This window comes from Cryptomeria japonica, chromosome 8 (assembly GCF_030272615.1).
Source record: "Cryptomeria japonica chromosome 8, Sugi_1.0, whole genome shotgun sequence".
NCBI lineage: Eukaryota > Viridiplantae > Streptophyta > Pinopsida > Cupressales > Cupressaceae > Cryptomeria > Cryptomeria japonica.
This window is the reverse complement of record NC_081412.1, coordinates 232,130,275-232,202,363: the sequence shown is the minus strand read 5'-3', so window position 1 is coordinate 232,202,363 and position 72,089 is coordinate 232,130,275. Positions and strand designations below refer to the sequence as shown.

General features: G+C 34.2%; 1 protein-coding gene across 1 annotated transcript; it reads left to right on the top strand.

Moving 5' to 3' along the window:
- The first annotated feature begins 26,575 nt into the window (after nt 1–26,575).
- LOC131078984 (indole-3-acetic acid-amido synthetase GH3.6) lies at nt 26,576–30,791 on the top strand. Its single transcript, XM_058016848.2, has 4 exons — nt 26,576–26,901; nt 27,446–27,547; nt 27,665–28,476; nt 29,889–30,791. The coding sequence occupies exons 1-4, from the start codon at nt 26,585–26,587 to the stop codon at nt 30,494–30,496; spliced, it is 1,839 nt and encodes a 612-aa protein (XP_057872831.2). The 5' UTR covers nt 26,576–26,584; the 3' UTR covers nt 30,497–30,791.
- Nucleotides 30,792–72,089: the final 41,298 nt, after the last annotated feature.

Here is a 72,089-nt window from a genome sequence, read left to right as displayed (position 1 = left end):
AGCCCGATAAGGTATATTGTGTACTTAAAGCTTTTACGTAGTCATTTTACACATACCAAGTTTTCAAGAAAGCAAAGCAAAGCGATTCAAAGGCAATCAAACCTCCTTCGAAGAGAAATTCAAGGTATTTACATCAATCACAACGCATTGTCAAGCTAGTTTACCGATCATATCAGTTGTGGATATTTGTTTTACATTTACTAAGTGGGAAGCGTCTGCCATTTAAAAGTTTTCAAACCCTAAGGATCTTTTGTTAGGTATTTATCCAAAATCTGCAATGGCACCTAAGATCCAGAAGCTCGTTGTTGTTGAGAACATTGAAAAGCCCTCACTGAAATACTCTTTAACTCCCAAAGTAGCATCTGAACCGGATGATAAAACTGCATTTTCACTCATTCCGGATAAGGTTTTACTAGTTGAGGATGTCAGATTCTTCACTAAGTGTCATGTTGAGGAACTAGGTCATGTTGAGATCAAGGACACATATGATGAACTGTGTACCAATGGGAAATTGGATAGCAAGTATGGACACATTAAAATCAAGGAATTGACTGAAGTCCTAACCTATCCCCGTGTCTTCAAACCCCAGTGGGTCAAGTTTGTTCTAAGCATAGTTCATGACGATTTCATGTGGCTAGAGGAGCAACCATTCAAAATCACCAAGGAAATCATTCATTTGATCACCGGTTACCCTATCTTTGATCATGCTCGAGCTCAGAAAATGATATCACAAAAGGAATTGATCACTTTAACTGGAGTTGAATCAGATTGTAGAGGACTGAAACTGAACAATGTGACAGATGCAGAGCTGAAGTTTTCCATTAGAGTCATAGGTTACTGTTTCTTTCAATCGGCAAGGGAAAATAGTGTACCTTGTGCAGCAATCGATTTAGCATATAAAATTGTGAAGAAAGGAATGAAAATTGATCTATGCAAAGTATCGTTGAAAAACCTGTTTTAGAATCTAAACACCATAAGGAAGCTGAAGAAGAACAACTCGGCTAACACACTGAAGTTTGGATCACTGTTAGTATGCATGTTTTTCTATTTTGAGAAATTCTTTCCATCAGTCGGTAATGTAGTTTGGGAGCTACACCGACCAATCACCCATCAAATCAATGACTTCATCAAATGACTCAGTGATAACTTTAATCATATTATGGATAATTACTTTAGCAAGTTTCAGGAAAAGATGCATAACAGTTATAGAATTCCACCCTAGTTAGTAGAGAAATACAAGGATGACATATGCTTTGAAGTAGACACCGACTACTACTATGTTAATGCTGTGGAACTAAGAACTAAATCTTTGCCACCTATGGGTTATGAGATTGATTTTGACATCACACAACAATAGATAGATGCTTTTCTTACATTACCAAGGCATGCTATCGAGCTGAGATATGGTATATATGAAGAAGTTAAAGAGAAAGTTAAGATGAGCATTGTAGTACCAAAGGCTACAAGGAAAGCAACAAAAATGATCAAAGCATTAACAGAGAAATTTGGTGAAGGTTCTTCCTCCACACCTGTCAAGGGCACTATAGTCATCACCGAGGAGGAATCTGAAGCCCAAGAGGTAGCTATTACATTGAGCACCTAATTGCCTAAAGGGAAAGTCTTGAAAAGGAAGAAACATGATACATCAAAGGTATCACCGACTCCGTTAGTCAAGCGTCGAAACACAAGATCATCTGCAGCGTCACCGAGTAAGAAACCAAAGAATGTTGCCGCATCAAAGGTAACAAAAACATAAGAAATCTTCTTGGAGACTCATTTTGACTAAAGAGTCCAGTGACACCGAATCTGAAGATGCAAGCAAATTTCAGATTGTCAAGAGAAAAAAGGAAGAAGTACATAGTGTTGATAACTTTTGTGCTAATTTGAAACAATATGGTGGATTTGGATCATTTAGATATGTAAAATATGAATCCAGATCTGATGCAGAAAAGAGAAAAATAGAAGAAGCTGTAATCTACACTCTTCTGAAATTCCGATTGGTCCCATTGGAGGTAACTAATTCTCTTCCACAAGAATTGTATTTGCATATTGATAACATGTGGAAATATGCCATGGACTCAGAAAAGAAGATGAGAGAAAGAAGTTTGGTACATCTCTTTCTAGACATGTCGGTAGATGAAATAAGTGAACATTTGAAAAACTACCACTCAAACTTCCTAGTCAAGCAAAGAGCCTTGAAATTGATGAATGTATTTTATTTGGATGTAGAGAATGAGACAAAGGAAAAATGGCAAGAAATATTTCAAATCAAGAATGATGGTAAGCAAGTTGAAGTTGAAACAGTTGATGTCACTGAGCAAGATCCTAATATCACCAAGCAAGACCCTGCTGACACTATACAAATTGGTGAGGATATCATGGACACCGAGGGACAAGAACAGGAAATGATAGAAGGGAATGTATATGCCAAACTGGTATCCAGTGAGTCAGTTTTGGAACAAGTTCAACCCTATCCTCCGGTCACTCAGCCTATTTCAACTGAGGCCCCTCAGGATACTGAACAAGGGACAGAGGGTCACAAGTCTACAGAAGGAGAAGCTACTTCTCAGGCCACCGGGGAATAGACCTCTCTAGCCCCTTTTAGCACTGAAAATGTTACAACTGAGAACCCAAGCACATAAGCACCGAAGGAGAAAACAGAGGCTACAGGAACCGACAAAAGTGTTGCCTCTACCGAGGGTAATCAAGCCTCCCAAGCCATTGTATTAGTTCAACTGATGAAAACTAAAGAAAAGAAACTGAAAAAGAATAGTTCCAAATTAAATTTGTCAAAACCAATAGTGTTGCCAAATGTAGACATATCCAAATTAAAAGGGCAAGCACTCATTGAATTCGGTGAACTATGCAAAGCCAAAGCTAAACAGGAAAAACAAATGGCTATTCAAAAGAAAAACAAAGTACTTCAGAAGGTGAAAGCACTATTAACAGATATGCTACCTGAAGCTACAGTGACAACAGATGCAGCCATCCATATTCAACTGGATGAACTCCTAACTAAAATTGAGACATCTGGAGTAGACGCATCTGAATCTTTGAGCAAGTTAAAGGACAAAGAGCTCACTGCTAAAATGATTGAAGAGGTACACAAAGCTATTGCTATTGGCAAAGTAAAACTTGTCAAATTTATTGCTGAGTTGTCCCCTCAACTCAAGCATATTCTTTATTTATTTCAGAAACTCTATACATTCTCTCTATTCATTAAAGATATAAAAAATAAAACAGAAGTGATTGAGAAAGAGATCACCGATCTCTCAAATAAGTTGACCACTGAGCCAAACTCTATTCAGAATTTCTATACCAAGCTATAAAAGCTCATGGCTCAACAATTGGAACTTAGGAATGAAGAGCACAAGATCAGGATGGATATAATGACTCTTCAAACATTATTCATTCCTCATCTTTCATCCGTCCAAGAGCAGATCAACAAGGCTACCTCCCTATCCACTCAACAAGAGGGAAGCACTTTAGATGGACTAATTTCACTGTTAGCTGACATTACAGCTCAGAACTCACTCATGGATAGTGTCAAGGATGCCTTCTCTACTGCTCTCACTGATGCAAGGACAAAGTACAAATCCATTTTTGACCAATTGCCTCCACCGAATGGTAACTAAGTTTTGATGTTTGTCAAAAAGGGGGAGAATAGTATCAAAGTATCAAAGGGGGAGTGTAGTATGCAGGGAGAGTATACAGAGCAGAACAAAGTATCCAAATGCACAGTTAATTTTGATAGGAAGAGAAATGAACCGAGCAGTTAATATAGAACATTGATCACCAAGCATGCAAAATCAGAGTTATGTATAGTATATTGATAAGGGGAGTATATCTAAATATACTATTTCATTGACAAATGTATATACTGTCTGTTTAGTCAAATTTTGTAAGTATATAGATTTTTGAGTTATGACTTTGAAAGAAGTTTTGTCAAACATCTCAACTAATGTCAAAAGGGGAGATTGTTACTACTTACTAAGTTGCCATTAGTTTTGTCCAAAGTCATTCTATATACTCTAGTCGGTTACTACTATTGAAATATTTAGTCGGTAAGCACAGAGCAGTCGATTATAGAAGAAAGTAGTCACAGAGCCCAGTACACACTGAGCTGTCTACCAAGTAGCAATAAAGATACACCGAGTGAAACGTGTTACCAAATTCATTGAACCTAGACACACATGTGGAAACGTGTTACAAGATCGAGGAACAAAGAACCGTTATCACATTGGAAATTACACTTCTAGATTGTGTATGATTTTGAGGTCATCTATCCAATGAAATATTTTGTATGGTTATTCATTTGATAAATCATGTTTGTAAGATTGAAGCAATGAACCAGATCATCGACATAAGAGATCTATTTATACAGCATGGATTGGGATCAGAGAAAAAGATATAGAAGAGGTGTATGAAGCAAGACATGTGTGATACATAAGAAAGCACTACGTGTCATGACTGTTACAGAGACATAGAGGTCACTAAGAAGGATTTCAAATAACAATCAAGGAACAAAGTAAACAAAAGGGTTTACCGAGTTATTCTATGGGTTACCGAGGTATGCTATAAGCAAGGTAATCTCATTTTGAGCACATAGAATCTACTATAACATTCTAGATGTAAAGTTGCATATATTTGTAATGATTTTATTATAATATTTGAAGTTGTAAGAGAAACCTTTAATAGGGTAAAAGACTCTAACAAAGTCTATAAAATGTAAAGCCTTTAACCAGGTGCAACATTTAGAATAAGTGTTGTAAAATCCTTTAGCAAGGTAGATCTAATGATCTTGATACTCCTAATAGGGTAAGCTATCAGAAATAGCTAAACATGTAGCTCTAACCGAGCACCCTTTATTATTGCAGTAGTGAAGTTGTGGGTGCCATCCCCACCGTAGTTTTTCTCTCTAACCAAGTGTTTCTGCGTAACCAAAATATATGTGTTATGGAGTGAATCATGTATGATTGTTATCTATTTGTTTTAGCTTTATGTTATGTTACAACAGTTTTTGGTTTATGCATAACAGTAAAGTTATTGTCCAAGAAAGGATTTGAAGTACTGATTCACCCCTCCCCTCTCAGTACATTAGCTTTCCATATTGAGCCTAACAAATACTACTTGCAACATGTTAGTTTCACAAAATACAAAGGAAATGCTATAGGAAATCCAAACTCAACCAATGAAACTACATGAAATTGATATTAAAATAAAAACATTACTTTTACCTTCATGATTTAAGTCTCATTGTGTCCTAACTCCACTATTCCTAGTTGCAAATGTTTTGCTATCAGACAAGCACTAGTAGCTTCCACGATGACATACGAAGAATGGGCTGATAACTGATACTATGATATGCAATGCAAATGATTTAAAGCTAAATGATTATGCTAAATTGATAAATTGCTATTTGCTTCAAGATTAAAAACTCATAGATGCATAAGTTTTCACAAATGGTTAACTTGAAAGCTCACTTGAAGACTAACTCTTCCTCAACTCAAACTCCCACATTTATAGACTTTGAGAGGATAAGATGATGTGGCCTGGATCAATGGTCATGATCAGATCTATAGATTTGGATGGCTATGAGAATAGGTGAAGGTTGAGAGAAAGGGGGAAGGAGAAGACAAGTGTCACTCATCTCACCTTGACTGGGTTGCTGACTAAGGGAATCTAGGGATGGTTGGAGAAGATTTAGGCATGAGAGGACAAGTGGACTCAAGTCCTTCCCAAGATGTAGGGATGTTGGAGAGAATATAGAAGAAGGTTAAGAAATATGTGTACATACACAATATTTTATTTATTTTGGAGGTTGGAGATAAGTGGCTAATAAATGTTTATTTATTTTAATTTTGTTGAATTAATTTAGTCACATGATGGATGAGTAGGCAAAGGAAAGATGAAGTGGAGATGGAAAGATGAGTTGGAAAAGGGATTAAATAATTAAGAAATCATTTAATATTTGAGACTATAGGATAGAAGAATAACCATTAAATATTAGATATTTAATTGATTGAGAGGAATAATTAAAAATTAGATATTTAATTAATTGATCAGAAGAAAAGGATAAATGAATTAATTAATAAAATATTTCAATTAAATTAATTAATAGAACAACATGAAATGAATTAAATAGATTAATCTTTTAAAATTAACTATTTAATAGAAGAATAATTATTAAATAAATATAAAATATTTATTTAATCACTCATGGCCATTTTTATGTGGATACAAATATAGTTGAAGCATTTATGAGATTGTTTTTAAGCCACCATTTTAGCATAAGGGTTTGTTCTATCATTGTTTAGGTCATTGCCAAAATGAAAATTTTGAAACATGATATCAGTAAAAATTTCTTTTGACAAATTAAAAATGGTGGAAGATTGTTGATATCTATTGATTTGAACTTCCTTATTATTTGATAGAACTCGGGCTCTTTCTTAGCCATCAAGCTACATTTGCATAAGCAAACTCATCTAAAACCTAATATTCTTATAGTCCAAATAACTAGAAAATTGAATGGACAAATCACTAAGAATCAAGGCTTTCCCATGAATCTACTGTGTATATTTTTTACCCTAGCTTGTTGTCCATCCATCTATTAACATGAAATATATGGGATAACTAAGTCCCAATGACATGCTTCCAACTTTATGACTTTTGGACCAGTTTCAAGGATACCATTCTCCTCAACTGCGATTGCATTAAATAACAACCACACAACTGCGAGACTTTCAATACAATACTATGTTGTCTATATTTTGGAAATAACAATTTCATATTTTATGCAAACTTATTTGGCTACCATCCTTGGGTCATGTTTTTCAACACAACCATGAGACTTTCAATGCAATACTATGTTTTCTGTGTTTCATAAACTATAATTTCACATTTTATGCAAAATATTTGGCTAGCATTCCTGGGTCACAGTTATGAAAACACTGTCTTTATGAAACTTTGGCATGATTAAGCGCAAAAGAAAAAATAAAAATCAATCAATTTATCTTATCTATCTCCATTCATCTCTTGAATGCTTTTTTAAACATGAAACAAATGTCCTATTTTTTTTGCAAAGTCTTCTATTTTTGCATAAGGCAAAGACTCCAACTGTAGCACAACTCTTGTTTTATTTATTTATTTTATCAAAAGGAGGATTCTCTAGTTTCCAAGGATAAATTGATTCAATATTAATTTTTTTTTTCTATAAATGTTTTATAAAATTCGGTTATGTGGGTTTTTTTAAACTTCATTTGTTTATTATATCTATGTGATTATACATCTAGAGATAATGATCCTTTTTTTCCAACTATTCATGATGTTAGTATAACAAACAATGATGATATCCCTCATATAAATCATGATATTCCTTCCTTTCTATTATTGTATTCATGGTTTATTAATGCATTATTTAGCAAGGAGCTTAATGATGTGTGTAATTAATGAGAATCCTTTGTCCTCTCCTCGCATGAAGTTGCTAATGATTCATTATTTAATAATGAATTGGCTCACATCATGTCTACTAGTTGATGAATATTTAATGATTGATGACTTTAGAGGAAAAGTGTTGCACCCTTACATGTCAAGCCATTTAGAACTACTTTTATATTATGAGCACATATATGATGCTACGTTCCCAATAAATAAAGATAAGTTTCAATGGGTCAAGCCTTAAAAATAGTTTGATAAATGCCATATTTATTATACATTATTCATTACACTTGGATATGTCTTCATTGTGTACTTTACTCCTTATCTTAGAGACTTCTTGCATAGTAATTATGATTTTCAACCTCTTGCAACCATTGCTTATGTCCTATGGATTCATTTTTTCTCACTAATTAATGTAGGATCATCCATGGAGTATGGTGTCTATCTTTTGTTAATTAGATTTTTGGTTTTTCATTATGTTTATAAGTAGGTATTGGGGGGATAACTAGAGACAATGCCACATTTTCTTGTAAATTATTATTGGGTCTTGGAATTTGAAGAGTACATTGTTTAAATGTAGGTTGAAATCATGTTCATATTTTAGGATATTTTGGTCACCACAATACCATAGTGTGGCATTAGATTCTCAACTAGGGTGATATGCTTACATGGTTTTCTCTTATGCTAACATTTTGGGCATTGTGCCAACCAAGGAACTCTTATAAAGGTACATTAGGTATATGGCAAGATACGAGGAGCATCACATTAGATATTCTCTTCTATTATCATTATATTTTATTTGGAGGTTGTTTACACTTGATCAACTACACATTTTATGTAGCTTAGAGCTATGTGCCACCTTGTAGCCATTTTGGATCATCTTTGAGGACATAGACTACTATATATAATTGAATATGATTGTTTGAGTATTAATAAAATATAGAGAGAATGAATCATCATTCACTAATTGCATCAAGGAACGTGTCAAGAATGGAATAGAGGATAAGTGCAATAATAAGGAAGTAAGGTTAGAGAATCAAAGTGAAGCAATAAGGAATGTGATATAGAGTGAAAACGTTTGAGAAATGACTAAGGACTTTTTGGTAGTATTATATACTTGAATGTAGCTCTTGAAGCAAGTTTAGAAGTGGTGTTTCTAGAATTAGAGGTCTATGTGTGTCGAATCTCTAAGTGGTGATTATCCACCTATAATCTTGTTACAATCAAATTGTTGTGGCCTACACACTAAGAGGGTCCTTTGTATTAGACTATAATTAGTTGAGAGGTTTTTGGGAGGATGGTTATTTCCCTCATTAAGGGATTTCACTAGGTAAATATAATGTTTTGTGTGGAATTTCCTATTTTTATGTGTTTATTATGGTTAGATGCATGGTAAGTAAACCCTTTACTATATCATTTTTCCATGTTTGCATAAAATAGTATTAGAGTTGGTTCCAGATCATCAGAGGCATATGCACATAAAATTAATTATAAGACACATTTTAAGGGATAACAATGGATAGATCACCAACTAAGATAAGTTGTCAAGATATCACCAAAGAGAGGATAGTCTTGTAAGTGAAATTTTAGAATATTGGAAGTGGAAAGAAGAAAAGATAGATTTCTAGACAAAAAGAGAAGTTTGCATTTGTTGATAGATCATCAATTATAGGTGGATTACAACCATGGATAATTAGTGAATTTAAAGTAGTTGCAAGGATTCATTAGCAAATTGTCAAAATTGAGGCAACCAAAGGAGGTTTTCACTTATTAATATCTATCACCAAATAAAGGTAAATTATTAGGCTAATTTGTGGATATATAGTTGAGTATGAGGAATTCATGAGGATTTTCAAGTAGATTGTTGAACCCAAGATAATGAACAATGGGTTATGACATTAAAAGATTAAACATTGGGATGGAAAATAAATAATTGATTTTGAGGAAATTCATGTAAGGACATTAAGTTGGATCAAGGGAATTGAATTTTAGATACAACATTGATGGTGAGGTGACTAATAGGGTCTATACAAGGAAGTGTGAATGGTATTTGAGATTATCACCAAAGGAACAAAGATCCAACTAAGAGCAAAAATCAAGGGAATCACTTTTCAAATAAAGTCAAGAGCTTGATGTAAGAGCATGTAAGAGGTATTTGGACTATCTTATGTTAATTAAAATTTTGGTTGTTCACTGTGTGTTATGTGCGAGTCATAGGGGTTATTGGATAAGTCAAATTACATATCACCACAAAATTCTTATGGAGTCTTGTGTAGTTTGGAGAGTACGTTTCTCAAGCATGGGGTGATGTCATATTCAAATCTCAAGATACTTGGGTCACTACGAGAGTGTAGTATGGGATATGATTCTCGACTAGGCTAACAAGCTTATAATATTTTCTCTTTTGTCAATATTTTATGGGTTATGTCAACAAAGGGACTCTATGGAGGTACATCAAGGGTCTACCGAAAGCCATGAAGAGCATTGCTTGAGGTTATTCCCTTTCATTGTCCCTACATTTTATTTGGAGGTTTTTTATACTTGACCAACTACATGTTTCATGTGGCTTAGAGCTTTGTACCAACTCATAGCTAATATGAATAATCTTTGAGGATGGGAATTTGTAAATATACATTGCTTAAGAGTGTTTTAGTATATAAAAAAGGAGACTATGAGGATGGATCATCATCCATTGAGCGTATAGAGGAATTTGTAAAAGATGGAATAAAGGATAAGTGAAACAAAGAGGAAATAAGATTAGATAATTGAAGTGAGACAACAAAAATTATGATGTAGACTGAAAGTAAATGTGACTAGAGAGTGTGAGGAGAATGGTGGTGGTGTTTCTTATCTTTCACACACATACACCCCATTCTGATAGGACCCCCTTTGAAAGATGTTTGTCTTATTAGAATTTTGCATCAAATCAGTCTTGTAGGGACCGCTAGAAGTAAATGTTGTTTGGGTCAAAAGAAATCATACAAATAAAGTGAGTCTTAATAAATGAGTAAAGTTTTAATTAGGATGACTTTGTGTTAGTCATTCGAGGATTTGAAGACCATAATGCATCGATAAGTCTCATTGGGTTTTCGAATGAGAAAATGATAACTTGGAATTATTGATATTTCACATTAGGACTAAGTAAGAAAGCATGAATTTGATCTAAACTCAGTGAGGGAACATAAAAAGAAATGAAATATAGAGAATGAGAACTCATGTCCAAACTTTGGAATAAAAGGGCATATAGGAATAATTGAGAATATAAGTTAAATATCCCCAAGCATGAAAAAACTTAGCCTAGGGGAGGGAACCTTGGAACAAATAAAAGAATATTTCACAATCACTTTAAATTTGGGAAAGTAACTCAGATTTCATTAAGAACTTATCCTAAGATTTTTCTTGGGATTGAATTCCAAAAGTTCTTCCAAGGACTGAGTTTTTCACCAAGTTCCAAAGTACCTTCCCAACTTTGAATTTCAATTTAAAGATACATTACAATTTAAAAACTTAGTGATGGGAATCATATTCATGTTATTATCAAAAGTTTTCCTACCGTCAAGTTTCTAGCTGAGGTTTCCTAAGACTAGTTCAAGCTCCAACTTTAAAGTCAAACTTTCCAATTACGTTCAAAATTATAAAAGATATATCAATTAATGCCCATAACAAACAAATCTAATGGACAAAACCCCATAGGGCTGAGAGACAAAAAATAAAAATATAAAAGACCACCTAGCCCACCTAGATAGCAAAAAGACAACACAGACAACAAAAAGCCAACACAGGCACAACAAAAGAAGCAAAAAATCAACCCAGATTCTTTAATTTCTCCGTACTATTTGCATCCAACTGATAAATCTTCTTGGCAACTTTCTTCAGATCCAAAATGTCCTGGGGAACTTCAATGACTTTATGTTTCTTAATGTGTGTGGTCACACTAAGAAGACACTTCTAGGTTTAAAAGTGTTAAACACTCAGAGTTGACTAACATTCTATAGGTTTAATATGTTGCTTAGTGTGTGTGGTTTAAGGGTGGGCCCATATTGCGTGCTCTTCTCAAGTCATAGCGCATTCAAGTTCAAAGGCCCTATCCAAGGATAAATGCCTCTAAGCCAAGAAAAAAATAGACAAGTTAGGATTCAAAGATGAATCAAGAGCCAACCATTATCATGCATCATTGGGTGAGTAAGTGAAAATAACCTTCTCAATTTTTTTTTTGCAAAGTCCATCAATTTGATTTTGAGGGTCTCAGACAATGACTTATTTTAAATTGCTATTAATTTTCTTTAAACCACATGAATAATGAAATCAAACCCTAGGGTGTTGTATACATGAGGTTTTTGAGATTGATAACATATTTCAAATCAAAACCCTAGCCAGTTCGAGAGCCTCTCAAAATTTGATCATGACTTCAAGATTCAATGATACTGGTGTTTTTCTAACTGAGTTACCTAGAACCCTTTAAATACTAGCCTCTTCTTATGATCAAGGGCTTCTAAGCCAGTGGCCAACAAACAAGGCAAAACCCTACTTAAACCCTAAGGTTTAAACCTTCTACACTTTTGTCTCTACAAAGTGGTAAGGAGGGTAGTCCTATTACAATATATCTCTTTGTCTTAACTTTTAGGCATTGATATTGCTTTTAGTAGATATGCTCCTAGATGGAAATCCAAATTTTATGTATACTTAAGGCTAGACTACATTATATTTGATTAACACCAAAATCTAGAGTATGAAACCCTACACTACAAACTAAAAAAAACAAAACTCAAAGGCAATAAATTGTTTTTGGATTTGTAAAATAAAATGCTTCAAAAATATAATCCTTGAGATAATTTATACTAGCGTCTTATAGGGCCATAGAGTCAAGTCAAAGCACAATCACTTGCCAACTTCACACAAGAAAATTTCAATATTTAGGTTAACTAATTCAATGCATTACACCAAACCACCCAATACCATTTAAAATATAATTCTATTTGAATATCCCAATACAACACTTAATCTCCTTGTGTTTTAACCCAAGTATTAACTATTTCCTTGAAATATAACAAAAATTAAAATACTCACTACATTACAAAGATGAAATATTTAAGCCTTACTCAAAGATTTCACAAGAGATCAAGCATCACAAGAGGAGACAATTGCACCAAACAACCTTCAACTCCATTTTAATTATCAGATATGAAATATGATTTATAGTGACAAAATGATATGTTTGTCTCTTCTACTAGCTCGTAATACAACACTACTCCAAATCCTCTTAGAGATCAAAATTTCAAAACAATGTTGAAGAAGAATACAATGGCTCCGATTTCCCTTTTATAGAAAAAAGGGAGAAAAACAGGGTTCAATCCCATTGCATGTGTGTAACTCATACATTTAATATTGATTAATATCCATAATCCCAAGTAATAGGATGACTATTAGAAATAGGATACGAGAATAGAATGGGAAGTCAGAGAGAGGGAATATCCAAAATTTAGTTACAAGTTTACAATAAATTCTTGTCAATAGAGGAAAATGTTGGATACCACTTGAAATAGGAGGTTGACTTTGAAAGAAAAATTAGTCAAACCCATACTTCTCATCCCATTTGGAAAAAAATGCTTCATCCAACCAATAATACTTCAACGTCAACTTCAACTTATCCAAGTATGGTACTCTGAGTCAAGAATTGCTCTTGAATCCTTTTGATAGTTATCACATATGATCTCAAAGGCAAAAATCTCATCAATTGGTTGATTCAATTTCACAACATTGAGCTCATTGTCCACATATACTAGCAACATTTCTCTTGACAACAATGAAATTACCTGACTTCCACAGGCCCAATGATTTTGGAGCCCCCTTATCATCCTTGATGCTTGGAAAAAGTTTGCATTCCGTTTTCTCAATTATTGTCAATCTTTGCTCTAATTGGACTTTTAATTTCTTTAAAGATGCCACCACTCCTTCAAGGAATCCACCATTGTCCAAAGTTTGTTTCAACTTTGCTCTTTGATAGGATCAAAGCTTTCTATATCTTGACCATATTTCAATTTTGCATTTACATGGTCAAAATAGCCCTTGTATGCATCTATATCTTCTGGCTAATATTTGATAGTTTATGACCTACCAATTCAATCACTACCTTTGATGAGAAGTTCTTCTTGGAAGCCTTCTCCTTTTCCAAATTCTCCTTCAATTCTCTATTCTCTACCACTAAGGATTCCTTCTCTACAAAATCATGTGCTTGAATGGTAGGTACTTGAGCAACATGGACTGCTCTTACCTCAAGTATCTTAATTCTCTACCAAAGCTACTGGTTGTCTATCACCTGTTGCATATGAGTTTGATTTAGGTTCTAAAAATCTATATAGAGCTTATCTATGACTTCTTTGTTGAACAATGTAGTATTCATCATTAAATCTATAGCCTCTGGAGCATATGTATCAACCACCCTCTTGACCAAGGTGTTCCTTCTAAAATTATTGAAATAATCAGGCTGACTGTGATGTTGTATCCTACTTAGCTCATATTTTTTTTGGTCTGAGTTTGCTTTAGAGGATGTGTATGGTTAATGTTTTGGGTCTCACTATGGCGTGTGTAGATCCGCATTGAGTTTCATGCGTTGGAGGAATTTTTTAAGGTTGACTAGTTGGTGTGCTTCATTATTGATCTCCAGATTTCATTTGATGCCAACCTTTGAGGATGTGCTAGTATGTGCGATTAACTGGAATTGTTTGGATATATTGTATCGTAATGTTTTTGGGTCTTTACTATCTCCTAGAGTGGTCTACATTTGTTATTTTAGGTCTGGGTGGTCTAATTTATGTAATAATGTATATTCTATCTATGACCAACCTAGTTAAGGGTTTTGATGATTAATCTTATATATAAAGGAGTGCATATGTATTAATGATTGTGTGGAATGAGTGTGAATTGATTTGCCAAAGGTGTGAAAGACCTACAAGTAGATCTGGTGTTGGAGATGTGCAAAAGACTACTGTGGAGAGTTTTGATGATGATATTCTTAGCGTGATAGAGCTCAAAGATTATGTTTTAAAATTGGAAGAGTTTGATACGATATTGATCGCTTGACATATGGTTCAATATCAATTTCATGATTAGGAGATCTTGTTCATTCTAATTTAGCTATTTGTTTCTCTGCCAAAAGATAGTGAGTCTCTTGGAAGCTTTCTATATCTTGCCTTGAAATAACTTGAGTTTTAGTTTTGAGAGTCATTTGTATCTTGCCCTAAGGTTGTGAACCTTAGTTTTGCAAGTCCTCTCACGAGCAAGGTTTTCCAAAGGCAACATTGTAAAAAATTATATTTATATTGTGAGTTTTATTCTCATCGTGGTTTTTCCCTAATTTGGGTTTCCACACAAATCTGGTGCTCATGTGTTTGTTGTGCTTCATACTTTCATAAAATGTTATTGTTTAGATTATATGCTTGTGATTTAATGTTTTAAAGTTTTAAAGTGAGTATTTACGTGTTTGAAGGTTTGGACTGATTCACCCCCCCTCAATCTTGTGGTGTGTTCAACAGTAACAAATACACATGACATATAAAGGTCACATTAATGATGTAGTATATCATTAAACATGTGTGCATATGATATTTATTTAATAAATAAGTCGTAGGCATAACACAATGTGATCGGAAAGATAAACATGCTAAACACAAGTTTTATTGTAAGTCTTTTACTTAATTATTTTGCATAATGTCAGAGATTATAGTAGCCTCATCTTATAGTTCAATTATGGTGCTCTTAGGAATAAACCTTGAAATTATAGCTTCCTAAGTCAAACTCGAGTTTGAGGAATAAACCTTGAAATTGAATTGAACTTGAATTGAAAGCGTGTTGTTAGGTAGCAGAGGCTAGAACTAAAAATGGAATGCTTATACCTTCATAAAGATTCTTGATGTTGAAATTCTCATGAAGATGTTGATGTTGACTTGATGTAGATTTTAGGAAAAGAAGATCTTGGATGCCTTCATAAATGCATAGATTTGTAAATTACTCTTAATCCTCAATGCCTTGATGCTTTTAGATCTCTTTCTCTTAAATTGAATTTCCTTTTGTTATGTCCTTTTTGTGTCTATAACCTCTCGTCCCCTAAAATGAGGGAGGATACCTTTCTTATATACCTCTCCCAAGAATTTTGGGGTGCAAAACTCAAAGCATGCGTCACACGCAAAGAATTCCCACTTAACCAAGATAAGCATTCAATGGTTTAAGTTTGCATCCAAACATTAGGGAGAAAGGCCCCCTGATTGGCCTAATCCTAGGAGCAAGGCACCCTAGGAACCTTTTCCCCTCCAATGTGGCCTCAAATGGGACCCGAGGTTCAAAATGGGAAGGAGAAGCCATAATGAAATATGGAATATGGTCACAGTGGCTTCACTAGCTGGGCAATATTATATCACGTGCATTCATATTGGGGGGTTTAATATCTCAAAAATTAAGTACAAAATATTGCCTATATGGTGAAAATAGGGGGGTTTTTAATTCAGAAAAATGCAATATATGGTTAAAATAGGGAGGTTTTTAATTTGGGTTGTGTATTAGGAGGGGGTGTCAAAAAAGGATTTTAGGGAAATATTTTTTGAAAATATGGGGATTATTTAGTATGCGATGAACTCACATGCTATAACCCAGTTTCACTAAGTGAAGCCCCTGTGAATAGGGTTGAATCAAGCATGTCGGGTATATAAGGCAAAAAATGCTAAAATAGGGCCTAGATACGCAATACATTGCACAGGGATGTAATTTACAACACTACAAGAACTCCACTTGTCGACCCAAATATCAACACCACTGTCAAAAGTGTTAACTATTAGCCTTTACACCACTGAGGAGAAAATAAAATCATTAGGCAAACAAAACAAAAGTAATGCAGACTACCAAAAACCCTTCTTCAATCATCTCTTGAAGTAATTGATTATCGAATTTTAGCACGAGTGGAGAAACCAACTAAACTAATAGGCTCAAATCAAAGCACTAACTCAATTAAAAATCATATTATTGAGTCCTTATATCTTCCTAAGCATGTTTCAAAATCTGTATAAGTATACCAACTATTGTAGAAGAATACAAAGCATTCTAGTGAGTCAATTGAGACTCATTACACTGTTAAACTATAGTCCAAAGAGAAGACACTTATAAATTTTTTTGTACACATGTGTATGGCTTGAAATTCAAGAAGTAGACACTTTAAACATTGCAAAAATTAACTCCAAAACTACATAACTTGGAAATGAAATATAGGAAGATGCAAACCAAAACACCAACTCCAAGACATAGAAGAGGTGCATTGTTCACGCCTTAGACAAATTTCCTTGATCAAGCAAGCATGAATCTAACTCAAATATTAGTCTATTGACTCCTTGAGCATGTAGTCATCAACAAATTCAATTGTATCCCATCACCAAGTCATAAATCATATGTAACACCATGTTACCATATACTTAACATACTTCTAATGATATGTAGTCATGGATACAATTGGTGATCTTTTGGACTATCTTCAATCATGTTGATCAATAAAAACCTGAGTAAAATCATCTCTCACAAATTCCTCATCACACATGTCATTTGTCAGCATCTTCAACTTCATTGATGTCCTCAAGTTTACATCAATGACAACACTAAGCTACACACATTGCTAACAATCTACCCTTTTGTCATTGATGGTAACACACCTTTATCTATAGGTCTCCTCTTGCTTTATCTGTACATGTTTCTTTGACAATTTTTTTTTAATCTAAAACTATTTCTCCTCCCCCTTTGATATCAAGGATAAAGGGGATACTGACAATCAAAACACTGCATATACTACCCCTAACTATGTTCACCTATTACAAAACTCTCCTCCTTAGATGGAGATCCCTAAATTTTTTATGTTTTATACATGAAATATTTCCAAAAAACACAAAAAATGATATTATAATCCACCACAAACTATACAACCATATAATTGTATCATATATGCACTAGCAACTCTCTTAGAAGCTAATATACCCTTATACATTACCTTGAGATGGGGTAAGGTCGCATCCCAGATTGCCTTTGTTGAGGTAAGAATTTGATTTTGACATTCAAATTGTATATACAGGTCCTTAGTTACATCTGTATTATCTAACAGTTTCATCTTCTGCTTTGCTTCACCTAATATTCTAAATAGAGAAGAAAACCTCAAATTTATTGTTTCTCTCAATAGATTGTATTGCCTATTTCTTGTCCCTTCTAGTCTTGCAACAAGGATATATGCAAATGAAGTTTTTCCACTTGGGTCTTAGTGGAACCATCTTTATCTTTAATTAAATCATATAGAGAATCTAATTTTTAATATTATTTGTTGAATCCTATCACCCCAAGAAAAAATGATAGAGGGCATTTGCCTGATAAACTCCATCCTTAATCTCCTTTATTTTATTCTACAATTTATTGTGTACATTGACACACCAGTCAAAAGCTTCTACCATTCTTTTGCCATTCATATTTCTTAGGGCTTCTTGCTCTACCTTCTTCTCCACATGAGATGAATGATCCTTAAAGGAATTTACTTCAACTTTTGTTTTGGAGCTAAGGAGGAATCAATGTTTACTTTCAGTAAGAGCTACCCTATATTACTTTCACTACATCATCAATTAGGCTTATCTTCTTCACATGCTGGACTGCAAAAAAAAATTCCTTATTGAGGCATGCAAGATATCTCCAAGTTGCAACCTATGAAGGGGAGAAATATGTGATAAGTCAACTTGTCCTTCATGAGTTGGAATTTGCATTAATTATGGTGTCATCACAGGCTCAAACTGCATTTGTAGACCTAATAGGTCTTTGAAGGAATCAAAGGAGGATCCCTCACTAACATCTTGTTTACTTGAAGTATTTAGGTTCCCATCAATCCTTCTCAAGTATCCTGACCAATTGTAGGATTGACCTCTTCCTTGTCTTTTCTACCTCATATCTCTACATTCTTCTTTGTAGCTACATTCTTAATATTCTCTATAATGTTTTGTTCCTTATTTTCCCTTGAATACTCTAGAGGTGGGGCACTCACTTCACTTTCTTGTCTTGCACCTTGTGCATTTGTATTATAATTATTTGGAGGAGAAGTCTCTTTATCCTTTTCTGCATCATCATTCTTCTTATCACCATCACTTCCTGAAATAAGAACCTCAATGGTTGACACATCAATAGTAAATCATCAGGTATCTCCTCCAAGTCAGAGTCATCCTTAATCACTATATCACCTTTGTTCATCTTCTTCAGGTTCCTTGGTATTAGTTTCTTTCTTTCCCTCTGCATTTCATCCTTATCATCATCTGTCATAATCATTAGGGTGTTCACCTTTTTCTTTGTTGTCAATTCTTGAGATTGTCTTTGAGTATTGTTCTTTCATCCTTAGACAATGAGGATGCAACCTATCTTAGAGCTTGTGCTCTTATCTCCACCTCAAGATTGACAACTTCATCTCTTTTCTCCAATTGTGCATCAACCAAGCCCTCCAGAAATTGATCCAATATGTCAGTTAAGGTCAAGTTGCACTTCATCATATATATAATTATAGCTCGTTCAATAGCTTCTTGGTTATAGATTAGAAAATCTGCATGTGTTATGCACCATTGACAACCTATTACCAAGTGTATAAGATACATTATGTTGATTGATTCATTTGTTTGCAACACTAACAAATAAAATAAAATCAATGACTAGACTAGAATCATGTTGCATTGTTGAGAAAAAAAGTGCATAGTAAATTCAATTTCAGATGATGAACAACTATAGATAAAGGTTTTATCATGTTTTGGACAAGCTATGCTATATACAAATTTGTGGCTTGCAACTAGATTGGTCAACGACATGCATGGTGAAGCGAGTGTTATTGTTTAGAAAAAGGGAAAAAAGACCACTAGACCTACCTCTCTTTATTGTCATGAATTTTTAACATTACATTAGATCTACATGGAACAACAAGAAACACAAATGATTCCAATTGCACTTAGCTACATTTGGTGACCGCCGAGAAATTCCACTAAAGTGGTGTCGAGGGCACTTACAAATCATAATGCATAGGGTCTAACTATAAATAGAGCAATAATAGACATTGGAAACATAAATTACAAGGGACCCACCTTCACATTAGTGTCTAGAGTTTGAAGTTTGTGAAGTCTAAGAATATTCTACGTATTTCTATTGCAGATATATATATATATATATATATATATATATATATATATATATATACATAAAAAAAAGGACAATCTTAAAAAATGTAACAAAAATCCCTAAAAAATCCAAAAACCAGATCTAAATTTGAAATTATTTACCTCTAAAATTATTATATAGTTTTCTTAATTTTGGAACTCAATTTTTTAATTTATGAATACTTTGGAAAATTATTATTGTTTAGAGCAAGTGAATATAATTATTTTACTATTACTTTACAATAAACAATTTTTTTTTCCATAAAATTCAGTTATAATCATTCTTCTACTATCTTACAATACAAATTATTACACTAATTTCTATCCTATAAATAATTCATTTAACAATTACATACATTTTATATTATTTTTCGCATAATTAAGTATGTCATATAAAAAAAATCACAACTGTCAACTCACCCATTAAACTTAATATAAATCCAATTGCTAATAAACTCCATTCCTCAAACAAATTAAAACTATAATATATGTAAAAAACGTTTTCAACAAAGATCACCATGGAAATAAGCATTGAAACAATAGAAATAAATTCACATGCACTAGGTACCCTCTTAGGCAGTAATGCAAAAGTTAAAAAAAACCATTTGGTTTGTAAGCCCACAAAAAAATAGCCTCGAATTCGAGGCCTTAAAAAAATTGAAGGGTACAATTTGTCAAAGTTGTCCTTATTTGATGGGCTCCTAATTTGACCAAACAAAAAAGCACACAACATAAATAATGCCCGACTAAAGAAAGCGTGTATTTTATTCGACTTCCCCACACGAGAAAAAAACTCCCTGCAATCGCGTCAATTATTCGGACATATTACTTCTTCTAGTGTTGACTTTGACTTTTGAATAGCGACGTAAAACGCATTGCTCCGCATTTCTGCTCGCGCTGACGTGTCTATCCAAGTAAAATAAACAAGTTGAAGAAGCCCAAAGAGAGAAAAGGGATAATTTGTTACTAGTGGACCTTTGATTTCTTCGCTCACAAACCGATCTGTCTTGAATAATTGCTTTTGTCTGGTTTAATGGGTTAAGCCTGCCTTGGAAAACAAAATTAATATGTATTATGGACGTTTCTTCTATCTTTAAATGACCAGACAAGCGGCCTCCATTGGGGAGACTTAGGACTTTTGTTACCTTGGCCTGCTGTTAGGGTTACATGTGGGTCACCCCTGTCTCATTTCCTTCCTTTTTGCTGCGCCGCCTCACCTCTTACCTCTTAAATCCAACTCTCTTGGAGAATGTTGCTGCCCTTCTTATCTGGTTGAATATTGGTTTTGATGTTAGGTGGTCTTTTAAATTATTGAAGAAGTTCGTCTGAAGGGGTGATGTAGTTGGTTAAGGGTTTTGGGTTCATTTCATGTAGGTCTCGAGATCGATTCTCTCAACCTTGAGTTATCTAGTGACTAACGTGGTTGGATCGAATCGATCATCTTGAGAGGTTATAGGGTGGGGCTTGCCATATCAAAGAGATAAGTTCAAAATTGATGGACTAACTCGTCGATTTCTCTTGATTACAAAAAAAAGAAGTTGAATGATAAGATTTTTTTCTTTTTCTTTTGTAAATTATAGATTGAGTTTTGTTAAATCTAAGTTTGATATTAGATTTCAATACTTCTTTGATATAGATAATATAGAGATCTAATTGAGAACAGAGTAAGTTCACAAGTCCTGGCATAGTTGGTAAGGGTTTTGGGTTCCTTCTGTGTAGGTCTTGAGATTGATTCTCATGTTCTAGAGTTATCTAGTGGCCGACTCATTCAGACTTGATCAATCACCTCAAGAGGTTATAGAAGGGGCTCTCCTCCTCAAAGAACAAAGCTTTGAATTGATGGGCTAATGTGTTGATTCTTATTGGAGAAGTTGAATTATGTGATTTTTATTCAAATTTTAGAGTGAGTTTTATTAAATATAAGTTTGATATTAGATTGCAATACTTCTTTGATATAGATAATATAGAGATCTAATTGAGAATGAGAAAGTTTAGCTTAATATTTAATAATTTAATTAAAAACTATAAATGTTTAGTGGTATAGAAGTCTTTCAATCTTTATTATTTAATTGAAGAACAATCTTTAATCTTAAATCGAAGATCTCAAAATCAAAACAAGATTACACTATCATTTAAACAAAAACTAATATAATCACCTCTAATCTCCAACACTTAATCAAAAGACCAAAATAAAATAACACAAATGCTTAAACAACTACTAGCAATATAAACACATCTAATCCCTAACACTTAACCATCCAGTCATACAAATTTAGTGGCATAAAGAGTCCTAAATCCTTATCACTAAACTGAAAGAAAAAAATTTAAGGTCTAATTTGTTTAGAGGTTGTGGCATGGGCTAGTTGTATGCTGTTAGATGTTATTTTCAGTTAGGGGACAAGATTACGTGAGGGGTGGTGTTCAAGAGAAAAGGTTGAGTCGACAAAGGAAATTATAATAGTAAATGGAAAGGGACGGTGCTCGCTAATATCGGACGGCCTGGTCTTTGCGTGACATTGTGTTCCATCACTTTGCTTGCAATTTAACTCTCCGTCCTCCCTTCTACGATAAAGACTTTTAACAGAAGCAACGCCGAATACTTCTTTTTGCTTTCTTACCATTTTCTCTCTTCTCCCAAATTTATACTCATGTATATAAAAGAATGGATATATATTATCTAACTTTATTTATTTGAAATAATTTTAGACAAGTCAATTCCACAACAAATATATGAATCTATATTTCTATATAAAATTTAAAAATAGAAATTCTTTTAGTCTTTGGTTTTTAGTCGAATAGATTGGTTCATGTTTTTGAATTGGATAGTTAAAATAGATTTGTGGATAAATCTTCATCAAAAAAAGAAAATCTAAAAAGAAAAATCAACATTTTGTTTGGAGTTTTAATTTCAAAAGAAAAATATTTATTAATGATTAAATGTATTATTTTTAATTGTCTATACTTAATAATTTATTGTGTAAATAAAATTACATAATAGATTTAGTAAATTAGGATTTTTTTAAAGAATAATTTAAGTAAAATGTTCTTTCAAAGTGTATTGTTTTTGTTTTGTAAATTAGCTCTAACAAAGTTATTACTCATATTAATTTAACAAGAAAAGGATAAATTGAATTCTTCAACTTGCGATTTATGTCATTGTGAAAAGTAGACAATGCATCATGTGATGTTATCTTGTTCTTTGGGTAAATTAGATTGTTTCTTGTAAATAAATTTGAAATATATTAGGTTTAGAAACAATGGTTAGAGAAGGTAGCCTACTTTTAAATTTTCTCTAGGGGATCACATTCTATTGTTGGCCATTTGGCACAAGTATAATGAATAATTTTTAAAAAAAATTTATAACTTCATAACAAAAGTTTTTTTTTAAAATTACATCTCTGACTTCTTCTAATGTAAAAGTACATCTAATAAGGCAGGCTCTAAATTATATTCCCTAGAACTTAGCACTCTCTATAATTGAAATCCCCCATCTTATTCGACAATTAATTGGAACAAAGATAATATCTTAAGACACAAGTCTATCAAGCTTGGTCTCCATGCTAGAAGATCCTCAAATTGAACTTTAATGTGGTAGAGGAAGCCCAATATAGGTTAGTGTTAAACTAGTTATTGGTTCCACTTTGGGCTTGATGGTTAGAGGCACTTCTTTTTAAACTACGAATCTAACAATGAAGTAGAACACTTGGATTGGTTATAATATTTGAAGATGACAATTTCCTTAGAATTCAAAATTTAGAAGTGGAATTGTACTACATGATTTCAAAAATAAATCATGTAAATCTTGAAAGTTAAGTATCATTCTTAAAGAATCTTTTACTTTGATCTTTTATTTGATATTTAATTTTAGGCATTGTATACAAAAATAAATAAAGTAGAAAAATATCTTGCAAGTGCATGAATCCATCAACTTACTTTTGCATCCAAATTCAACAATCACCTAAATGAGTAGGATTTACATTATTTGATGAATGCAATTTTTTTTTTTTAAATAATAAAATGATTCCAAAACTTCAATTCATCACTTATAGCTCTTAGTTTGGGTTCCCCCTTTATATATATACCTTCTTATTTGAGACTAAATGACAAAACGTGAACCATCAAAATTTAGAAGTGGAAGGAAATTCCATGATTATAATTAATGACACAAAGCTTGAAAAGTTGTTTCTTTTATATTTTCTTTGAATAAGTTTGTTTTAGGTAGGATAGCGAAAAATAAATAAAATAGTAAAGTATATAGAAAAATAAATAAAATAGCAAACTATCTTGCAAATGTATGAATATATCACCTTTCTTTTGCATCTAAATTCAACAATTTCCTAGATGAGTGGGATTTAAATTCCTTGAGACAAATTTACCCTTTTTAATAAAATTATAATTCCAAACTTCAATTCATCCCTTCTAGATCTTATTTTGGTCTTCCTCCTTTTCTATATACCTTTTTATTTGGAATTAAATGAAAGAACATGAAGCATAAAGTTCATTTTACAGTAAATCTTTGTTGTTTGTACATACATACATACATAGATGCATATAATTTTCAAGATTGTATATCTAGTTTTCTACATACATACATACTTTGATCTTTTATTTGATATTTTATTTTAGGCATTGTATACAAAAATAAATAAAGTAGAAAAATATCTTGCAAGTGCATGAATCCATCAACTTACTTTTGCATCCAAATTCAACAATCACCTAAATGAGTAGGATTTACATTATTTGATGAAGACAATTTTTTTATAAAAATAATAAAATGATTCCAAAACTTCAATTCATCACTTATAGCTCTTAGTTTGGCTTCCCCCTTTATATATATACCTTCTTATTTGAGACTAAATGACAGAACATGAACCATCAAAATTTAGAAGTGGAAGGAAATTCCATGATTATAATTAATGACACAAAGCTTGAAGGTTAAGTGTCATTCTTAAAGAAGCTATTTCTTTTATATTTTCTTTGAACAAGTTTGTTTTAGGTAGGATAGAGAAAAATAAATAAAATAGTAAAGTATATAGAAAAAATAAATAAAATAGCAAACTATCTTGCAAATGTATGAATATATCACCTTCCTTCTGCATCTAAATTCAACAATTTCCTAGATGAGTGGGATTTAAAATCCTTGAGACAAATTTTACCTTTTTAATAATATAATAATTCCAAACTTCAATTCATCCCTTCTAGCTCTTATTTTGGTCTTCCTCCTTTTCTATATACCTTCTTATTTGGAATTAAATGAAAGAGCATGAAGCATAAAGTTCATTTTATAGTAAATCTTTGTCGTTGTATATACATATATATATATATATATATATATATACATACATACATATAATTTTCAAGATGGTATATCTAGTTTTCTAAGGGTTTTGATGTTTGTCTTAGGCTAGTGAAATTGTAGGAGTCACCTTGAAATTAATCATGATAATATTTATGTGAAACTAAATATCAAATTTGACTATGCTTATAAATTTATTTAGCTTTCAAATCTCAAATGTATTATTTAAGTATTAATTTAAGTTTTTAATAAATTTTTTGTTTTGTTCAAATTTTACATTTAAATTATGAAATTAAAATTATATTGAATGAGGTTCCCTAGAAAACCTTCAATTCACTTATGTAAAATATAATTAAATACAAAATATTCATTAATTTTTATTATTTAAATTAAAAATAAATTGAATTAATATAAAATTAAAATATTGCAACTTATTAATATATAAATATTCTATAATAATATTTTAAAATATATTTTTTGAGAATTGTTAAGAAAATGATTATTATTTTATTGTATACAAGATGTTAAGTTTATCATTATAAAAATATAAATTAAAAACTATATAGTAATAAAAATACTCAACTTAGAGAAGGACACTAATTTAAATTGAGATTTTGTTAAAAATCTTGTCAACAAGTTAAAGAATCCTTCACTTTAATCTATTAAATCGAAATTATGTTAACAATCTAGTCAACAAATTAAACAATTATTCATGTCAATTTATCAAATTTAAATTATTTTAAAAATGTAATCAATAATTAAAAAAGATTTCTCCACTTTAACATAATTAATAATAATATCTAAGAGAAGTCTATATTACACTTTTTTGTTTTGTTTTGATTTAATTTTATTGTTTTTAATAAATATATTATTTAATGTTTAATTTAATAAATATATATTATTTAGTGTTTATATTGTTTTGATTTAATTACCTATTTAAATTCAACTTAAAGGGCATTATTTGCTCATGTAATTGAAGAAAACCAAATTCTAATATAAGAGCATTAGTAATGTTCAAAGAGTAGACAAGAAAAAATTTATAATTCAAGAACATCATTGCACTTAGCATTTTCTATTTGACGTCTTTTTATCTTGTTATTATTCATTGCGAAAATAATTATAAAAATACTTAACAAAGATGCAAAGGGAAGAGGTAGATTACTTCTATGTCGTATCATATCAAGTTATTATAAGATATTCATAAACACCATTTTGATTCAACATGTTCAAAAGTATGAGTAATATTTGAGGTAAATAATATAAACATACATTATGACACTTAAAAAATGATCACAATTTTAAAAGATTATGTTTGATTGATTTATAGAGTTTAAGGATACATTGAGATTACTTGATCTATTCAAAATATCCAACAAACTAATAGTCGACAATCGGAGACAAAAGTTAATGTTCATTGATTAAGTCTCTTTTCATTTCATCCATCTATATCTTTAAAGTTTGCCATGGAAGGTTTCATTTGGAAGTCTTTTTATGAATTACGGTATATGCAAATTTGGGATGCGCATGCGCGGTTAGAAGCAAAAGTCATGAGATGGATGATTGGCCGAAAGCGGCTATAAATACAACCCCGTCACTAGAGACTTCCTCACAATTGAAGTCGATGGTGCATTGAATCGTTCGTAGGATAATAAAAATGATGTCCCAAGCCATGCTTACTGAAAATAATGCTCTCACCAGTGAAAGTGATAGAAAAGCTCTTGAATTCATTGAACATGTCACCATTCATGCTGATCAAGTTCAGGCTCAAGTGCTCTCTGATATTTTGAAGAGAAACGCTCATACAGAGTACTTGAAACGTTATGGCCTCGATAAAAGCATTGATAGAGAGTCTTTCAAACAACTCTTGCCAGTCATCACATACGAGGATCTGCAGCCTGACGTCCTAAGAATCGCTAATGGGGATAAGTCTCCTATTCTTTCGTCTCATCCCATCTCTGAATTTCTCACCAGGTAAGTGAAGATGAGTTAAAATTGATTTCGCTTAAACAGTATGAAGCTTTGATTTGTTTAGAGGATTTAATGGAACAACATATATTAAGTTTTGGTTTGTTTTTGCTTAAACAGTATTAAGTGTTGTTGTTGTTGTCTTCTTTTTTTTTTTTTTGGTTTAAACAGTATATATTAAGCTTTGATTTGTTTAAAGGATTTGTATGAAAATTGATTTGGTTTAAACAACATACCTTAAGCTTCGATTTGTTTAAGTGATTCATCTTTTAACTTACACAGTACACATATAATAAGCTTTGAGTTTGAACAGTATATCTAAAAATCAATCTAACTTAAACAACAAAATTTTGACATGTTTAGAAAGTTCTTATGAAATTACACTACACATACTTCCATAACATTAGATCTACTCTATTTAGAATGATTTGTTGAGATGGTACATCTTTTAACTTCAACAGCACACACTAAACTTTGACTTATCCGAAATTACACTACATATAGATTAACTAACTCTTTTATTACTGATCTATGGTGATTGTTTTAACAGCTCTGGAACATCTGCTGGAGAACGCAAGCTGATGCCCACCATTGAAGAGGAGTTAGAGCGAAGAACACTTCTTTACAGCCTTCTCATGCCTGTCATGAACCAGTCAGTGTTTGCCTTGCTCCACCAGCTATAACTTAAAATAACTAATCTTAGATCTGCACATACAGCAATTTCATCATGAGATTTGATGTTTCTAAACATTGGCTCCCTGTTTTACAGGTACATGAAGGGGCTGGACGAGGGAAAAGGCATGTACTTTCTGTTCATCAAATCTGAAACTAAGACACCAGGAGGACTGGTAGCCCGACCTGTTCTAACGAGCTATTACAAAAGCCGGCATTTCAGAGAAAAGCCTTACGACCCATACAATGTGTACACGAGCCCCATGGAAGCCATTCTGTGCCCCGACTCCTACCAGAGCATGTACGTTCAGCTCCTCTGTGGGCTCGCCCAAAACGAGCAAGTCTTGAGAGCAGGAGCAGTCTTTGCCTCGGGCCTCCTCAGAGCAATACATTTTCTTGAACAACACTGGAAGTCCCTGTGCCATGACATTCGAACGGGGACAATGAGCGAGAGGCAGGTGAAAGATGAGTGCTTAAGAGAGGGAGTGATGAAGATGAATTTATTGGCTCCAAATCCTGAGCTTGCAGAGCTCATGGAGAGAGAGTGCTCAAGGGAGTCGTGGGCGGGAATTATTAGCCGTTTGTGGCCCAACACAAAGTATCTAGACGTCATTGTGACGGGCGCCATGGCTCAGTATGTTCCCACCCTGGACTTCTACAGTGGCGGTCTTCCTCTCGTCTGCACAATGTACGCCTCGTCTGAGTGCTACTTTGGCCTCAACCTCCACCCACTCTGTAAGCCCACTGAGGTCTCCTACACCCTCATGCCCAACATGGCCTACTTCGAATTCCTTCCCGTTTGCCGCCACACCACCGCTGTGTCGCCGCCAAATCACCGCCTGCAGCTGGTGGATCTCGCCGACGTTAGATTGGGGGATGAATATGAGCTTGTGATCACTACATATGCAGGTAGTATTTCGTTTAAACAACACATTCTAAGCTTTGATTTGTTTAGATGATTCATTTGAAATCACAGTAATAGATAGATCTTAGTGAAAGAGTTAGTGAAATTTTGATTTGTTTAAATGGTTCATTTGAAATCATATTAATAGATGTGCCTTAGTGAAAGAGTTAGCGTGGCTTTAGATGAATCATTTAATCAAATCAAAGCTAGGAGTGTACTGTTTAAGATTGCTTGAATGATCTAGTATATCAATTTGTTTATTAGCATAGATATGGTATATCTAATTTTGCTTAAACTACACACTCTAAATTTTGATTTATTTATGTGGTTCATTTGAAATCACATTAATAGTTGGATCAAGAAACTGATGTGATTTGAGATGAGTCATTTAACCAAATCAAAACTTACAGTGTGGTCTTTAAGTTTGTTCTCATGATCTATTACACTATTTAGTATATATATCTTAAATATATTAATCTAAACTTTAAGCTTTGACTTGTTTAGAAAATTCATTTGAAATCACACTAATAAATTAGTTGGATCTATTGAAAAAATTAGGCGGTTCATTTGAAATCATGTTAATGGTTGAGCTCAGAAACTAATGTGATTTTAGATGAGTCAATTAACCAAATGAAAACTCAGATTGTGTCGTTTAAGTTTGTTCTCATGATCTAATACACTACTTAGTATAGATATCTTGAATACATTTATCTAAACTCTAAGCTTTGTCTTATTTAGATGGTTCATTTGAAATCACACTAATAGATTAGTTCGATCTATTGAAAAACTAATGAGATTTTGGAACAAATCAAAACTAAGAGTGTTATTTAAACTTGTCCCATGATTTATTACACTACTTAGTATAGATATCTTAAGTACATTTTTCTGAAAATACTCATTGACATCAATTTAGAATTCTTTTATTTATTTGAAAGTTATTCTATTTTACTTTAAATATTTTTTTACTTCATTCATGGAGAGATAAATTTTATGTCCTTATTATGTATCTAAAATGATGCTAATAGTTGAAATTTAAGATGAGCCACATAATTAAATCAAAGCTTACAATCCTTTGTTTAAGCATGTCCTAATGATCTCTTATCAATTATCTATTTACTGATATATCTTAAATACTTCCATCAAAACAATATTCAGACCAATTTAGTGAGAGAAGAATTTTTGTTAACCCGGCCAAACCATTGAAAAGGAGAATTTTTTTTATTTTATAAATGTGATCACACCACATAAGCTTTTTTTTTTTGATCGATAAAAAACCAAAGCCTAAAATTTTTTGTTTTGTTAACTTTGAAGAGAAATTTTTGATTAACACTCACTCTAGCATATTCTGAAGAAAAAATTATTAACAGGCTCATACTATTACACTTTAATTAAATCTCAATTTGACGTTGTGACACAGGGCTGTATCGTTACAGAGTGGGCGATGTGCTGCGGGTGAGCGGCTTCCACAACTCGGCGCCGCAATTCCATTTCGTGTGCCGGAAAAACGTAATGCTGAGCATCGACTCAGACAAAACCGACGAAGTGGAGCTGCAGAACGCGGTGAGGAAAGCGGCGGAGCACCTGGAAGCTTACGGGGCAAGAGTAATGGAGTACACCAGCTACGCAGACGTGTCGAACATTCCAGGACATTACGTTCTTTTCTGGGAGCTGCAACATGCAAGAGAGGCGGCGCTGCCCCTGCCCCTGCCCGCTTACGTACTGCAGCAGTGTTGTCTCACTGTAGAAGAAAGTCTGAATTCCGTGTACAGGCAAGGCAGAGCCGCCGACAAATCCATCGGCCCTCTGGAGATAAAACTAGTAGAAAGTGGGACTTTTGAGGAGCTGATGGATTATGCTATAAGCCGAGGTGCATCTATCAATCAATACAAGGCACCCCGCTGTGTTAAGTGCGCCCCAATTGTTGAGCTTCTGAATTCGAGAGTCATGGCTTCCTATTTCAGCCCCAAGTGCCCCAAATGGACTCCTGCGCGCACCAATTGGGAACCTTTGCTTAAGTCTCTGTGAATCTGCTTTTACGTTCTATATTTGTATTCCTTTTTGGTGCATTCTATACTTTTAGGTTTGGTTGCGTGCAATAGCTTGTATTTCTGTTTCCACAAATATGGAGGTTTCAGAGGCACTCGCAAGCATGGATGGTTTACTGTTTTTCAGATTATGCAGGCAATAAATTGATACAGTAATTAGTGGGTCCAGTGTAACAACTTTATGTTATTAGAAATGGTATCATGGTGAAATACAGAAATTGCACACCATGTTAATTCCCATTTAAGCTTATGGTGGAATGTCGTATAAAGGTTCATTTTGGTGGAATGTGATGTAATTATATATCAATATATCATATATATTTTGTGTGTAAATATCTTTTTCAAGTTTACCTTTTTTTTTAATATATTTTCATATGTTCTATTTTTGTTTATATGTATTTATATATATTTGTCATTAGTTATTTATTATGTATTTTTTTTATTCATTCTAATATATGTATTTATCATCTTGTGTTATTTAAATGTTTTCATTTTGGGTAAATCTTGTGATGTGAGGGTTTATTTTTACATCATATCAAATTGATTCTTGAAATTCAAAAGCTTAGAAAAAAAAATTCTTTTTTTTTTAATTCTTTTTGATTCATTAGTTGTTGTGAACCAATTTGCTACAAATTCACATAATTTATTGCTATGTTTTGGTATTTAATGTGTAATAAATTTATAAGTTAAATATGAAAAAAAAAGCATTATGAAGAGTACCATTCTAGAAACGTCTTGTTTTGGAGCACTAAAATTAAACTAAATTTGCATCAAATTCATCTAGGACACTTGCATGCTTTAGATTGCCGTTTTCCATATTTTTCCATTACTATAAAGCTATTATTTAATCAATGGGGTCAATCTAGGATACAAACCTTGTAGCCTAGCAATCTCCCTAGGGTATTGTCAATCCTTATGCTTCAATGACTGCGGCTAAACTCGCTCCAAAACTGCACAATACAGATCAATTACCTTCATGTTATTGATTTTTGTGAAAATTACAGATTGATTATCGTGATCAACAAAATTAGCTGCGGCTTTGATTTTTCAGAAAAAATCAAAAAATCAATAACACAAGTTTTAACATGCGGCTTTGGACCCAATTTAGCTGCGTCCTACTTCAACACATATGAGACAATAGATGATAGCTTTCAACAAACTAAATTGATCCAGTTTGATCTCACAAACTTTATAGCATATCCATTCATGAAGAGTAAGATTGATCTCGCATAATACAAGCTTGACCCACATATATTTTCATATATTTTGAACTTGAGACATTTTCTAGATTATGAGCATTGATTTCAATATCATCAAAAACTAGAATATGAATGACATCTGAATTATTCTTTATTATAGTTCCCCAAAATAGGTGTACAATATTTTTATAATTAAATTTTCAATACTTCATTTTAATATAATTGATTCTCAAAGTCTACTATACTTAATTATTCTAAAATAATTTATAATTGTTGTTAAACGTATTCATTTAATTAACCTAGATTAGTATTAAGACAAGTATTTTTTCCTTACAATTTTAGTGAACTCATATACTCTTACACCCCTATGGTTTGATCTTAGAATTCTAAGTTCACTTCTTTTAGGGTCTTATATTTGCTATAATTCTAAATCTATGCTTCAATTTAAAATTTCCTAGGGCTTAGATTCAAATTATCTTACATATTCTCATTGCACTTTAATAACGGTTAAATTACTATACTTGGTAGTATACATCTTTTACATCTAGTTTGTTTAACTAATATGTATGCATACATTTAATACTTGGATATGTTCCTATCCTTTGTAGCACATCACTCCTCTATCCTTGATATAATCTCATGATATATGATGTTAAAGATAAGGACATGTCTTCTATGGATCATGTTTTTTTCTATCACATTTCATCCTTTCTTTTTAAGGTATACTTATGCCATTTTTCTATGAGATTCATGATGATCCTATTGATTGTGATGCAATGAAAGGTGAGCATATAGTGAGGTTTTGTCACAACCCTCCTTTATCACTTTTGGATTTAAATCACAATTTTATTTTATCTTTGGATAAGCTATTTAAATGATTGAATAAATGTTATAAAAAAGAATGAAAAATAATAACACACACACACACATGGAAAATATACATTATTTTTATTTATTCATTTTCCACATCCAATTATGGCACATGTTGTAGGAAGAATATGAAGCTTCTAGAGGATTCTCCACCACCTTGCATGTAACTCCCCCACTAAGTCTAATCAATTTGCATGAAGTCCAAAATTGGGAAAGAATCTCCTTTTTAATTAAATTTTCCAAATAGTGGAATAGAGGGAATTCTCTTATAAAATTATATGCAAGTTTCAAAGAAGGGAGTTGATTATGTTTTGAAGAAATTTTCCCAAGTTTAGAAGTAGGATTCTCTTTGTTAGTCTCATTTTCGTTGTAGGAATTTTTGTTGTTGAAGGGTTTCTCTCAAAGTTGCAAGGAAGGATCAAAGAATAGCTAGAGGATTCAACTTCGAGCTTCAGTAAACCAGGTTCTCTCCTTTTATCATATGAGGAATTTGTATTATCCAAATATATAGTTTTTAGATTCTTTGGTTGAATATAGTATTCTGAAGAAATCATTTCTCAATTTCTAGATAGGAAGAAAAAAAAAAATCTATTTTTGTTTCTTTAAGAAATGCAGTGATATAGTTTCTTCTATTTATTTTTTAAATGCAAATGCAGATTTCTCTTACATATCTTATCTATTTTAAAAGGTAGAAAATCAGATTTTTGCTTTTCTGTTTTCTCTTGGATGATATTGAATATAAAAATAAATAAATCTCCTTCTTTGTGAATGAATAAATAAAATTTCTCTGTGAATATTGGATTGAACCTCTGTGAATATTAGTTAAATGAGTTGAATAAAGTTTCTCTATGAATATTAGCTGAATCTCTGTGAATATTAGTTAAATGAGTTGAATAAAATTTCTCTATGAATATTAGCTGAATCTCTGTGAATATTAGTTAAATGAGTTGAATAAAATTTTTCTATGAATATTAGCTGAATCTCTGTGAATATCAGTCGAACAAACTATCTCCCTATGAAATTTGAAAATAAATAATCTTCCTGTAAACAACTCTCTATCCCCCTCTCTAGACATTGGTTGAGAAATGGAATATAATCGCTTTGTAATAATCTGTGCATCGCTAGAGCAAATTACTTCTTTGGTTATTTTTATTTCTCTGTTATATTTCGTCCCTGGGATTAATATGATATTCTCTCTTACATTAATATTTTCTTATGTATTCATACCTGTTTATGTATTCTCTTTTTATACAATTTATATATATATATATATATATATATATATGCATTATGTATTAATAAAATTTATGCGAAGTGATTAATGTTTATATTGCATGATATAGTGCCTATGCGTACTAGCTCACAGGTGAAGGACGAAGTTAATACTCCGCAAGGAGTGGTACTATAACGGTACCACCCCACTAGCCTGTGGTCACTGCTGCGGCAGTGGCTGCAGGGTAGTGGAGGGGACCCGTGGGGTCCCACTCCCATTAACCCCTTGTTAATGCCAATCAAACTTTAAAATCCAAGGCAATGTCAATTTTTAAAAATTCTTTTTTTATATATGTATAAAATTTTAGTTATTTAAATTCTTTCTTTTTTATATATATAAATTTTAGTTTAATGAAATTTTTTAACTTATGTAATTTTTAGATTTATAACTAGTTTTAACAAATTTATAAATTGTAAATTAAATTTTATTAGATCTTTTTTTTATCCACTCGACAATTAACCCATACTAAATGATTTGAAGCAAAATTCTATTTTGGGATTAGTGGCCTTATAAGTGATATTCTCGCATGTAACTTACACTACCTTCACCTCATGCAAATTGCTTTACATTGATTACATTTATTGGCGTTTCCATCTCCATGCAAGCTTCACGTTTAATTATTAATATGCAAGTTTCCTAATTGGCATTATTATGCAAAGTTATATTTCAAGTTTTGAATAATAAATAATGTTAGTTATGGTTTTTATTCCATGTAATTCATCAAGTAGTTATTTCAATTAATTGAGCTTTGCAATGTCTAATTATACGTGTTCAATTTATAATTATTTTTCAAGCATGATGTTTATCATAAGTTAGAGAATTAAATAAAGGAAGCTGGAAAACCAAAACCTAGTAGCGTTTAGTATATACAGTGCCTCTAGGTCACGCTTACGAGTAATGTCATTGCGTTGAACTACTGCACTTAACGCCTAATAAAGATACATCAACGACGTCTGTGGCATCATCCCTATAAATCGTCGAGGAGTAATAAGGGACACTTGGAAGTTAAAATCCAAGGGGCAGGTAATCCCCCTTGGATCGATAATTTAATAAGATAATTCTAAAATGATCTTTCATTCGCTGAGTTAAACTATAGTAAACCTCTATAGGGATGATGAGTGAAATGCTTTTATAAAATTGATTTAATCTCGAAGAATTGTTGTCGATTGACAATTGGTCAAGGGTGACGTTTATGTTAAGAATTAGGATCTAGTTGTTTTAGGCCACAAGCAATAGGCCATCTTGAGCCCTTGCTTAAGCGCTACCATCGTGGGTAGCAATCGCAGAGAAACTGTCTGGGACATTGACCCTAGAAAGGGTTGCGTACCCACTAATCAGTTTACATCAAACCATAGAGTAGAAAATAGAACTACATACTTTACACCTTGATCCCATGCCGAAGCGGGTATGTAGGCAGTCTTGGGATAGAGTTGTCCCTCGTACTCAGGCGTTCGTGGGTGGGGTCTAGGCTTGGTAAAAGAAGGATTGAGTAAGAATCCTATTTTGAAAGATAAGATAATTAAAATTGGAAAAAGGTAATTCAATGCATACTCGGAAGGAATCCCGTATGGATTCGCTTGACTTCTCGAGGCTTTAAGCCAAATTCTGAGGTGGAATTCAAGCTGGTATTATGTTATTCAATTACTCCTAAGGACGACGACCTCGGTGCACTTCTGTTAGAAGAATGTAGTACTTAGCGAGTGGCTCAGGACCCGAATGGTCCTGATGAGTCTAAGTCTCTGGCCAGAGCACCTCCTATCACGATTGGATAGATGCCTACCCCGCATGGGTAGATGCCTATCCCGATTTGGATAGATGCCTACCCTGTATGGGTAGATGCCTATTCCGTATTGGATAGATGAAATCTTATGTCTCGTATGGACAAGTGCCTAACCTGTATGGCTAGATGCTCATCCCAGATGGATGAATGCCTAACCCAAATGGATGGATGCCCTGAGTATGCGATTGAATCAAACACAAATGATTAAATTTAACAACAAAAAAAAGTATAGTCAAATTTTGTTGGGTTAAATATGGTGGGTTATTACATGTGGTATCAGAGAAAAGGTTCAAATCTAGGCCTTGTGCTCACTTCAATTTATTCAACTAAGGGAATGTTTTGCAATGGTATAAATTAAATTTTAAAATCCTAAATCAAGAACTAACTACATAATTTAACTTTCAGGTAAAAACCTAGAATGGCTAGAGGAAGAGGAAGAGGAAGAGGAAGAGGAAGGGGTAATGGAAGACGTACTAGGAGTCAAAGGGAAGAAAACCATGAGGAAAACCATGAAGAAAACCATGAGGAAGACCATGAAGAGGATCGACACAACCCAGGAAATAACGAAGATGGGGTCCAAGCTATAATCGACCTTCTAACCGAACAAAGAGATAAAATCAACTTCTTGGAACAATCAATGCAGGACCTTAGGGAAAGGCAGAATGACTTTGAAAATGGTACTGAAAATGGAAACCCTGATAGCAATCAAGGGAATATGGTGGGTAATAGAAAGGAAAATAACATATTGGAACTCTCCAAGGACTTAAAGAAAATCACCCCTCCTAAGTTTGATGGGAGGCAAATTGGTGAAGGAGCCGATAATTGGCTAAATGAAATGGAAAAGTATTTTGAACTAAGAGATTTTAGCAAAACAACCAAGGCTTTATGGGGTTCCTATCAACTCACAGGGGAGGTAGCTAGTTGGTGGACCAACACCAAGGAACAAAATGGGTATAGCAGGGATACGGTCACATGGGATCAATTTGTTCACCACTTCCGAGATAGGTGGCTCCCTCAATTGTTCTTTGATGAGAAGGTGATAGAATTCCATAATCTACGTCAAGGGCCCCTATCTGTTCAACAATATTGGGACAAGTTCGCCAAGTTGCTTAAATATGTACCTATGTACCAGAAAGATGAAGAAGGCCAAGCAAGGAAGTTCATTTTGGGGCTAAATACCAACATAGGGGCAGAGGTTGATATGCATGGACCCAAAAACATGAACGAAGTACTTGAAAAGTCCCTAAGGCAAGAGAGGAAGATTCAAACACTAGCAAGGTGGAACTATAATGGGAACCACTCATTTAAAAGGAAGCAGGAATTCAATGGGAACACGAATTTCAACAAAGGTCAAAGGACTAATTCTTTCGAAAGAAGGGCACCTCCTAATCAATATCAGAGGAATGGAAATAATAATAATAATAATAATATGGGCAATAATAACATAGACAACTATAACAGGAATGATCAACAGAACAGGATAACTTATCCACCCAGGGCCAATGAAACAAGGAATGATCCCCCTAGGAATCAAGGTAGGAGGGGTCCTCCAGGTGGATGCTTCATGTGTGGGGGAAACCATTTTGCTAGAGAGTGTCCCAGGATGCAAAGATAGATTAAGGCCAATCAACCCCAACAAGAGCCCCAACAAAGGATTCATGCAGCAGTTAGGAACCGAAGAGGAAGATACCAGAATGTTCTCGTGGAAACTACAGGTCCAGGAAATGGGAGGAATAATGATAGAGCCATTCAAAATCTTGGAGAGGCACCAGTGCCAGTTGCGCAACAGAGAGGTTGATTAGTGCAAAGTGCAATGGGTCCAGTATGATGAAAAGAATGCCACGTGGGAAGATACTAAAGAGATGCAACAGTTGTTTCCTTTTTTGTTTTAATCATGAACTATAGACTCTTTTGGATGCATTCAATAAGTGCATCGGGATGATGCACAAATTAAGGGGAGGAGGATGTCACAACCCTCCTTTATCACTTTTGGATTTAAATCACAATTTTATTTTATCTTTGGATAAGCTATTTAAATGATTGAATAAATGTTATAAAAAAGAATGAAAAATAATAACACACACACACACATGGAAAATATGCATTATTTTTATTTATTCATTTTCCACATTCAATTATGGCACATGTTGTAGGAAGAATAAGAAGCTTCTAGAGGATTCTCCACCACCTTGCATGTAACTCCCCCACTAAGTCTAATCAATTTGCATGAAGTCCAAAATTGGGAAAGAATCTCCTTTTTAATTAAATTTTCCAAATAGCGGAATAAAGGGAATTCTCTTATAAAATTATATGCAAGTTTCAAAGAAGGGAGTTGATTATATTTTGAAGAAATTTTCCCAAGTTTAGAAGTAGGATTCTCTTTGTTAGTCTCATTTTCATTGCAGGAATTTTTGAGTTGTTGTTCAAGGGTTTCTCTCAAAGTTGCAAGGAAGGATCAAAGAATAGCTAGAGGATTCAACTTTGAGCTTTAGTAAACCAGGTTCTCTCCTTTTATCATATGAGGAATTTGTATTATCCAAATATATAGTTTTTAGATTCTTTGGTTGAATATAGTATTTTGAAGAAATCATTTCTCAATTTCTAGATAGGAAGAAAAAAAAAATCTATTTTTGTTTCTTTAAGAAATGCAGTGATATAGTTTCTTCTCTTTTTTTTTTAAAATGCAAATGCAGATTTCTCTTGCATATCTTATCTATTTTAAAAGGTAGAAAATCAGATTTTTGCTTTTCTGTTTTCTCTTGGATGATATTGAATATAAAAATAAATAAATCTCCTTCTTTGTGAATGAATAAATAAAATTTCTCTGTGAATATTGGATTGAACTTCTATGAATATTAGTTAAATGAGTTGAATAAAATTTCTCTGTGAATATTAGCTGAATCTCTGTGAATATTAGTTAAATGAGTTGAATAAAATTTCTCTATGAATATTAGCTGAATCTCTGTGAATATTAGTTAAATGAGTTGAATAAAATTTCTTTGTGAATATTAGCTGAATCTCTGTGAAATTTGAAAATAAATAATCTTCCCGTAAACAACTCTTTATCCCCCTCTCTGGACATTGGTTGAGAAATAAAATATAATCCCTCTCTAATAATCTGTGCATCGCTAGAGCAAATTACTTCTCTAGTTATTTTTATTTCTCTGTTATATTTCATCCCTGGGATTAATATGATATTATCTCTTACATTAATATTTTCTTATGTATTCATACCTGTTTATGTATTCTCTTTTTATACAATTTAATATCGTGGAATGACCTATAAAATATATATATATATATTTAATGTTTATATTGCACGATATAGTGCCTGTGCGTACCAGCTCGTAGGTGAAGGATAGAGTTAATACTCCGCAGGGAGTGGTACCGTAATGGTACCCCCCACTAGCCTGCGGTCATTGCTGCGGCAGTGGCCGTAGGGTAGTGGAGGGGACCCGTGGGGTCCCACTCCCATTAACCCTTTGTTAATGCCAATCAAACTTTAAAATCCAAGGCAATGTTAATTTTTAAAAATTCTTTTTTTATATATGTATAAAATTTTAGTTTATTTAAATTCTTTCTTTTTTATATATATAAATTTTAGTTTAATGAAATTTTTTAACTTAGGTAATTTTTAGATTTATAACTAGTTTTAACAAATTTATAAATTGTAAATTAAATTTTATTAGATCTTTTTTTTAATCCACTTGGCAATTAACCCATACTAAATGATTTGAAGCTAAATTCTATTTTGGGATTAGTGGCCGTATAAGCGATATTCTTGCATGTAACTTACACTACCTTCATCTCATGCAAATTGCTTTACATTGATTACATTTATTGGCGTTTCCATCTCCATGAAAGCTTCATGTTTAATTATTAATATGCAAGTTTCCTAATTGGCACTATTATGCGAAGTTATATTTCAAGTTTTGAATAATAAATAATGTTAGTTATGGTTTTTATTCCATGTAATTCATCAAGTAGTTATTTCAATTAATTGAGCTTTGCAATGTCTAATTATACGTGTTCAATTCATAATTATTTTTCAAGCATGATGTTTATCATAAGTTAGAAAATTAAATAAAGGAAGTTGGAAAACCAAAACCTAGTAGCCTCTAGGTCACACTTATGGGTAATGCCGTCATGTTGAACTACTACACTTAACACCTAATAAAGCTACATCGACGATGTCTGTGGCATCATCCCTATAAATCATCAGGGAGTAATAAGGGACACTTGGAAGTTAAAATCCAAGGGGCGCGTAATCCCCCTTGGATCGATAATTTAATAAGATAATTCTAAAATGATCTTTCATTCGCTGAGTTAAACTATAGTAAACCTCTATAGGGATGATGAGTGAAATGCTTTTATAAAATTGATTTAATCTCGAAGAATTGTTGTCGATTGACAATTGGTCAAGGGTGACATTTATGTTAAGAATTAGGATCTAGTTGTTTTAGGCCATAAGCAATAGGCCATCTTGAGCCCTTGCTTAAGTGCTACCATCGTGGGTAGCAACCACAGAGAAACTGTCTGGGACATTGGCCCTATAAAGGGTTGCGTACCCACTAATCAGTTTACATCAAACCAAAGAGTAGAAAACAAAACTACATACTTTACGCCTTGATCCTGTGTCGAAGCGAGCATGTAGGTAGTCTTGGGATGGAGTTGTCCCTCGTACTCAGGCATTCATGGGCAGGGTCTAGGCTTGGTAAAAGAAGGATTGAGTAAGAATCCTATTTTGAAAGATAAGATAATTAAAATTGGAAAAAGGTAATTCAATGCATACTCGGAAGGAATCCCGTATGGATTTGCTTGACTTCTCGAGGCTTTAAGCCAAATTTCAAGGCATAATTCAAGCTGGTATTATGTTATTCAATTACTCCTAAGGATGGCGACCTCGGTGCACTTCTGTTAGAAGAGTGTAGTACTTAGCGAGTGGCTCAAGACCTGAATAGTCCCAATGAGTCTAAGTCTCTGGCCAGAGCACCTCCTATCCCAATTGGATAGATGCCTACCCTACATGGGTAGATGCCTATCCCGATTTGGATAGATGCCTACCCCGTATGGGTAGATGCCTATTCCATATTGGATAGATGAAATCTTATGTCTCGTCTGGACAAGTGCCTAACCCGTATGACTAGATGCTCATCTCGGATGGATGAATGCCTAATCCAAATGGATGGATGCCCTGAGTATGCGATTGAATCAAACACAAATGATTAAATTTAAAAAAAAAAAAAGAATGGTCAAATTTTGTTGGGTTAAATATGGTGGGTTATTATAGGTTTTACCTTGTGATACATCTAGTATCATCATTTTTTTAACATGATTTTGCATCCCTTACCCACCCATGACATTGCTCCACCTCATTATGATATTTCTTCCAAATGTCATGATAGTTATACATCCATAGATCTATGATTTATAGATGATATATCTTCTCTTATGCATGATCTAGTTGATCCTTTATATCTCTTGTTATCTTTACTATAAATCCAATGATGATATTGCACCTTATGATGATTCTTATTTATCTTTTATGTGGATGATTGTGAGCTTGTTGAAACCACTTATCTATTACACAATGGCATTATTAGTATTAGCAATGACTATTATATGAAGACTATGATGGTTCTATATATGAGTCTTTACATGTTAAGCTAATTTTACTTGCTAATTTTAAACACATAGATGATAGCATATTATTGATTTAGTGAGTTTAGATTACACTTCAATGGTATAACTTTGTAATGGATTGACTCATCTTGTTATCTTACACATCCTTTATGAATTTGGTCCATACCTTCTTTGATGGTTTTTTTATCCTAATTATATGCAAGGATAGTATGAACTAAGATATATCTTCTCACGATGTATCTTTATTAGTGTGAATACGATTATGTACCTAACTAGTCATTAATGGTCACTGATTCACATGTAAGCTAACTTAGGTCCTAGGTGACATTCTAGAAGTTATTTATAATGGGGTCATGTTTACTTCATTTACTTTTAGTTTTCTAGGAATTTAATATTTGTATCAAGGATAGTTTCTCATACTGCATCACACCTTGCCTATATAATCAAGGTGATTGTACATTTGTAACGTATCCCACATCTCATATCCCAGTATTCAAGCAAGCTCATTATCTTGTATACTCTCTTGTGCAAGACATCTTTCTCTTTATGGTGATCCTGAAGTCTAAAGCTTAAAAAATCTTTTGTAACTACTCCCTCTTTTTATCTAAATTGCTTATGCATCTACTATACCTACCTTTCAGAATGCCATTGATTCACATGGTTATAGCATATTTAGGCATACACATCAATAATCTTTTCCATAAAACACACAATATATCTCCTACATGCCTCAAGTCACATCCAAAAAATCTAAATTTTTTGATACGATTCAACTATTAAAAATCACACAAGACAAAGATCACTATAGAATGATATTTGTATTGTGTGATTTTTACTATTCAAATAATATCAAAATTACTAGATATCACACAAGAAAAATATCACTTGGTGGCCTCTTTGGTTGATTATATTGGCCAAAAATATCTCCATTCTATAGATGTTGAGGATATCTCACATGATAAGATTATTAAAAAATTCATTTCCTTTACACATTATGGTGAAATGTGATAAACCATTTATTAAATGACATTTAGTTAATAATGGATATAACCTAAACATATGCATTGAAATTTGTTTAAACCAATTAGACATAGATGTATGTCAAAAATACAACCATCCAACCTTACCATTATAGTATGTTGGCATCATACATTTATGCTATTGTTCTCCTAGTCAAAGCTACAACTTACACAATAGAGACACTTGTTCCATGTGATGCCTAGAAAACTAACTTTAATTATTTTCTTGAGAATAAATAGTTAAATGATATGAAAGTTCTACATTCCACTTCACATCAATGTATAAATTTACATGTGTCAACTAATTGATTATTCTAATAATTGTATTACATAAAATCATCGATGGCCTACAAATGCCATAAATAAGTGTTGGTATGTGGTGAATGATCATGCAAGTATTGTACACTTGTAATGTATCCTTGGGTAAATCTAAAAATCCCTAAAAAGTCGACTTTGTAGGTTACCCTAAAACTTGCATGTCATAAGTGGTTGGAATGAAAAGGGCATTGTAATTGTGTTGTAATGTTTTACTGGATAATTTAAAAAAAGATTGGATGGCCGTGTTTTGTGGATGTAGCCCATCTTGGGTGAACCATGTTAAATCTTTGTGTTATTTGTGTTGTGTATGATTCTTCATCATTTGTGTATTCAAATTTTCATATAATTGTTAATTCATATTTGCTTCGGATCTTCCTAAACCCTAACAATTGGTATCAAAGCCGTGTATTTCTGTAAATTGGCAGGGACTTTCAAATTTGAGAGGGAGAAATGGAAGAAACCAAATTCAAGGTCAAGAAGTTCAATGACCAAAATTATCAGTTATGGAAAATGAAGATGGAGGATTACCTATATCAAAAGGATCTATGACGGTCACTGCAAGTAAAGTCAAAGAAAGCTTCCACGATGTTAGATGAAGACTGGGACATTTTGGATAGAAAGGCATTGCGGACAATTCAGTTGTGCCTTGCACCATCTGTAGCATTCAATATATATCAAAAGCAACAACAATTGAAGCCCTAATAATGACATTGGCTAGATTGTATAAGAAACCCTCAGCTTCGAATAGGGTATTTCTTATGAAGCGTTTGTTTAGTATGAAAATGAGTGAAGGAGGATTTTTAGTAGATCATTTAAATGAATTTAAACATAAATACTGACCAATTGACTTCTATAAATGTTAACTTTGATGAGGAGGTTGGGGCTCTCTTAATTTTATGTTCTTTTCCAGAATAGCTTGGTTATGGTTGTAAGTAACTTTGTCTTTGGTACAAGAACTTTAAAATTCAATGATGTTGTTGGTGTTATCCTAAGTGAAGAAATGCAATGGAAAAGAACAGGTGAGACTTCAACATCATCGGGTACTATTTTGAATGTAGAGAGCAGAGGAAGACCAAAGGAAAGAGGGAAAAGCCTAGGAAAGTGTGAGAAGTTACAAGAGAAGTCAAAGGAATGATGCTCTCAATCCAGAGGAAGAAAAGATTGCTAGTACCGCAGAAATCTAGGACATTTAAAGAAATATTGTTGGTCTCAGAAAAACAAACAAGGAGACGGAAATGAAGATGACAGTAAGGAAACCAACGTTGCAAGTAATACTTTACAAGATGCCTTAATCTTGTGTTTAGATAATTTTTTAATGATTCTTGGGTAATAGATTCAAGGGCTTCATTTCAAGCCACACCCCATAGAAAATATTTTCTAGATGATGTTCAAGGTGATTTTGGATAGGTATGCTTGGGTGATGATGAGCCCTGTCAGATTGTTGGAAAAGGCATGATAAAAATCAAGTTGCGGAACGGAAATGACTGGTTGCTAAAGGAGGTAAGACATGTCCCTAATTTAAGAAGAAATTTGATTTTTGCAGGATAACTGGGCAGTGAAGGTTGCATAGTTACCTTTACAAACAATGTTTGGAAGGTCACTAAAGGTGCAAAGGTAGGCACATTATATTTGTGTACTAATAATACTTATTCTACCTTAGCTGCTACATAAAAAATTATTGTAGGGCTAACCACAATAGATGTTGTAAGGACATATACAAAATTGTGGCACCATAGACTTGGGCACATGAGTGAGAAAGGGATAAAAATCTGTTGGTGTAAATAATTATTCATCTTGGATATTATTACACTTACTTAAGTTTACTTAGGAAATGCATTTTATAGTAGTTTGGGTATGAGACACTTGGGTGTTTGTGCCACATTGGGATAGTGTGTGTAGGAGAAATTCCACCTTTTATGGTGTTGATCTTGTTGTTACACTCCACATTCAGTGGGTGATTCACCTCATGTGGACTATTATATTATTTCTCCTACCTACCCACACCTATTTCCTACCTACCCTTGTTTCTTATTGAGCCACATGTCATGTTTGTGTACTCACATATCCCTAGCCTTGCCTATATAAGCAGGCTCATCTACATTGTATGTAATTTGGATATTATTGATCATTTTCTATTGATGAGAATACAGTTTATTCTTGTCCTAATTGTGTCTCTATTTTGTACATTTCATTGAGCTCTTGATCTTGGCAAAATCTCACAAAATCATTCACTCTAAAAAGTTGTTTCCAAGACTAAAGCATATTGATTTAGAGTTTTGTGAAAGCGATGTTTATGGTAAACAAAAAAGAGTCAAATTTCTCAAGGTTGAGAAAGAAAAGAAGAGTTAGAAATTAGAGCTTGTGCATTCAGATGTATGGGGACTAGCTCAACTATCATCTCTTGGTGGCTCTTGTTATTATGTTATTTTTATAGATGATGCAACTAGGAAAACATGGGTGTATTTCCTAAAATAGAAAATCAGATGTTTTTGGAACTATTAAGAAATGGAAAGCGTTGGTTGAGAATGAGACAGGAAAAAAGATAAAGTGTCTCAGAGCTAATAACAGAGGTGAGTATTGCAGCAAAGTATTTGAAGATTACAATTCTTTCAATGGAATCTGAAGGCAGAAGACGGTTCCAGGAACCCCACAAGAAAATGGTGTGTTTGAAAGAATGAGATCGCATGCTGGACTGCACCTACATTTCTGGGCAGATGTTGTACATACTTCTATTTATTTGATAAACAAAAGACCTTCAAATCCTTTGGATGGTGGCATTCCAAAGGAGGCATGAAGTGGTAAAAAGGTAATTATTCTTTTCTGAAAAACCTTTGGTTGTCAAGATTTTGTCCATGTTGATAAAGAAAATAGAACCAAGCTTGATGCTAAATCTAAAAAATGTACCCTCGTTGGATATGGAATAGATGATTTTGATTATCAATTATGGGATTTTGACAATCAAAAAATAATTAGAAGTAGAGATGTTATATTCAATGAGAAGGTCATGTATAAAGAACAGATGCAGAAAAAGAAGCATGAACAGGTCAAAAAGGAATATGTGGTGTTGGATGAGATTCCTGAAAATAAAATGTCATTGGTAATTGATGCTCAACAACAAAAAAACATCCCACAAACTACTGCAAGTGTTAGATATTCTACAAGGTTAAGAAAACCTCCTGAAAGATTTTCTCATTCTTTGTATTCTATTTTATTAACAGATTCTGGTGAATTAGAAGGATATGAAGAAGGAATGTAGGTGGATGCCAAAAAATAGTGGGAGCTAGGTATGAAAGAGGAAATGGATTCCTTGATACAAAATCAGACTTGGGACTTAGTCCCATTACCTATAGGAAAAAGAGCCTTGCCAAATAAATGGGTTTATAGGTTGAAGGAGGAGGATGGAGGATAAAAAAGATATAAGGTCGGGCTCATGGTAAAAGGTTTTGCATAGAAAAAGGGTATCAATTTTGATGAAATATTTTCTCTAGTTGTAAAAATGACTTCAATTAGAATTGTTCTAAGTCTCGTGGATGCAAAAGACTTGCATCTTGAATAGCTAAATGTTAAAACATCTTTTTTGCATGGGGATTTGGAGGAGGAAATCTACATGCAACAACCACATGGATATGAGGTCAAAGGTAAGGAGGAGTTAGTGTGTAGGTTGAAAAAGAGTATGTATGGCCTAAAGAAAGCACCCTAACAATAGTATTTGAAATTTGATAGTTTTATGGCTAAACAAGGTTACCGTAGATGTCATTCTGATTATTGTGTTTATTTTAAGAGATTGGATAATGGCAGTTGATGACATGCTTGTTGTTGGTTCTAACATGCATAATATAAATGAACTTAAATATAAATTAGCAAAGTCATTTTCTATAAAGGATTTGGGTGCACCTAAGCAAATCCTTGGTAAGAGGATTTCATGGGATAGGAAAAATGGAACATTAACTTTGTCCCAAAGTGGCTATATAAAGAAGGTATTGAAAATATTTAACATGTAGATTACAAAAGCAATTGGTATGTACCTTTGGCTACTCATTTCAAATTGACTAAGCAGATGTATCCAAAGACACAGGAATAAGTAAATAAAATGTCTCATTCTATATTCATTAATTGTTGGTAGTCTGATGTATGCAACAGTATGCACATGGCCAGATATTGCACATGCAGTGGGAGTTGTGAGCAAGTATATGAGCAATCTGGGAATGGAACATTGGAATGTTGTCAAATGGATTCTTAGGTATTTGAGAGGTACTACTACCAAGGCATTATGTTTTAGAGGATCAAACTCTGATCTAAGAGAATATGCTGACTCTGATTTGGCAGGTGATATTAATATAAGGAGGAATACTATAGGGTATGTATTTATTGTAGGGGCAACTGCAGTTAGTTGGAAATTTCTAGAATGCAAAAGGTTGTTTCACTTTGAACCACTGAAGCTGAGTATGTGGCTTCTACTAAAGCTAGCAAGGAGATGATTTGGTTACAATGTTTTCTAGAGGAATTGGGCAAGATGTAGGAGGATAGCCCATTGTAAAATGATAGTCAGAGTGTCATTCATCTTGCAAATAATTTTGCTCTTCATTCTAGGACTAAACATATTCAACTTAGGTACCACTTCATATGGCCCATTTTATAGGATGACTTGTTATGGCTCAAAAAGATTCACACAAGTGACAATCCTACATATATGTTCATGAAGGTCGTCACATGGGAGAAGTTGATTTCCTCAAAAAATTCTATTGACCTTCTTGACTGAGAAATCATGGAATTAAAAGACAACCGAGTCCAGGTGTTTTATCCAATGGGAGTTGCAAGTGCAACAATGTCATTCAGGATCAGTCTTCAAGTGGGAGATTGTTTGGTGTGGAGCCTGATTAGTCTCCAAGTGGGAGATTGTTAGTATGTGGAAATTGATCATGCAAGTACTGTACACTCGTAATGTATTCTTGGCATTTTTTTAAAAAAAGCCATAAAAAACCGACTTTGTAGGTTGCCCTAAAAATTGCATGTTATAAGTGGCTAAAATGAAAAGGGCATTGTAATGGTGTTGTATTGTTTTACTGGATAATTTAAGAAAAGATTGGACGACTGTGTTTTGTGGATGTAGCCCATCTTGGGTGAACCATGTTAAATCTCTATGTTATTTGTGTTGTGTATCATTCTTCATCTTTTGTGTATTCGAATGTGCATATAATTGTTGATTCATATTTGCTTTGGATCTGCCTAAACCCTAACAATAAGGTCCTAATCCATTGTATTTTTGGACAAAATTTAGTTGATCCTAAATCTTATATGATTCCATCTAAATTTTATATGGGTAAATTCATTTATGGGGAAACACTTGAGGCATACAATGATATGAAGAAGTCATGCATGTGTTGAACAAATCCTAAAAGTCATACTTCTACGAATGGATTAATTTCTCTTAAGTCAGTATTCAAACAAATATATGGGACCCTATGTATTAATTAGTACAAAAAATCCAAAAACATCCAAAGATAGAAAAAATGAACAAGGTTGTCATAAATTCAAGTCGAATCACAAGATAATAGTAGGCACCATAGAATATGATATCAACCTAAAGAAATAACATGTTCTATATAGAAGAACAAAAATGAAAAGGTGAAGAATGTAAAGTTCAACTTAGTATAAAACCCAATGAAGTATCTTGTTCACTAATTACATGTGATTATGACTTAGATTTATTATGGTTTATTAATTGATTTATCATTCAATATTTTATTTAAAAATTAGTATTAACTAACTATTAATGATAAGTGTGTTGTAATATGTCCTATTATTGATACTTTTGACTTATTATTATTTTAACCATACCACTATAATTCAAATTTTAGTTGATAAAATTTGTATATTTATTTTTGTGATTATAATATAGATATTATTTCTTCAATGAATCTTTATGTGTTTGAGATCATTGAAGGATGTGTTTCAATATTTGAGTAATGGATATTGATCTTATCTTTGTAATAGTATTGTGTATCTATTGGTTAGGAAAATTTATATGAGAGATTTAATTATTCGATATTCGTTTATTAAATTATTATGATCTAAAAAAACCATTTTTTTAGGAAATGTAATGGGGAAAGTTAGAACTAGGTTGGTATGTGAAGAGTTTATTTACATCTAATTTTAGGCTATGAAGCAATAACCATGTCTAATAAAATAAAGAATATAATTATAATAAAATAGAAAAGTATTAATTAGCTTTATTTATTAGTCATTTCCTTTAGGTAGGATATTAATGTTTTAACTTTTCCTCTACTAATTAATCTCCCCCTCAAGACATCGTTTATCGTATGCTCTTCCATAATTTTACTATTAAAGTGGTTCTTTTTATAATAATTTATATTTTATGATTGGCTTCACAGATTTTTCTTGGTGGTATTTTCTTTTTTCATTTAGTGAAAATCATTCAACATTCCAAGGAGCACATTCCCCAATTTTTTTAGTTGTTTCTTCATTGTGGACATGTCTTTTGCATGCAAGGCTAGGGTTTTGTTGGCATCTTGCAAAGTAGTTAATGTGTAGGTTCGTGGAAACAAAATTATTTGTGTGTTGTGTTCTTCTTTTTGCCTTTGCTAAACAATGTTTATATATAGGAGTCTTTAATGCTTATGAAGAGAAAGGTGAACATTCTAGAAAATATTTGAAATGATAGAGGTTGACAAAATTCCAACTTCAAGTATGTCGCATCCCTCTATCCTCAAAGTAATTTTAGGGTACTTTCTTGAAGAAAATATATGAAAAATGGGTCTTTTTAACCTTGAACAATTCTATTATTAATTTTTTGGTTCAAAGTAATCACTTGCTTGTGTTTTGTTTAAGATATAAATAAATAGAAAATGGAGAAATCATGATCTTGAGTTAGAATAGGCTAACATTTTAAGAGACTAGCTCAAAGAATAGACATGATTATCCATGGTTGTGAAAAGATCATTATTCCTTATCGACTTAAATTTTAGATAATATATAGGGAGTTAAATTTTAGATATGTCATGATCATGTTCAATAATCCCTTGAATTACCTTGTTTTTCTCATTACCCTTTTACTTTTCTTTTCATTATATGTTAAGATTGCATCAAGGGAAATGAACCCTTCAAAGAGTGCATGAATGGTTGTACTTCCTTCTAGCATCGACATGAAGATCTAAGGGGAAATTGTTAGCAAAAATGAATTTACTTGTAGCTTACCTCATTACAAGACCTTGCTTTCTATTGGAATGAAACCCTTTGGGTTGTCTAGCATCTAAATCAATTTAGTAGAAAACCACTTCAGATAATAGTAGCCAAGTTTATTAGTAAACAACTCCCAATTTGTAGATATTTTTAATTACAATTGAGGTTGGAATACTAAGTCACAACTTAGGGATTTTTATCCATACTGAGCAATCCTTCATGGATTAGAAGATACATTTAATTATCAACCCAAGGACGTGAACTTGAAATGGGTCTACATTGTATGTGCACCATGTTATTATCCAAGACATTATATCGATGTGTATAGAAAATAAAATGAAAGCAATAACTGAATTAAAAAAATAACATTGCTAGAAATAAATCTCATCTACACAACAATGGTTGCAAGTAAATTGCTTATTTGCAATAGCAGTGGCTACATGTAGACTATTGTAAAACTAATGGAGTCAAATATGCTAAAACAAGAACTATCTTAAATAACCCACTACCAATAGTAAAGCATAATGTTCATGACAATCTGAACTAATAAAAATCTAAACTACCATGGAGTCACAATTCCTCAAGTGGCCCTTGATTGAGTGGCTTCAATCTTAGTCATTAGCATTCAACATTCAATCTACAAGCTTCGTTGAGCTCAAATAATCTTCTTATTTTAAATAAAAAATTACATGGACATATATCAGACTTGTTGATTGAACTTAGATACCATTAACAAGACCAAACACTAATACTCTTTCTACACCACCTCTCACAACTCAACAAGATCTCAAATTTATGCATGAGACTTGAGAGTTAGATTAATTACACACTCAAAAAATTATTACAAATGTCATTTCTCCCACAACAATAAGGATATGACTTATTTTATTCATGATTGATAATAAAGACTAAACTAACAAGAGTTGGGAGAGTTTTAATCCTCTTCAAACTCTTACAACTATAAAATACAGCCATTACTGAACATGTGTACAAAACATGTTATAATTATTTGTGAATCACCAAATATTGTTTCCACAAGTTTATCCAATTTTCCTTGACTTCAATAACTCCAAATACATGAACTCATCAAGAGGTAGAAGAGTCCAAGTTAAATTAGAACTCATTCATTAACTGTTGCCTGAAAATCTACCAGTTTGTCTCAGTCAACATTTGGTGAATGGTTCTCCTTAAATATTGTGTATCAACTCGAAATCATTATCATACATTTATAAAAAAAATTTGTCTTTCTAAATCATTTTTAATATCTGAATTTCATTAAGAAATGAGTGAGATATGCTCGTTTTACCGAAACTGATTTTTTGACTTTTTTTTGCACTTCCAGTTAACTGCTACATTTGTCAATTACCAACGTGTTCCTTCTTCTTTATAATTGAATGAACAACTCAAACCACTAAAAAACAACATGTTAATCCTCCCAAAATACTTTACATTCAACAATAACCATTTATTATAATATTCTATCATTATTTAGCATTAACTAGCTAGACATACAAATGCATATCAAACACCATTAATCCTAGTTAATACTTCATAAAACCAAGGTAATATTTGGAAATGTATTAGATTAGCAAGTAAACATGGGATAAAATGTCATAAATCATGGAATAATATGGACAATTTATAGGCTCGTCACAATTCACCTTTTACTTTGTTAAAAGAGGTCCAAAAAAGCTTAAGAAGTGTTAAAACATGACAAATGAATGCTCATAATTTTCCTAGCATGATATTGGAGTTTGGATCCCTTTAAATTTGCATGTATCTTATTAGGTATCATTACTCATTTTTATAACACAATTTTTTTTTCACTGGCAAATTAAGAACAAAAAAAAGTATAATCCATAGCAAAAGAATGATCTTATATTTTCCTACTTGGTCTACAACTTGGGTTTGCCTTGTAATTATTTTATTATATTAATTAATGCAATCTGACTGATTGAAACATAACCATGATTGGTATTTAAAAATTATAAAAAAGACATCTATGCACAAGTGTCTATCTCATCTCATAAATTTTAAATGCAATGAACATTCACACTTGCCATGAACAACTCCATCACTCCATCATCGCCATTGCAAAAGAGGCCAATGACATAACATTCTTTGAACATTAATAATAGAAGGATAATGAGGAAGCATAGGGATTTACTTTACTTAATTTGTGTGTAAAATTTACTGATAAATAAATATAATAAATTAAATAAAAAATGAACAAATCATTTTAATTAGAATAAGAACAAAATATAAACTATAACTAATATAAGGATAAGGATTAGAAATAGAAATGGATGCTAATTGTATATTTATTTCTTTTACATGGATATTTTTTGATAATTTAATTAATATTTTCAATTAGATATTCTTGAATAAATTGTATAAAGAAAAGGATTTTCTAAAATTTGTGTATCACAAAGAGAAAGCAACTACATAAACTTTATGATTTAATAATTATTAAAATGTAGAGACTATTAGAGAACATTGCATACAAATTTTCAATAATCAACTTTGAGGAGAATTATAAGAGATGTTTCTATAAATGTTAAAGATATTTCTAGAGAGCGATTTAGAGTTTAGTTTTAAAATTCAATAAGGGTTTCAAATAACTATTGAAGGTTAGATTTTTATTAAAAAAAATTTTCTAAAACATATTTGAATATACTTTGTGATGTCATGGAAATGGGGACAAGGCAACAACAAAGTTCAATGTTAATAAGTTAGTTTCAACCATAAAAACAAAACAAAGAACTAAAAACCATTCCAAACATATCAAAAGAGATTTCAAAAAGCATGAAAGAAGTTTAACAAAATAAAAGAAAGGAGAAGAGCCTCCCTAAGATGCTTCCATGATGCCTTTCGATGCTTCTCCCTTGTTTCTCCCCTCTCCAAGTCCCAAATGAGTGTAGCTCTCAGCTTTTAGCACTAGCCATGGATGCCATATGGAGATTCAAGATGGTTGAATATGATAAGCAAATGCTATGCAAATGTAGATAGTGATGCTATGAAAAAGCTCTATACTAATACCAGTATAACAACAATACTCTAATGCTTTCTTTCTTTTCTTGAGGAGAAGGGTTCTATTTATAGAAGAAATGGGGAAATGAAGGGTTAAGATTGAGCAATCTTAACAAGGGTTAGGATTGAAAGATATTCAATCCATGTGAGACTTTCAACCCAATCCCATGTTGACAAGTGTAACCATGAGGAGGCTTGAGAGGAGAGATAAGGAGCATTAAATGCTTGAGGGGACATGATGGTTACCCTAGTTAAAGAAATAAGTGCTTTTAAGAGACACATGGGTTACATGAAGGTTAAGTTAGGGGTCAAAGTCCTTAACCATGGGTGCAAGTGGAATTAACCATTAATGGTCATGTAAGAGCCATAAGTGGTTTGGAAGACTTTAGAGGTTAATTTGTTGAACACACAAAGCATTAATTGCTTTTCAAAGACTTTGGAGTTTTTGAGAAGTGACTCCAATTTGCTTAGGAATGTGACAATATTTAGGGGATGGATTAGGTTAATTAGGAAGGGTTTAGAAGAATCTAGAAGGGGTTTAGGCATGCAAGTGGATTTTGTAGGAAAATGCAAGTGGGAGGAATTTTGGGATTTTCAATTAAAATAAAATCATTTATTTCAATTAAATGGTGTAATTTGCATTTGGATAAATATTCAAATAAATATTAATTTATTTAAATGAGAAAAAGGAAGATAAAGCATTAAAATGCTTGAAGACTTTGAGGGAAACCATTAAAGGCTTGAAGACTTTAAGGGAAGCAATTAAAGTCTTAAGAAGACTTTAAGGGAAGCCATTAAGTTTGAAGACTTTAAGGGAAACCATTAAAGGTTTGAGAAGACTCTAGAAGGAAGCCATTAAGTTTGAAAACTTTAAGGGAAACCATTAAAGGTTTCAAGTGGGTGAGGATAAATAGGATTTTAAATAAATAATTTATTTAAAATAGTTGTGCAACTTGCATTTGTAGGAAAATGCAAGTGGGTGGAGGATAAAGGTGATTTAAATAAATGATTTATTTAAAATAGTTGTGCAACTTGTATTTGTAGGAAAATACAAGTGGGTAGAGCATAAAGGTGATTTAAATAAATGTTAATTTTATTTAAATGTGAGAGGTGGGATTTTGGGGGAATTTAAATAAATATTAATTTATTTAAATGTGAGAGAAAATTTAATTAAATAAATATGATTTATTTATTTAATTAATGGTTTGAATTTGGTTAAGTGAATTAAATCAAATAAATTGAATAATTTATTTAATTAATAGGAGAAGAGGGTTAAGATGAATTAATTAAATATATTAATTTAATTAATTATTGATTGATGGTTAAATAATCAAATAAATACTAAATATTCATTTTAATTAAGTGGACAGATTTATGTGACTACACTTTGAAATGAATCTTAATTTATTTTGATTGAAACTAAGAAATTGATAGTTTCTAGAGAGAAACTAATGAGTATTCAATAAGTGGACTTAGGGAAATCACAAAGAGAATCTAGTTGATACATGTATATGTATATGTATATGTATATGTATATGTATATATGTGTATGTATGTCTGTATACATGTGCATAAATATATACTATAGAGGAGGAAAATCAAACCACTTTGAAGGTCCAAATTTCCACTTAGAACAAACCCTCGGGTAACTACGACCTCTGGTTTGTTTACTATCAAGATGCAGGTGTGTTTAGCTAACCTTAACTCGCAAGAGATGAAAGTGTAGGTCATAGAGACCTTCTAGATGACTTTGTGAGCTCTCTACCTAGGATGACGCATACATCTAGGATGAAAGTATGGTGCACAAACTTCTTATGTGGATAGAGCATAAAGATTCATACTAAAAAGTTCAAGTTGAACAACATGACGTTAAGTATACTAAATGTGATAATAATATGAACCAGAAAGATAATGAGGAAGCAAAGGAATTCTCACTTGGGTCCACAAAATGAATTTCCAATGAACACTACATTCTTCCCTACTGAAACCTCCACAAAAGAAGCCGAGATAAATGTTGGGATAATTGTGTTTAGAGGTTTGCCTCTGTTAAACCCTTGCTTTGGTGTTTCCACCTCCACATATAGTCTATAGACAAGATTGTGATAAAAATGGATAAAGAGGAATGACATGAAATAAATTAATATGCAATTATCAAGACAATGGGTCTAAATGCAAAGATAACCTAGAGAGTTACCCTCCTTCAAGACCTAGAAGCATAGAAAGTTGGTAGAATGAGGAAGGCAACAATCTCCAAGTTAGTGGAATATTGCTATACCACAAGGGTAGAAGGTGGTAGACTAGTATGCTCAATAAAATGGAGAAAATTGGTGAGTAGAAGCTTCATAGTATAAGAGAAAGTAAGAGATTTATTTCCATAATCAAAGAGAGAAAAATGGAGCCTAGAAAGGAATTTTTAAGGGATTGGGAGTTTTCCCTACATCAATGGGAGCCCAGAGGGGTGTTACATTGTCAAAATTAGAAAGTGTAACACCCCAACGACCATCCTCAATCATGAATATTCGTAGGACAAATGTGTGGCATGGAAACCTCCATTGATGTACATGTCTAAGCTCCATCCAAACCTAGCAAATATGAAATTAAGTGCGGCATGTGATAAGAATGGCTTGTGGGATAAGGTTTGATCATTGTATTTAATTCAATTAAAGGGAAAAACTTATGTGATGTGAAATGGCATAGGGTGCAATTTATGTTGCTGCATATACATATATAGATGTATATATATGGGTGTCTACACACACACACACACACACACACACACACACACACACACACACACACACACACACACACACACACACACACACACACACACACACACACACACACACACACACATATACACACAAATTTATATACATACATAAATATATATGTACATGTATATTGTAGCATTGTAAATTGTATCCCTATATAATTTTATCATCACTTAGGCCTCACTTTAGCATTCTAGCATTTCATGCTTTGATCATGTTTGATTCTACTCAAACCGACTTCAAATTTCAATCTTCACCTAGCATATGATCAGTAGTTCTTTGTTCAACCTAGATAGGCTAGATAAGGGCATCATAGGTGTCCATTTCCTTGGACAAAGGCATCCCAAGCACCCTTGTCTAGCTTAAAGGGGCCCAACTTTGGACCCTCCAATGGTCAAAATATATGGGCAAAAATTCCCTTTTTTGTTGTAAAACAAGGTGAAGAAAGCTTGCAATATGAACTTAAACTCAAATTTGTTTCAAATCTAAAACTAAATATTAACCATTAACATAGCAATTGTAGAATCAAAAAAAGAACAAGAAAACCATTACACATGAAACACCAGATTTATGTGGAGAAACCCTTTCAAGAAAAAATCCACCATAGTAAGAGAGACAAGTATATTACTAATCTAATGAAGAATACAACAACAATATAATTCTCTATAGACCTCTGTAAAACCTGGTGGCACTCTATTACCTTACAAATTGAACAAGAGTAAATGCTATCTCAAGGAACCAATTTATAGGAGTTTGTGAGGATAAATACCACTATGGTATCACAAAAAAATAGGAAAAAAAGTAACCTAAAAAAACTCACACCCACATCCCAAAATAACCTCTACAGATGCTCTTACAACTATCATAAGTTTGTCATGCATGTGCACCTATGTAAGGATTTGTCATAAATCTTGTCATAGATGCTATCATAGAATAATGATTGTCATAACCATCATATGTTCTCTTACAACTCCTAACAAGTGTCCAAGCAACTCAAAATATAATATTCCAAGAGGGGTGACCTAGCTATTTTTTCCTTTTTCTAGAGGACAAATGGTAAATAAATTTTTCCTTACATAGTCTCTTTCACCATCGTTGGTTAAATAATTTAACCTCTTATGGGTGAATTACAAAAGATATTTAGGAAAACAATAAATTAAAGGATTTACAAGGTTGATGGCACGTAAATTCTAACATTCTCCCACTTGACATCATACATATTAGATTACCCCATAGAGATACATGCTGGATATTAGAGTTGTTGGGATATGTTGTTATCATTGATGTCAACATATTCCTGTGTAGCAGAGAATTGGTTGTTGCAGAGAATTGGTTTTGGTGATCTAGTGTAAATGTGCTGATGCGGTTTATTGGGTTTTGAGATGCTTATCTCTAGTTGATTTAGTATGAGTTTCATGATGCTATGAGGTGATTTGGTTGATTTGTGAGGTCCGGTATGTTGACTAGTTTTTCAGTGTTTTGTGTTGCAGAATTATGGTATTTGATTCATATTGCTCCAGAATTATTATATCTTGAGTTGCGGATTTTGGAGAGTGTTTGGGATGTTCATGTGTGTCCTCTAATTAGATGGTTCATGATTTAGAACTTTGTAAGCATATTTTTCAGTTCATCAGTTGGTGTTCTTGAGCTCCGGTGATGGTGTTAATGATGAATCTTATTATCCGAGTTGTTGCAGTGATTGCGATGGAATTCACATTGCTTGTTGATGTTCTTTGGTTGTATCCTATGTGTTTTGGTGGTCCGTGTTGATCGTGGTGCATGTTAATGAAGATCTTATTGGTCCAATGTTATTCTTCATGTTATGCGATATATTTGGTGGTGTAGCATGTTGCGAATGATCTTGGCAAATTATTTGATGGTGATGTGTTAGAGAATTTGATTTGGGTCCATGCTATGTCCTTGCTGACATTGTATTGGTCAGGTTATGGATTTATGTATCGTGTGATGTAATTTTGTAATTGAGACTTATGTGTTGAGTCAAACTTAAGGTTAAGGTTGATGCATTGTATAAATAGGTGATGTAATCATGTTAGTTGTGTGTCTACAGTTGTGTCTATAATTTGAGAGGTTATTGTATGTGTGAACAAGTGAATCTATCATTCGGTAGTGTGGAAGAGCATAGAAGAATTATTGTGCAAACAGTGAGCTTAACCAGAACTGTAATTAGGCATTTAGAGATGCTATTCTTTCAGTTCATGTAATCTGAATTATTGTCCAATCTTTGTAAGGTAGTGAGCCTTCTTAGAGTTGTAGCCCTTTATTGTTTTGAGCAGTGAGCTCTTGGCAGTGTGCCTGAATGCATGTGCATTCCCCATTGTAATATTTTCACATACTAATACAGAGTATCATTTTATTGTGGGTAGGTTCCCACCGTGGTTTTTCCCTTAACTAGGTTTTCCACATCAAAAATCTCATTTTATGTGTGATGTTTGATATGGTGATTATTTATATTATTGTTGTTCATGATGGGATCTGTAACTAAGGTTAATTCATTGAGTCTGGTGAAAACTGATTCACCCCCCGCTCTCAGTTTTCTTGCTGCTTTGCTAGCGACAATACATTATACAAATAATCAAGTATAGTGATCAAGGCACATGGCCTTCTTGCACCAAAAGAACTTATTTGTACTTACTCGCTTTGTAAGTGAATCTACAATTTTATCCAAGGTGTCAAATTTTTCAATCAAGACCCATCTACTCTCAATCGTCTCTCGTACAAAGTGATCCTAAACATAAACATATTTAGTATGAGTATGATACATAGGAGTTTTGGCCAAACATATGGCACTTTGACTATCACATGCATTCCTCACTATCATGCAATAAATAAAAAATTACCATTACCAAGTCTCTATAACCAAACTGCCTCCTTGGAGGAATGTGTAGTAGCCATATACTCTACTTCAATCATAGGCAATGCAGCTATAGACTATCTTTTACTCATCCAACTAATTGAATGTTGAAACAAAGTAAACACATAGCCATTAGTGGACCTTTAACTATCCAAGTCATCTGCCCAATGACATCCATATCATCAGAATGTGATAAACCAAAAAAAAATTAGAAGTACCTCAAAAATATCTTAATATCCTTCTGTAGACACCCAAAATTGTCCAGTCTAATTAAATAAATATGTTATTTATTTAATTATCTAAGCTTAATTCTTCTATTAATTAAATAAATCTTTATTTATTTAATTAATTCATTTATCCTCTTCTAGCCTTATTTCTCATTTAAATAAATACATTTATTTATTTAAATTATCCTTTTCCTAAATTAAATCAATATCTTATTTATTTAATTGATCCCACTTCTTCTTTTAATTAAATAAATCTTTATTTATTTAATTAATTCATTAACCTTTTCCACCTATGACACATGTCATTCATCTCTTAATTCATACACTACCTACCCCTTTCCTTATTTTATTATTTTCTTTACCTACCCTCTAATCATAGCCGACCTCCTTTTACACCTCTCAATCTTATCCCTCCATTTCGTATTGTGTCTTCTAAATAAGGAGATGCTTCCTTCATTATCAACCCTAGCTAATCAATCATCATAATGACTTGACTACTTGATCAATTGACTACTTGGCATATGTGATCCTGCTTGCAACCACATTTCGTTCTTTGTTGAGCTCTTGTGCACATAAAATCTGAGAGAAAATATATCAAGCAAGATCAATGGAGATAGGAAGAATAGAGATCCAAACCCTATTGGACATGTGATGGTATAATCTTTGTGATTTCATTTGTTTTGCATTGTCTTAGGTAATCTTCATATGTTATGGTGGATCTTTGTTGTTGTTAAGCTAGGGTTTTGTGGTTGAATTCATTTAGTCTTTCAATATCATTATTATTATCCATTTTCACTGTAAACATTTTGGCATGCCCAGTGGGACTCTTGTCCCTTTTGCATTTAACATTTTTGTTGCAGATTTTGTATTTTGAAGTTGCAAATCTGACATTTTTTGACAACATTTTGATATTTCTGCGTTTGAGTACTTTCGGATCGCATTTTTGACTTTCTGTCATGTCTGTGAACTTTCGGATCGCGTCTGGGTTCCTGAATCACATCTGTGACATCTGGAACCACATTTGCATCTTCGACAACATTTTTTTTTTTTGATGATTCTGAAAACTGCGTATATGTTCCTCAGTCACGTCTGAGGTGTTTTTGGACGCGTCTGTGTCCAAAAATTGCATCTGGGTTCTGGAACCACGTCTGTGGCAGATAGGTGCGTTTGTGTTTGGGGTAACCGCATCTGTGTGAATTGATTTCTTTTGTTTTAGCTTCATTGATTCAATTTTTGGTCATTCAATATTTCAGATCCAGTTTATTTTGAGCTAACAGCTTCAGATCTAGCTAACGAAATTGGTGCAGCTTGTCTTGAAAGCAAAATCGTTTGGTTGAAGGCCCCTCTTTTCACAAAGTCTTTTGGATTTAAAATTTACCTAACTTGTATGCTTGCAGGAAGGGGTGATTATTTCAAACAATCCAAACTACTAATAAATCTTTGTTGTAGGTCCTTGGCAAGGGTTTTTGGATTTTTATTGTGTGCCTTGTTTTTCATAGATTAGCAAACACTTTAATTGGTGCACTAAAATTGAATCATTGTCTTTTGTGTCTTGAGCAATAGGCTCTTTTTGTTTAATCTTTAGAGGGCCTATCTTCCCATGTGGTCATTAGGACTACTAGTGAGAAGAGAACAACCCAAGTGGTAGTGAGGAAAACCCACCTCTTCTGAACCACTATAAACAACTGTATTCATGGTGAAAACTATGGATAACGTGTGTTGATTAGTTCATACCAACACTATGTCTCCCCATAAACCTGTTTGATCAAATTTATTTAATTAGTTGTAGGGCGTAACCCCTATCGGCTGGGAGCCTTCTGTATTTACAGAGCTAAAAGTGCCACATGTATGGACACACGAGCGGATGCCCTTACTAGCACCTTTTTGTTTTAGAAGCCAAAATCCTTCTAGTTGTTGAGGCAGGAGGTCGGACCTCTGGTAGCGGCCCACACACATACGGTTCTTAGTAGAGATACAAAGTTCACCATGGGGAGTTTTCATGGGGACTGATGCTTGGCTACCCCGAGAAGTGAGTGCCGAGGGTGGAGCCAGTGAGGTCAAGCATCTAAGTATCCACTCTGAATAGCGTAGCCTTGGGGGTAAAACCTCATGTGGGATCAACAACTATTGTCTTGGCTAGCCATAAGAATTGTGCTTGACTTATTTTGAACAATCAAACATTCAAGACCAAACAACAAAACATTGTGTCTTTTGTGTCTTCAAGTGTATGCAAAACATTTTTTTACATCAAACAACACACTTTTCTTGGAGTCATTTTGAATCTAAACACTTGCAAACATTGAGCCCACATTGTGTCCTCTTGTCACGAAAAATAGTCAAACATTCAGATTTGGTCACAACCAACAACTTCACAAATTCAAAAAATTTTACAGTCCAGCGAACAAGAGCAATCAGTTTCAGAATTCTTGAGCTTCCTAGGTTGTTTCTCCAGGTTTTCATCTAGCATTCAACTTGTCTTTGGGTCTCACAAAGTTCATCATTGCTTCACACCTTACGTTACATTCACATTTGTCTAAACTTGAGTCAAAAGGTCACTTGCTTGTCCTCATCATACTTTGTCAACACACTACATACAACAACACTTTGCTAAGTGGTCCCTCATCAAAATCTCTCACCTTTGGGTCTCATTTGGTTTTACTTAGAGTCAAGGTCAACTTACCTCATCAAGAGAAACTATCCTCTCTTTGGAAGTCACACCTACTCTACTACATACATACTTGGTCTTACACTTTGGACATTGCAAGTACACCTCAGATTCATTTACATTCCATCCAACTCTTAGTATTCCATACTTTTTCCATTTTCATCTAGTCTCACACATCTCGGTCAATACCTAGTTCATGGTTGAAACCTGTCTTCAAAAATCTAGGAGAGAAACTAAAGAGGCTCAAGAGTCCGCAAACATGAGTTCTTATGAGTATGACAATGATATCTTTTTCAATTCTGATCATACTACATTACCTGACATGGATGCCTATAGAAACGTTCCAAATGTTGAGCACATGGACACTATAAACAACAATGATACACACAATGATGATATGAACAACTTTTTAGTACATTCAGCATATTTGGAAGAATCCATTATGGATCCCCATTCACTCGATTGGTTGAGGAAATAATGACGAGGGATAGACAATAGTTCTTACAAATGATGGCACAAAGTGGAGCCAAGATACCTCATGATTTTGACATGTCTCAAAGAATGGAAAATCGACCTTTGCAACAACCTCACTCCAACATGGATCAAAGGAGGCCTAATAGTGAAGGCAATAGAAGACCACATCTTGTGCCTGAATCACCATCATCTTTGTTTCAAAAACCAGAGGTCCCACATACACATGGTCAAGCATATGATACTCACCTTCACAGACCATTATGGAAGTCTTATGCAAAGAAATATGCTCAATCACATATCTATGCTAAGGATCAACCACCAAAGAAATTGGATATTCAAAGGCATGCTCAAAATTTGGACACAAGGAAACCCCATGTCAAATTTGGGGGAAACACTTTAGAACATGACATGCCTATAGAGTATGGTATACATGGACAAAATAGATATTTCATTCCTCAACATAAATCTATACCAAGTGGTCCATATATGCAGCATCACTATAGACCTCCTCCATATGAACATGTGTATGATCAATATCATCCATATATGCAACATGCTTCTCCTCCAATTGGTGCCTCAAGCATGCGGTATGGTCCAAGAAGTCGATCTCCACCTAAGAGCAATTTGGAGCAACAAATCAGGGACTTACAAAAGAAAATGGAGGACATAAATACACCGAAGCCAACATACACAATGAGAGACATATGTCCTTATCCATTTGACAAGAGCATTCCAATGCCTCCTTTTCCTACACACTTTGTGATGCCTAAATTTGATAAGTATAGAGGAAAAGGGATCCTAAGGCACACATAAGACAGTTTTTAACATCTTGCATTGAGGTAGCAGCAGAAGAGACATATTTGATGAGATTATTCCCACAAAGCTTAGGCGATCAAGCTATGGAATGGTTCTCCCAACTTCCACCTGGAATTAAGTCATGGGGTGACCTAGCAGAGGCATTTATCCAACATTTCTCCTACAACATAGAGACAGACATATCAGTCACTACTTTGTGCAACACCAAGCAAAAAGAGGGAGAGTCTTTTGCATCATTTTTACAAAGATGGAGAAATCTAGCCAGCAGATGCTCTTGTGAAATTCCACAAAAACAAATGGTAGAGATGTTCACCCAAAATGGTAACAAAGACATTGGCTATGATCTAAGGAAAGCTTGTTTGTCCACCTTCAAGGACATCATTGAAAAAGGCTTAGCAACAGAGAAGGTCCTCATTGAACAAGGAGTTATTAAGATATTCAAGGAAAACAAAGATGACTTTAAAGGAAAAGACAAGCCAAGATTTTAGAATAAAAACAAGAACACTGTCAATGATGGTGTTGTTGATGCCAACACAGTGCAACCCAAATTCATTTTTTTAGGATCAAGTTCTACAAACAATCAAGTGAATACTCAAACAACTTCCAAATCATGAAGTAAGTACACCCCATTGGGAGAACCACTTGAGTCAGTTTTCAAAAAGCTAGTGGCAAACAAGGTAATCACTATTCTAGATTTTCCTCCATATGAGCAAAAGGTCAAACCAAATTGGTGGAATGATGATGAATATTGTGAATTTCATAAGAGCAAGGGACATAAAATAGGAAATTGCCATCGACTAAAGAACATCATACAAGATCTCATTGATAGGGGTGACATTGAGATTGAAGGACACTCATCCAATCAAGAACATGAAATGTTTAAGAAACCATTCCCAAAGCATGACAAGGGAAAAGCTAAAGCCATAGATGACCAAACCAACTATACCAGAGCAACCTATAACTATGATTCAACTATCAATCACATTTCAATGGACAATTATGTCTCTACCATTATCATCAAGGACAAAAACCCTGAGAATTCTACTCGGAGACCCAAGATTGTCCTAAAAGGTGTTGGATCTTCTCCCGAACCAACCTCTAAATGTAATGTTACAACTTGTCAAGGTAAATTCACTTTGCAAGGTGCTCCAGCCAAAAACACCCCTTCTTCATCAACCAAGCCTGAGTACGACCTTGTAGAATAGTTAGGGAAGACACCCGCGCTCATCTCCATCCTTGAGCTCTTACGCATATCCCTCGCACATAAAGCTATTCTTGACAAAATCTTGAGAGACACCGTCATTCCTACTGATCTGAACGTGGACCAGTTTCAAGCCATGGTGGGATACATTTCCATTCCACATTCCCTTACATTCACAGAAGCTGACGACGCCTCCATGAGCCAACCACATAATGCACCACTACACATTGAAGCCTTCATACACAAACATCGAATAAAATGTGTCCTAATAGATGGAGGAGCTGGTCTAAACATTTGTACATTAAGCACAATTAAACAATTGGGATATTCTGATAAAGTTGTGAACTCTACAAAAAAAATCACCATCAAGGCATATGATGATGAAGAGCATTCATCCAAGGGCACAGTCACTTTACCTCTCAGAGTTGGGCCAGTTACGAAGGATGTGGTTTGTCAAGTCCTCGATCTAGATCTCACTTACAACATATTGCTAGGGCATCCTTGGATTCATGAAATGAGGGTAGTCCCATCTACATATCACCAATGCATTAAGTTTCCTCACAATGGAGTGGAGGTAACAGTTAATGGTGATCCTAATCCATTCATATACTGCAATAACCTGAGATCAAAAACTGAGACCATCATTCCTAGTAATCGCGAAGCTGTTCCTTCTTCAGCATACATTGATCCTGAGTCGTTAAAACCTTCGACATCAAAACAAGGTGAGCTTGAAGGCAAATTTCAAGACAAGGGCATGGGGGAATACACTTTAAATCAGACCATGTACTTACAACAAGTCATGAGTTCACCAAAAGAATATGGAAGACCACATCCTAACAAGCAACTATCCATCATGGTACTCAAATGGGACCCTACTACCTTTCAAAGATGGGTCGAACTGGAAGAGGAAGACTTATACAAAATGCTTTACAAAGACCTTGAAGATGATACACAAAATCATATCAGTCTACCATGTGAGAAATATGGCAAAGGTTTCAAGATCCTACAAAAATTTGGGTATGATGGAAAAAGCCCTCTTGGGTTATGAAAGGAAGGCATCATTGAACCTTTACAACTTGAATTGACATTCAAAAGGGAATGCTCGAAGGGACTTGGTTTCCTGACTTCCAAGGTCCATACTCAAAGGACAGAAGAATCCTTACAAATCAAAGCTGCCAAAATTCAACAGGAAGATCGCTATTCCATAGACTCCAACGAATGGGAATGGGGTTCAGACAAATCCTCCAGTGACTACGAGCTCACCGAGACATTCAGAGAGCCAGATGAACCCACAAAAGAAGAGGAATTTTATAAAAGATTCAAAGCTGGTCAAGAAACAACCCATGAGGATTCCACAGAGTCCTTGTCTCAAGGTCCTAGGTTGAAATCACATAGGATGAGAGCACCTATCCCAGAATGCGCTATTAGTGATGATAATTTGGATTCATTCGTGATCGAGACTGATGAGAAGAGTGTCATCGATGACCTTGATAATTACCTTGACATACCCGAATATAACTACATCTTGACTCTTAGCCCCACTCACTTCGAAGACATTAAAGGCCTTCCCTTTGTTCACCACCAACACATTGATTGGGATCATGAAGGACCTACACAGTTTGACACATTCCAAAATGATGAAGCTTTTATTGACTATCTTGGCATACAAGATGATCTTCCCCCTGGGGACCATAAAGTGAGATACACTATAGAACTCAATAGCGTGGCATATTTTGGTGAGGGCGTCAGACCTTCCAGTCGCAAAAATGTGAAAATAAGAACAAACCAAGGGTCTTATGGGGAAAACCACACTGTGGCGCTGTCTGATCCCAAAAAGGTAAAAATAAAGGACGTATCTGAGGGTGAAAACCTCTCTGAGGCACCCGAAGATGGAAGGCTCGACATTCTCCCAGCATCATATGAGGAAAAGTCATCCATGTTGGTAGAGGGGACTATCAAAACAAACATTGGTACAGAAGAAGTTCCACACAAAATATTCCTGGCCCAATCGTTGATGGAGTCAGAAAGGTCAAAATTCATAAGTTTCTTCAAAGAATGACAAATCAACTTTGCATGGTCATACGCTGATATGCTTGGATTGGATCTAGATTTGGTAATGCATCATTTGACAGTTAAACCGGGGGCAAAACCAGTGAAACAGAAATTAAGAAAGATGCATCCACAAGTGGCATTACTAGTCAAAGAAGAACTCGAGAAATTATTGGATGTCGGATTCACACGCCCAATTGATTATCCTAAATGGATCTCCAACTTAGTGCCTATCAGTAAACCAGATCGCAGCATCAGAATATGTACGGATTTCAGAGACATCAATAAAGCTTGTCCTAAGGATGACTTCCCATTACCAAATATTCACTTGATTGTTGATCTCACAGTAGGTCATGAGATGTTATCATTGATGGATGGATTCTCTGGTTATAATCAAATAAAGATCGCGTCTGAGGATCAACATAAAACATCATTCGCTTGTCCTTGGGGAACCTTCTGCTCGAATGTCATACCCTTTGGGCTAAAAAATGCAGGCGCTACATATCAAAGAGCCATGACTACTATCTTTCACGATCTCATGCACGTAACTGTGGAAGATTATGTCGATGACCTCTTGGGAAAATCAATAGAAAAAAATACATATTTGGACATACTTTTAGTCATCTTTGATTGGTTGGAAAAATACAAAGTAAGATTAAATCCCAAGAAATGTGTCTTTGGAGTAACCTCCGGGAAGCTCCTAGGATTCATTGTATCCAAAAGAGGAATCGAAGCTGATCCAGCAAAAGTCAAGGCCATCCTAGAGATGCAACCACCAAGATATATCAGTCAACTTTGATCTTTACAAGGGAGACTCCAGTCCATACGAAGATTCATAGCGCAACTTGCAGATAAGTGTAGTCCTTTTCAGCACTTGCTACATAAAAACATCAAATTCAAATGGGATGATAATTGTCAACAGGCTTTCCAGACACTCAAAGATTATCTTCTGAATTGGCCAGTTATGATGCCACCAGTTCCAGATCAACCTCCATTACTATACATATCAGCTACTCCAACAGCACTGGGGGCACTCTTAGCACAACAAGTTGCTGAGGGCAAAGAAAAGGTAGTATACTATATCAATCACACATTGGTGGGATATGAGCTAAACTGCACACCAATTGAGCATGCATGTCTCGCTATGGTCTTTGCTTCACAGAAATTACAACATTACATGCTCACTCATAAGACTAAGTTGGTTGCAAGGATAGATCCGTTGAAATACCTTCTCAATAAAGCAACACTTACTGGGCGACTAGCCAAATGGGTAATGATCCTGAGTGAATTCGACATCAAGTATGTGGATAGAAAAACAATAAAAGGACAAGCCATCACAGATCAATTAGTAGATGCTCCCATGATAGATGATGTTCCTCTAAGTTCAGAATTTCCAGATGAATCCATTTTAACAATGTCACATGTGAAACCATGGCAACTGTACTTCGATAGCTCATACACACAGCATGGGGCAGGAGCTGGCATCCTCTTTATAACTCCTCAAGGGGATTCTATACCAAAATCATACCGCTTATCATTTCCTTGCACTAATAATATAGCAGAATATGAGGCATTAACAACTGGATTACGGATTGCAGTTCAGTGGAAGATCCAGGAACTTCATGTTTTTGGGGACTCTCAACTTGTAATCCGTCAAGCAACTGATGATTACCAAACAAAAGATGAAAAATTTATGCCTTACAAAAAAATGGTGGATGACTTGAAACAACATTTCACAAAGATAGACTTTGAGTAGATACCAAGAGAGCAGAATCGAGCCACAGATGCCATGGCTACAATTGCCTCACCGGTCGATCTACCTCCAAATGAGACCCACTATGAGTTCTTGGTGGATAACCTATTGGTTCCTTCATATGAAATCATTCCTACTGAGATGATATGTGTCGTCAGTCCTGAGTCCCAGTTATATGGTTCCATCTTCACATACCTTCGTGATAATACCCTACCTCCTGATTTATCCAATAACCAACGTCACACTTTCATTCGCCAATCTTCTTGATACGTCATTTTAGCTGATATCCTATGCCGGCAAGGTCTAGATGGCACTCTTCTTAGATGTTTAGAAAGTGATGAAGCTTAGATTGCATTACGTGAAGTACATGAAGGGATATGTGGTCCACATGCTAGTGGTCCTACCTTAGCCAAAAAACTCATCAGGACTCGATATTACTGGCCCAATATGGAAAAAGACTCATATCATTTTGTCAAGAAATGTAAGCAATGTCAAATTCATGGAGACCTCATACATGCTCCAGCGCAAGAACTTCAACCAATTGTGTCTCCTTGGCCCTTTTGTCAGTGGGGACTCGATCTCATAGGCAAAATTCACCCTCCTTCTTCTAATGGTCATAAATTCATTATCACTACCACAGAGTATTTCACAAAATGGATTGAAGTTGTGCCTCTTACACAAGTCACTGGAAAATAGATTGCTATGTTCATCCTCAATTATATCATTTGTCGATACGGTATTCCTGTTTCCATTATCACTGATAACAGGCGTCCCTTCAAAAATCAGGATGTTCGTGAACTCTGTGACCGCTTCCATATTTCCCATCATTTCTCCACACCATATTACCCCCAAGGTAATGGTCAAGCTGAGGCATCTAATAAGACAATCCTTAAAATCCTAAAAAAGACAGTCGACGACGCTGGCCATAATTGGCATATCCAACTTAATCCTGCACTTTGGGCCTACCGCACAAGTGTCCGCACACCTACAGGAGCTACACCCTATTCACTTGTCTATGACACTGAAGCCATCTTACCTATTGAGGTCGAGCTACCCTCTTTACGAGTCTCTTTGCAAAACATCATCAGTGATGAAGACTATAGGGTCTCTCGCTTACAAGAACTGGAACTACTAGATGAACGAAGACAAACTGCTTTTAATCATCTCAAGGCTTATCAACAATGAATGAGTTGCAGCTACAATCACAGAGTCAAGCCTTGTATATTTGAGATAGGTGATTTGGTTCTCAGAGAAAATCCCAAAAATCAGTAAGACCGAGAGAAAAAGGGCAAGTTCGAACCAAATTGGCTTGGACCTTACATCATTACAGCAGCATATGGATCTGGGGCATATCATCTCTCAACTATAGAAGGTGAACCTTTGGAGGATCCTATCAATAGCATGCACCTTCGCAGGTTCTACACATAGCTCTTTGGAATATCCTAATTCAAAAAATACAAAAAAATTCAAAAATTTCAAAAATACAAAAAAATCATAAAAAATATAAAAAATTGTTACTTGGTGAAAACCTGGCAAACAGGCACCTTGTGACACAAAAAACATTGAAAAAATCAAAAAAAGTAAAGAGAAATAATTTTGTCCAACGGTGAAAACTATTTCACCAGCGCCATGCGTAGAGACATTGCTCCTCCCTCCTTCAGGATTCACTTTCATCCTTTCACTTTGCACACACTCACAACCTATTCGTTCATAATAAACTTACCTATTCCCATCATAGCTTGTTATTGATCTACCCAAGATTGGTTAGCCATTCATAATAAACATCCCTTTTCACCTCCCTTTCCATCCATAATAAATCAGATCCTATCTGTGGCTAAGGAAAATCCTACATCTAGTGATGGGTGTGGAACTGAGAACATCACATGTTTCGAGGAGTATAGTTTCTTCCAGCTTCCTTCAATCTATCCGTGCACAATTCACAATAAAGCAGCATCTGCATCGCCAATCTGCAATAAAGGTTCGTCTTCTTCGTAATAAAGTATCAGTTTCATGGATTCAATCAGTTTCAGATGAGACACAGTAGCAACAATGGGCTTCAACAAAATCAAATCTTTCAACAGACTCAGACAACATATGGTTCAGTGCTATCTATCCTTTCTGTGAAAGTAAACATTGTGACCACAATCAAATAAGACTTATACAAGTGACAAGAGACACTAAAATTGGGGACTACAATGGATGTTGGTGTCGAGGCTTGGTTTTCTTTTGATTTTTATCTTTTTGGTGACATGTCTTTTAGCTTTTCCAAGATGTCTCTGACTAGAGATTCTATCTCCAGGATGTCTTTGACTAGAAAGGCGAGGATGGGGTATCATCACCTATTTGTATTTGTTGTCTGTGGATTCTCTCTTAGTAATGCTATGACTTGTCCAAGGATATGAGGACACTATGAGTCTAGTGTGAACTGGGGCATTCCTTGTTTGTGACTATCTTATCTCCATGCAAATGGGTACAATGACTTTCTGGGTCGAACATATGCCTCGATTGTCATAACCTACTTGCCATAATAAAGCTCAATGATGATAACGCACAAGAAACTCTTTCACTTTCATATCTTTTGTCTTTCATCCTCCTTTCTTGATTGACTTCCATCATCCTTCTTGAGTCTATGTATCCTGCTCTCACATGACTGAGTATAATGATATGCCAAAAACATTTGCATTTCATGTAGTTGCACTTGCATTACCACATTTAAGCATTTCATACATACATATAGATATCACAACTACATCACATCTTGCACACAACACCTGTTAGCACAATTTACACTTACATTATCATATTCATCTGCATTACATACATTCACATTTGCATCATGCATACACATATAAAACATAAAAGAACAATATATATATATATATATATATATATATATATATATATATATATATATATATATATTGCATTGTATCATATACATATTTGCATCCATATCATAAGCATCACATAAAACATACATCATAGAAACACATAGAAGCATCACATAGGTACACATGCATATAGCTGCCGCAAAGAAGAATCATCTCATATATATAAATCAAAAGTGTCATGATACAATGATGTCAAAATCATATGGCTACAATCACCCGCAGGTGTCTACATCATCATACAAAATGGTAAAATACTAATACATAGGGAGCCCTCTATGGCTATGATGAACTCCCTCCCTCGGAGCTACCTGGCCTCGACGGAATCTGAGCCCCCGAAGGACCCGCCCCAAGATCATCCCTCCTATCCCCTCTATCTGGTGGTGGTGGTGGAGGACCCATAACCCCACCGCTAGATGCTTTTCGCCTCCGGTTCCCTCCCGTAGCTATCACTGTCTGCGATGGTCTATAAAATCTCCTCGCCCTCTAATCCACTGGCACTGCACCATAATAGAGATCTCGCTAATAGACAATCTCCTCCCCTGCTCGTAGGATGTAGGCATATCCAGCCCCTGTGTCCTTTGCCGCTTGCCTCCCAGCCCTTAGTGTTGTCTTAGCCTCTGTGTAGCGCTGAATAGCCTAGTCCCGCTCCCGCTCAGTATCTCTGAGCCGCCTCCTAAGTCTATCTCTCTCCCTCTCTAGGTCCTGGATCTCATCTGCCTATCCCTGGCAGATCTCCCTCAGCTCCGTCAGCTCATCCTCCTCCGCCTCAGCCCCCTGTGGCTCTGCCTATGGCTCCTCCTGTACGGGTGCCTGCCCCTATGCCTGTGCCTATATTGGTGGCTATCCCTGTACCTGTACCTGCCCCTATCCCTGTCCCTGCACCTGTCTGGGACTCGGTACTACTGGCACCTGTAGTGGTAATCCACCGTGACCCCTCACCACCCGAGCCTATCTGTCCTCTCCACCCTCCCTCTATGGCACCACTCTCCTCTCTCCAACTGCCCCCCTCCTCCTCTGTTGGCCTCTCCCCCCATCATCTCCATCATCATCACCATCCCCACCACCATCTCCATCTAGTAACTCTCCTGGATCTGTCAGGCATGGGAATGGATGCTCGGCCCAATATGCTATGTACTCTGCATCCATGCCGGCATCGTCAATCTCTGGCCATATGTCCCAGGGTAAGGGCATCATCTCCACTAGCTGTGTAACAGCCTGATCATATGATAATAGCGGCCCAAACTACGCCTGATCCCTGATAGTCCGTGCATACATGCCTGAACCCCGTGGCATCCGCTGGATCCTGCCAAATTGCCTACCCAACCTGTCCACCAACTGCCTGTCCAATACATAGGGTGTCCGCCCAATCAAATACCTTCTCTGGAAGGTGTAGGGTAGCTCTATTGCATCATCCTCCCACTTCTCGCATCCCAGGTACGACCTCCATATAACCATATCAATATCATCTATAACCCGTCGCTAGTGCTCTAACCTGCCAATCCGTGGCTGCAAAGTGATC

Coding starts and splice junctions, on each gene's coding strand:
- LOC131078984 (XM_058016848.2), top strand. CDS start 26,585: ATGATGTCCCAAGCCATGCTTACTGAAAATAATGCTCTCACCAGTGAA. Junction 26,902..27,445: donor ATCTCTGAATTTCTCACCAG/GTAAGTGAAGAT, acceptor TTGTTTTAACAG/CTCTGGAACATCTGCTGGAG. Junction 28,477..29,888: donor TGTGATCACTACATATGCAG/GTAGTATTTCGT, acceptor GTTGTGACACAG/GGCTGTATCGTTACAGAGTG.